This window comes from Triticum aestivum, chromosome 1B (assembly GCF_018294505.1).
Source record: "Triticum aestivum cultivar Chinese Spring chromosome 1B, IWGSC CS RefSeq v2.1, whole genome shotgun sequence".
NCBI lineage: Eukaryota > Viridiplantae > Streptophyta > Magnoliopsida > Poales > Poaceae > Triticum > Triticum aestivum.
The window spans coordinates 572,026,686-572,098,774 of record NC_057795.1 but is presented as its reverse complement, the minus strand read 5'-3'; the positions used below and the strand labels follow the sequence as shown (position 1 = coordinate 572,098,774).

The following is a 72,089-nucleotide window of genomic DNA, read 5'->3' as shown; positions in this document are numbered from 1 at the left end:
CCCTATGACCACCTTAGAAAGACTGAGCCGGCATATCATCTTGAGATTTACGAAGTCATCGTAGGCGCCTCGTCGTCGACGGGAACGTCTCCTCCCACTGAAAGCGCATCGTTGAAAGTCCTAAAATAAATTCAGGAATAATGCGAGCACCAGGACTATAACCTGTTGAGCTGGGATACCACTATTTGAACATGTGCAGGTGGTGACACTGTCTGGGCCACATCATCAAGTTGGTAGGTGTAGCGTTTATGGTTGGGAGGAATGTGGCTTTGGGTTGACCAACATACTTGTATTGTCGGATCTATTGAATAATTTAACAAAATTACTGTATGCATCGCTTTGATGCACAGGCTGTGTATCCTTATTTTCAAAAGAAAAAATTCAGGTTAAAAAATTGCAGTCCATGTAGCTAGGCAGAAATAGAACTAAAGGCATCTCCAACGCCGACATGTAAATTCGATCCCACATCCGTTTGTGAACATCACGGACATTGATGCGGGAGCCGGCCATCCAACACTATCCGCATATATTTCAAGTCGGGTTTAACAAATCGGACAAAATCTATTTGTATTAATTTAGAAAAATAGCATGACGAATTACTAGCTTCAGCCAACTCATACATGTCCTTCTGCCAACTAGTGTCCATTCAAAAATAAGCTCAGTGTACTAATCGTAGTAACATAGTGTTTTATCGGGACTACATACTAGTGTTTGTGCACTATTTGGGGAGAACGAGCGGTCGCGGCTCGACCGCTCGATGCGAAAGAATCGTGCGACCCGCGAGTTTATGTGATATCTGGTCGGAAGCACACAACCCCAGTGCTAGATGACAAGGAAGCACAGGCCAAAGTGCTAGAAAAATTGCCGCTCATCTCGATCCTCTTCTCATCTCCGCTGGCTCTGAGCACTTTTCCTCTCCATTCCTTCCTCCTCCTTCCCTAACGAGCCGGCTGCCGCCCCGTGCAGGTTCAAGCCGCAGTCATGGCGTCTGAGCACCCGCGACCCGTGCAGGTTCAAGCCGCAGCCATGGCGTCCGAGCACACGCAACCCGTCCTCCTGCCGACCGCCACCATCAGCCTCCAATGCACCGCCGCGCGTGAACCCGGACAGATCCAATGATCTCCGCCATGCCGGATCTGAGGAGCTCCGCCGGATCCGCCCGTCCATGGAGTCCCCGCGGTCTCCCCTTCCTCCCGTCCCTTTCCCTTTTCCTAGTGCAGTAGCAGCCAACGACAGGCGAAGGCGAGGTTGCAGCTGGCGACGACAGAGTCGAGAGGCAGCAGCCGGTGACGTCAAGCGCATCTCTGGGTACCGACGTGAAGCGCATCTTTGTTTTTTCATTTTTCATTTTTCAGTTGCACATGCTCACACGTCAGTCGGCTGCATCTGCAGGGTAGTTGCACGTTCTAGACCATATAATTGGCAGGAGACATTGTACAGTGAGGCAGTCACTGATCTAGCTGTGCCAACCCAAGACATTATCTTGCCAACTTCAAAGTACAAACTGCCAAGCAAACCTGATACAGTGCCAACTCAAGATCTCATCATAACATCTAGCAAAGTACCAACAGACAAAGGCTCAGTGCCAACTCTAGTAGCCACAATGCCAACTCTAGCATCCAGTGAGCCAGCTGCAGGTCCAAATGTGCCAACTCCAGCAACCACTGTGCCAACTCCAGCATCCAGTGAGACAACTGCAGGTCCAATTATGCCAACTCCGGCAGCCACTATGCCACCCCCAACAGCTATTGAGTCAACTGCAGGTTCAAATGTGCCAACTGGAGCAACTTCTGAGCCAACTGCAGGTCTACTTGTGCCAACTGCAAGACATTTTGTTGCCAACTACCAGTGGTATTGGGCAACCTGTCCAACCTCCTTTGCCAACAGCTCAAAAAGGCAGAAAGTTTGATCATTAAAACAAACTAACCTAGGAGGAAGTCTATATGAATCTATGTTTTTTTTGAAGATGACAAAGCCATGGGTAAACAAGGTCTGGACGGGAGGTGAAAGGGAAGTTAAAGAGGAAGAAATTCAATGGATACTCACTTTCTCCTCCCCCTGGTTGCTAAGACATGGTTTAATTCTCTTGATCCTGGTTGTGTGCGTAGTCCCCAGGGTATGATTTACTACTTCTCTACTAAATATTTCCCTGCTCATAAGAAACAAACTGCCTTGAGGGAAATATATAATTTTGTGCAAACCGAAGAAGGGAGTCTCCCACAAGCTTGGGGGAGGCTTCCCCGATTACATAATGCTTTGCCTCATCATCCTCTTAAGAAAATGAAATACTTGATATCTTCTATAATGGACTAACCGATGCTTCCAAGCACCATCTAGATAGCTGTGCTGGTTGTGTTTTCAGGGACAGGACAGTCGACCAAGCTGAATTGCTATTAAATAATATGTTGGCAAATGAAAATAATTGGGCACCTCCTGCAACTCCTAAGCCAACTCCAAAGAAAAGAGGTGTTCTATTTCTCAGTCCTGAAGATATGCAAGAGGCAAAGAAATCTATGAAAGAGGAAGGTATTAAAGCCGAAGATGTTAAAAATTTACCCCCTGTCGAAGAAATTCATGGCCTTGATATACCACCTAAAGAAATACAAGGTCTTGATAACCCGACACAGGTAGTGAAGGTAAACTCTCTTTATAGATATGATAAAGTTGAAATCCCATCTACTAGGTTTGCTAGCCAATGCTTAGATGAATTTTAAGACTTTATGGATAAACAAGCAAATTTCAATGATTATGTTAGTAGACAATTGAAAAATAATGCTTATATGATTGGACGCTTGAGTGATTATATGTCTAGAGTTAAGGGTGAACTTAAACTCACTAGTAAACATGTTTCTATTGTAACTACTCAAGCCGAACAAGTACTAAAGGCTTAGAATGAATTGCTTGATGAACTAAATAATAAACATGACTTTGTTGTTAGAGTGGCTACTAGAACTGGTAAAATGACTCAGGAACCTTTGTATCCCGAAGGCCACCCTAAGAGAATTGAACAAGATTCTCAGAAAAATAACTTAGATGATCCTGGTCCTTCTAAAAAGAAGAAAAAGAAAAATGATAGGACTTTGCATGCTTCTAGTGAATCTAATGTAGAAACACCTGAGAATCCTAATGATATTTCTATCTCTGATGCTGAGACACAATCTAGAGATGAACATGAACCTAATGATAATGCTAATAATGATGTTCATGTAGAGGCTCAACCTAGCAATAACAATGATATAGAAATTGAACCTACTGTTGATCTTGATAACCCACAATCAAGGAATCAATGTTATGATAAGAGAGACTTTGTTTCTAGGAAACATGGTAGGGAAAGAGAACCATGGGTTCGGAAACCCATGCCTTTTCCTCCTAAACCATCCAAGAAAAAGGATGATGAGGACTTTCACCGCTTTGCTGAAATGATTAGACCTATTTTCTTACGTATGCGCTTAACTGATATGCTTAAGATGAATCCTTATGCTAAATACATGAAAGATATCATTACAAATAAAATAAAAATACCTGAGGCTGAAATCTCCACCATGCTTGCTAACTATACTTTTAAGGGTGGAATACCTAAGAAACTTGGTGATCCCGGAGTACCCGCTATACCATGCTCCATCAAAAGAAATTATGTTAAAACTGCCTTATGTGATTTAGGAGCTGGTGTTAGTGTTATGCCTCTTTCCTTATACCGTAGACTTGAATTAAGTAAGTTGACACCTACTAAGATATCTTTGCAAATGGCCGATAAATCAACTATTATACATGTCGGTATTTGTGAGGACGTGCCTGTTGTTGTTGCGAATGTTACTATCTTAACAGACTTTGTCATTCTTGATATTCCTGAGGACGACAGTATGTCGATTATCCTCGGTAGACCCTTTTTAAATACTGCAGGTGCTGTTATTGATTGCAACAAAGACAATGTCACCTTTCATGTTAATGGTAATCAGCATAAGATACACTTTCCGAGGAAACAACCTCAAGTTCACAGCATAAATTCTATTGGGAAAATTTCATCAATTATATTTGGAGGTTTTCAATTTCCTCTCCCTACTGCAAAGAAAAAGTGTGATATTCTTATTATTGGGGATGTTCATATCCCCGTTGAGGTAACCTAGTGTCACTTCAAAATTTCTCCAGTTTCATATGATTCGGAATGAGTTTGTTAACAAGACTTGATCAACCTTTTTAGTGGATTCCTTTTGATGAGCATGAGATGGATGAAGTTAGAAGGCACAACCTTCTGTACCCTCTCTTTGCTTTCTGTTACTTAGAATAAATAAAGTAGAAATAGCATATTTTGTCTGTTTTCTGAATTATCTATGCAATAAAAAAATCCCGAAAATAAAAGTTCTCCAAATGCCATGCCAATTTAATATGATTTTTTCTGAAATATTTGAGAATATTTGGCACTAAGAACACAGCAGGGGTAGCAAGCACCTGGCCACGAGGGTCCAGGGCGCGCCCACCCCTACAGGGCGCGCCCCCTGCCTCGTGGGCCCATGGTGGCTCCCCTCCACTTATTCCTACACCCACACACTCCATCTTCCTCCCAAAAAAATCACTACCTAGCTCAAGCATGAGTTCTAACTCGTTTTGCTGCCATTTTCGATCTCCTTGCTCAAAGCCCCATTCACAAAACTGCTTTGGGGGATTGTTCCTTGGTATGTAACTCCTCCAATGATCCAATTAGTTTTTGTTCTAGTGCTTTATTCATTGCAATTTCTTGCTGCTTAGGTGACCCTGTTCTTGAGCTTGCATGTTAAATTTATGAGGTCCCAAGTAATTCTAATGCAGGATAGAGGCTCTAGGCACTTGTGGGAGTAGTTACTATCAATTTCATTAAGTTTGTTTCACTTTTATTTTGAGTCACTAAAAATTTCAGAAATTTTTCAGAGGAAGAAATATGCTCAGGTAAATGTATCAAGGTGGTTCTTCAAGGAAGAAAGGACCCCGTATCGCGATACGTGAGCAGGATGACAAACCACCAAGGAAAGCTGACGTGTGGCCTTGTGAGTGGCCGTCTGAGGATTTTATGATCAAAGCAGGCATCAAGGATGAATTTGATGCATATGTGCATAATGCCGACCTTGAGGAATTCATGCAAGATAAGTGCCCTCAATACCAATACTTAACTGATTCATTTGTGAGAAGGTTTAAATTTACATCCTCGCGCATTTCTGAAAGTGTCCTGTTTGATATTTATGATAAATCATATACCATTGACTTATAAGATTTTACTACTGCTTGCAAACTCCCGAAGTGGGGAAGTGTTAATGAACCTCGTAAATCTGAATATAAAGACTTCCTTGCTAGTATTACGGTGGGAGAATCTAGAGAAATAGCACAAGCTACCATAGGGAGCATTCATTTTCCTGCTATACATTATTTTGCTCTCTTCATTGGTAGATGCATTAACGGTAAAGATGAAGCATGTCACATGTGTGTTCCTGACCTTTGTGTTCTCAAGAGTGTTGTATTAGGTGATAAACAATACAACTTGGGAGCAATTGTTGCACGTAGGTTGCATCATAATGGTTTAGCTGGAGACTTGTTTGGAGGAATTTATGCAACTCCTTTGGCTAATTATCTTGATATACCTATACATGAAAATGATACGGAGTTGCTTCCTGCTTATTTAGATTATAATTCCATGGTTATTCATCATTTTCTTGAGAGGAATGAATAATTCCTCTAGTATCGACTAATCTTTGATAGACGTCGTCTTGTCCATATTACTCTCCCTGCTCCCACCCTTTTTGATTATCAGGCAAAAAGAAGATAGGTTATCACCAGGGAGGAGGCAAACGAATACGAGAGGAGGGCGGAGGTAGCTCGTCACCATGTTGCAGCATAGGAGGCAATGGCTGCTGCATCTCAATATGACCCCTGTTACAACTACGGATACCAGTCAGGCTACCCATGGCCATAGACCAACTTAGGCCAACAGCCTAAGCTTGGGGGAGTACGTATTCCTCACCGACTTTACATTCATGTTCGCACACTCATTCTAGTGTTGGTGCTCATACTCTTTCATTGTACTATCCATGCTAGTTTAATTTATTCTCCTGCTTTCTTCTTGTGTGTTAGCTAAACCTTAAGAAAAACCAAAAAAAAGTTAGTTTAATTTCTATGTTGTAGTAGTAATAACTAAAAGAAAAACTCAAAAAGATTTCTTGTTCTTCTTTTGCTTGTTGGGAGCTTTCCCATGTAAATAGTTTTATTTCTTTTCTTTCCTTTGGGGGTCGAGAGGAGAAGACTATAATGAAAATGTCTAAGTGGCTCTCATATGCATAATTGATTTACTTTAAACAAGAGCCCATATTAGTTTGTCTTCTCTCTTGAAATGAATGCTTGCATATTCCAGTTTAGTCCAATGCACGTGCACTATTATTATTATCCGCATCATTCGGCCGTGCAAGTGAAAGGCAATGATGATGATATATGATGAAATGATTGGGGTAAGAGGAGCTGGTATGAACTTGACCTCTCTTGTTTTTGTAAATATGATTAGCTAACCGTTCCTAATTCAGCCTATTATGAATAAAAATATTTGCAATGATAATTAGATATTATAGTTGCTTATGCCATGCTTAATTAGCTATGAGTTATAATGGTTTACCTTGCATGCCAACATGCTATTAAAATGGTTGCGATGTGGTATAATAGGGTGGTATCCTCCTTTGAATGAATTGAGTGACTTGACTTGGCACATGTTCACGCATGTAGTTGAAACAAAATCAACATAGCCTTCACGATATTTATGTTCATGGTGGATTATATCCAACTCATGCTTGCACTTAGTATCTATTAATTTTAATGCATGTTCATGATTGTTGTCGCTCTCTCAGTTGGTCGCTTCCTAGTCTTTTTCTAGCCTTCACTTGTACTAAGCGGGAATACTGCTTGTGTATTGATACGTCTCCAATGTATCTATAATTTTTGATTTTTCCATGCTATTATATTACCTGTTTTGGATGTTTATGTGCTTTACTTTACACTTTTATATCATTTTTGGGACTAACCTACTAACCGGAGGCCCAGCCCGTATTGCTATTTTTTTGCCTATTTCAGTATATCGAAGAAAAGGAATATCAAACGGAGTCCAAACATAATCAAACCTTCGAGAGCGTGATTTTTGGAACGAACTTGATCCAGAGGACTTGGAGTGCAAGTGAAGAAGCTCCCGAGGCGGCCATGAGGGTGGAGGGCGCCCCCGCCCCCTATAGGGCGCGCCCCCTGTCTCGTGGGCCCCTCGGGCATCCACCGACGTACTTCTTCCTCCTATATATACACATGTAACCCCAAACCATCAGGGGAGCCACCGAAGAAATATTTCTGCCACCGTAACTTTCTGTATCCGCGAGATCCCATCTTGGAGCCGTCGTCGGCGCTCCGCCAGAGGGGGGATCGACCACGGAGGGCTTCTACATCAACATCATAGCCCTTCCGATGAGTTGTGAGTAGTTTACCACAGACCTTCGGGCCCATAGTTATTAGCTAGATGGCTTCTTCTCTCTTTTTGGATCTCAAAACCATGTTCTCCTTCCTCTTCTTGGAGATCTATTCGATGTAACTCTTTTTGTGGTGTGTTTGTCGAGATCCGATGAATTGTGGGTTTATGATCAAGTTTATTGATGAGAGATATGTGAATCTATTCTGAATTCTTTTATGTATGATTGAGTTATCTTTGCAAGTCTCTTCGAATTATCGGTTTGGTTTGGCCTACTAGATTGATCTTTCTTGCCATGGGAGAAGTGCTTAGCTTTGGGTTCAATCTTGTGGTGTCCTTTCCCAGTGATAGCAGGGGCAGCAAGGCACGTATTGTATTGTTGTCATCAAGGATAAAAAGATGGGGTTTATATCATATTGCATGAGTTTATCCCTCTACATCATGTCATCTTTCTTAAAGTGTTACTCTGTTCTTATGAACTTAATACTCTAGATGCATGCTGGATAGCGGTCGATGTGTGGAGTAATAGTAGTAGATGCAGGCAGGAGTCGGTCTACTTGTCACGGACGTGATGCCTATATACATGATCATGCCTAGATAATCTCATAATTATTCGCTTTTCTATCAATTGCTCGACAGTAAATTGTTCACCCATCGTAATACTTATGCTATCTTGAGAGATGCCTCTAGTGAAACCTATGGCCCCCGGGTCTATCTTTTATCATATAAGCTTTCAATGTACTTTTATTTGCATCTTTACTTTTCCAATCTATATCATAAAATACCAAAAATATATTTATCTTATCATATTATCTCTATCAGATCTCACTTTCGCAAGTGGCCGTGAAGGGATTGACAACCCCTTTATCGCGTTGGTTGCGAGTTCTTTGTTTGTTTGTGTAGGTGCATGGGACTTGTGAGGAGCCTCCTACTGGATTGATACCTTGGTTCTCAAAAACTGAGGAAAATACTTACGCTACTATTGCTGCATTACCATTTCCTCTTCAAGGAAAACCAACGCAAGCTCAAGACGTAGCAAGAAGGATTTCTAGCGCCGTTGCCGGGGAGGTCTTCGCTCAAGTCAAGACATACCAAGTACCCATCACAAACTCATCTCCCTCGCATTTACATTATTTTCCATTTTCCTCTCGTTTTCCTCTCCCCCACTTCACACTTGCCATTTTCTTCGCCTCTCTTTCCCTATCTCCTATCTTTTCCGCTTGCCCTCTTCTTCTCTCTCTCTTTCGCTTGCCTTTTTCTGTTTGCTTGTGTGTTGGATTACTTGTCGCCATGGCGCAAGAAATACCAATAATAATGATTTCCTTGGTACTCTGATTACTCCTCTTAATGATGTTGAGTCTTGTGAAATCAATATTGCTTTGTTGAATCTTGTTATGAAAGATCAATTCTCCGACCTTCCTAGTGAAGATGTCGCTACCCATCTAAACAACTTTGTTGATTTGTGTGAGATGCAAAAGAAAAAAGATACGGATAATGATATTGTTAAATTGAAGTTATTTCCGTTTTCACTTAGAGATCGTGCTAAAGTTTGGTTTTCGTCTTTGCCCAAAAATAGTATTGATTCTTGGAACAAGTGCAAAGATGCTTTTATCTCTAAGTATTTTCCTCCCGCTAAGATCATCACTCTTAGGAATGATATTATGAATTTTAAACAACTTAATCATGAGCATGTTGCCCAATCTTGGGAAAGAATGAAATTGATGATTCGCAATTGCCCTACTCATGGTTTGAATTTATGGATGATCATACAAAAAATTTATGCCGGATTGAATTTTTCTTCTAGAAATCTTTTAGATTCGTCCGCAGGAGGCACATTTATGGAAATCACCTTAGGGGAAGCTACAAAACTCCTTGATAATATCATGGCTAATTATTCTCAATGGCACACCGAACGATCTACTAGTAAAAAAGTGCATGCTATAGAAGAAATTAATGTTTTGAGTGGAAAGATGGATGAGCTTATGAAATTGTTTGCTACTAACAGTGCTCCTATTGATCCCAATGATATGCCTTTGTCTACTTTTATTGAGAATAATAATGAATCTATGGATGTGAATTTTGTTGGTAGGAATAATTTTGGTAACAATGCTTACAGAGGAAACTTTAATTCTAGACCGTTCCCTAGTAATTCCTCTAATAATTATGGAAATTCCTACAATAATTATTATCGTAATTTTAATAAGATGCCCTCTGATTTTGAAAATAGTGTGAAAGAATTTATGATTTCTCAAAAGAATTTTAATGCCTTGCTTGAAGAAAAAATTACTTAAAGTAGATGATTTGGCTAGGAACGTTGATAGACTTTCCCTTGAAGTTGATTCTTTGAAACTTAGATCTACTCCTCCTAAGCATGATATCAATGAGCCTATCAAAGCTATGAGAAGTTCCATTGACGAGTGCAAAGAAAGAACCGCTAGATTGCGTGCTAAGAAAGATTGCTTTGTTAAAGCGTGTTCTTCTAGTTTTCATGAAAATAATGATGAAGATCTTAAAGTTATTGATGTGTCCCCTATTAAATCTTTGTTTTGCAATATGAATCTTAATAATGATGGGACTGGAGATGAGTCAACTTTAGTTAAAAGGCGTCCCAATAATTCGGAGTTTTTAGATCTTGATGCTAAATTTGGTAAAAGTGGGATTGGAGAGGTCAAGACTTTAAATAGCATTGAACCCACTATATTGAATTTCAAGGAATTTAATTATGATAACTGTTCTTTAGAAAGTTGTATTTCCTTGTTGCAATCTGTTGTGAATTCTCCGCATGCTTATAGTCAAAATAAAGCCTTTACCAAACATATTGTTGATGCCTTGATGCAATCTGTTGATGAAAAACTTAATTTGGAAGTTTATATACCTAGAAAACTTAATGATGAGTGGGAACCTACTATAAAGATTAAAATTAAAGATTATGAGTGTTTTGCTTTATGTGATTTGGGTGCTAGTGTTTCCACGATTCCGAAAACTTTATGTGATATTCTAGGCTTCCATGATCTTGATGATTGCTCTTTAAATTTGCACCTTGCGGATTCCACCATTAAAAAGCCAATGGGAAGGATAAATGATGTTTTCATTGTTGCAAATAGAAATTTGGTGCCCGTAGATTTTATCGTTCTTGATATAGATTGCAATCTTTCTTGTCCTATTATTCTTGGTAGACCTTTCCTTAGAACGATTGGTGCGATTATTGATATGAAGGAAGGGAATATTAGATTCCAATTTCCATTAAGGAAAGGCATGGAGAACTTTCCAAGAAATAAAATCAAATTACCTTATGAATCTATCATGCGAGCTACTTATGAATCAAGTGCCAAAGATGGCACTAGTTAGATCTATCCTTGCTTTTATGCCTAGCTTGGGGCGTTAAACAATAGCGCTAGTTGGGAGGCAACCCAATATTATTTGTGTTCTTTGTTTTTGTTCCTGTTTAGTAATAAATTTTGCATCTACTTTCTGTTTAGATGTGTTTCCTTGTTTTATTTAGTGTTTGTGCCAAGTAGAACCTATAGGATAACCTATGATATGAGTTAATTTGATTCTGCTGAAAAACAGAAACTTTGTGCTCACGAGAAAAATTCAATAAATCACAGAGACGTGATTTTGCTTTGATTCTTTTTGCTGTAGATCAATAGACAAATTTCCTAGGACGTCCTATTTTGTTAGGATTTTTTAAGTTCCATAAGTAACCGAAAGTTACATATTACTACAGACTGTTCTGTTTTTGACAGATTCTGCCTTTCATGTGTTGTTTGCTTATTTTGATGCATCTATGGCTAGTATGTAAGTGTATGAACCATAGAGAACTTGGAATACAGTAGGTTTAACACCAATATAAATAAATAATGTGTTCATTACAGTACCTTATGTGGTGGTTTTTCTTTCTTTCACTAACGGAGCTTATGAGATTTCCTGTTGAGTTTTGTGTTGTGAAGTTTTCAAGTTTTGGGTAAATATTTGATGGACTATGGAATAAGGAGTGGCAAAATCCTAAGCTTGGGGATGCCCATGGCACCCCAAGATATTCAAGAATAGCCGAAAGCCTAAGCTTGGGGATGCCCCCGGAAGGCATCCCCTCTTTCGTCTTCGTTCATTGGTAACTTTACTTGGAGCTATATTTTTATTCGCCACATGATATGTGTTTTGCTTGGAGCGTCTTGTATGATATTAGTCTTTGCTTGTTAGCTTACCACAATCATCCTTTCTGTAACACACCTTTTGGGAGAAGCCCACTTGATTGGAATTTATTAGAATACTCTACGTGCTTCACTTATATCTTTTGAGCTAGATAATTTTGCTTTATGTGCTTCACTTGTATTTTCTAGAGCACGGCGGTGGCTTTACTGTGAAGAAATTGTTGATCTCCCATGCTTCACTTATATTATTTTGAGAGTCTTTTAGAACAGCATGGCATTTGCTATGGTTATAAATTTGGTCCTAGAATGATGAGCATCCAAGTTAGGTATAATAAAAACTATCATAGAAAGTGCATTAAAAGCTATGATCAATTTGATGCTAGATAATTGTTTTGAGATATGAAGGTAGTAATATTAGAGTCATGCTAATTGGGTAATTATGAAATTGAGAAATACTTGTGTTGAAGTTGGCAAGTCCTGTAGCATGCACGTATGGTAAAAGTTATGTGATGAATTTGTTGCATGGGATGCTCTTTTAATTGCTTTCCTTATGAGTGGAGGTCGGGATCGCATGATGGTTAACTCCTACCAACCCTTCCCCTAGGAGCATGCATAGTAGTACTTTGCTTCGAGGGCAAGTAGACTTTTGCAATAAGTATATGGGTTCTTTATGACTAATGTGAGTCCGTGGACATACACACACTTACCCTTCCACTTTGCTAGCCTCTATTATGCCGCGCAACTTTCGCCGGTATTATAAACGCATTATTTACCTTCCTCAAAACAGCCACCATACTCACCTATTATGGTATTTCCATAGCCATTCCGAGATATATTGCCATGCAACTTTCCACCGTTCCGTTATTATGACACGCTCCATGATTGTCATATTGCTCTTTGCATGGTCATGTAGTTGACATAGTATTTGTGGCAAGGCCACCTTCATAATTTTTCATACATGACACTCTTGATTCATTGCATATCCCGGTACACCGCCGAAGGCATTCACATAGAGTCATATTTTGTTCTAAGTATTGAGTTGTAATTCTTGAGTTGTAAATCAATAAAAGTGTGATGATCTTCATTATTAGAGCATTGTCCCAAGTGAGGAAAGGATGATGAAGACTATGATTCCCCCACAAGTCGGGATGAGACTTCAGACTTTATAAAAATAAAAGAGGTCAAAGAAGCCCATAAAAAAGAGGCCAAAGAAGCCCACCAAAAAGAAAAAATTAAAGAAAAAAAATAAAAAATAAAAAAAGAGAAAATAAAAAATGATGAGAGAAAAAGAGAGAAGGGGCAATGTTACTATCCTTTTTCCACACTTGTGCTTCAAAGTAGCACCATGGTCTTCATGATAGAGAGTCTCTTATGTTGTCACTTTCATATACTAGTGGGAATTTTTCATTATAGAACTTGGCTTGTATATTCTGATGATGGGCTTCCTCAAAACGCCCTAGGTCTTCGTGAGCAAGCAAGTTGGATGCACACCCACTTAGTTTCTTTTGTTGAGCTTTCATATATTTATAGCTCTAGTGCATCCGTTGCATGGCAATCCCTACTCACTCACATTGATATCTATTAATGGGCATCTCCATAGCCCGTTGATACGCCTAGTTGATGTGAGACTATCTTCTCCCTTTTTGTCCTCACAACCACCACCATATGCCACATAAAGTGCAATGTCCATGGCTTGTGCTCATGTATTGTGTAAGAGTTGAAAAAGCTGAAGCGTGTTAAAAAGTATGAACCAATTGCTTGGCTGAAACCGGGGTTGTGCATGATGGGAGTATTTTGTGTAATAAAGATGAAGCATGGCCTAACTATATGATTTTGTAGGGATAAGCTTTCTTTGGCTATGCTATTTTGATAGGACATGATTATTTGTTAGTATGCTTCAAAATATTATTATTTTTATGTTTTATAAGCTTTTATCTTGAATCATTTGGATCTGAACAAATCATGCCACAATAAAGAGAAATACATTGAGAATTATGCTAGGTAGCATTCCACATCAAAAATTCTGTTTTTATCATTTACCTACTCGAGGACGAGCAGGAATTAAGCTTGGGGATGCTTGATACGTCTCCAACGTATCTATAATTTTTTATTGTTCCATGCTATTATATTACCTGTTTTGGATGTTTATGGGCTTTACTTTACACTTTTATATCATTTTTGGGACTAACCTACTAACTGGAGGCCCAGCCCGTATTGCTATTTTTTTTGCCTATTTCAGTATATCTAAAAAAAGGAATATCAAACGGAGTCTGAAAGGAATGAAACCTTCGAGAGCGTGATTTTTGGAACGAACGTGATCCAGAGGACTTGGAGTGCAAGTCAAGAAGCTCCCGAGGCGGCCACGAGGGTGGAGGGCGCCCCCCCCCCCTATAGGGCGTGCCCCTATCTCGTGGGCCCCTCGGGCATCCACCGATGTACTTCTTCCTCCTATATATACCCATGTACCCTGAAACCATCAGGGGAGCCACTGAAGAAATATTTTCGCCACCGCAACTTTCTGTATCCGCGAGATCCCATCTTGGAGCCGTCACCGGCGCTCCGCCGGAGGGGGGATCGACCACGGAGGGCTTCTACATCAACACCATAGCCCTTCCAATGAGTTGTGAGTAGTTTACCACAGACCTTTGGGTCCATAGTTATTAGCTAGATGGCTTCTTCTCTCTTTTTGGATCTCAATACCATGTTCTCCTTCCTCTTCTTGGAGATCTATTCGATGTAACTCTTTTTGCGGTGTGTTTGTCGAGATCCGATGAATTGTGGGTTTATGATCAAGTTTATCTATGAGAGATATTTGAATCTATTCTGAATTCTTTTACGTATGATTGAGTTATCTTTGCAAGTCTCTTCGAATTATCGGTTTGGTTTGGCCTACTAGATTGATCTTTCTTGCCATGGGAGAAGTGCTTAGCTTTGGGTTCAATCTTGCGGTGTCCTTTCCCAGTGACAGCAGGGGCAGCAAGGCACGTATTGTATTGTTGCCATCAAGGATAAAAAGATGGGGTTTATATCATATTGCATGAGTTTATCCCTCTACATCATGTCATCTTTCTTAAAGTGTTACTCTGTTCTTATGAACTTAATACTCTAGATGCATGCTGGATAGCGGTCGATGTGTGGAGTAATAGTAGTAGATGCAGGCAGGAGTCGGTCTACTTGTCACGGATGTGATGCCTATATACATGATCATTCCTAGATAATCTCATAATTATTCGCTTTTCTATCAATTGCTCAACAGTAATTTGTTCACCCACCGTAATACTTATGCTATCTTGAGAGAAGCCTCTAGTGAAACCTATGCCCCCCGGGTCTATCTTTTATCATATAAGCTTTCAATCTACTTTTATTTGCATCTTTACTTTTCCAATCCATATCATAAAATACCAAAAATATATTATCTTTTCATATTATCTCTATCAGATCTCACTTTTGCAAGTGGCCGTGAAGGGATTGACAACCCCTTTATCGCATTGGTTGCGAGTTCTTTGTTTGTTTGTGTAAGTGTGTGGGACTTGTGAGGAGCCTCCTACTGGATTGATACCTTGGTTCTCAAAAACTGAGGGAAATACTTACGCTACTATTGCTGCATCACCCTTTCCTCTTCAAGGAAAACCAATGCAAGCTCAAGACGTAGCATGCATCCACTTCCATAAACCCCAAAGTTATTCCATATGAGTCCACCATACCTTCCTATATGCGTTATCTACCTGCCGTTCCAAGTAAATTTGTATGTGCCAACCTCCAAACCTTCAAATGAAATTCTATTTTGTATGCTCGAATAGCTCATGTATCAACTAGGGTTGTCTGTATCTTCCATGCTAGGCGGGTTATTCTCAAGAGGAGTGGACTCCGCTCCTCATTCACGAGAAAATGGCTGGTCACTGGGATGCCCAATCCCATGCTCAAATCAAATCAAAATAATTAAACAAAACTCCCCTAGGATTGTTGTTAGTTGGAGGCACCCATTGTTTCGGGCAAGCCATGGATTGATGCTTGTTGGTGGAGGGGGAGTATAAAACTTTACCATTCTGTTTGGGAACCGCCTATAATGTGTGTAGCATGGAAGATATCGAGATCTCATAGTTGTTATGTTGACAATGAAAGTATACCGCTCAAAATGTTATTATCTCTGTTTTAAAAATTGAGCTCTGGCACCTCTACAAATCCCTGCTTCCCTCTGCGAAGGGCCTATATATTTACTTTTATGTTGAGTCATCACCCCCTTATTAAAAAGAACCCGCTGAAGAGCACCGCTGTCATTTGCATGCATTACTATTAGTTTATATTGGGTATGACTATGACTGGATCTCTTTTACCATGAATTACAATGTTTAGTCAGTCCTTGATCTTTAAAGGTGCTCTGCATTTATATTTTGCGGTCTCAGAAAGGGCTAGCGAGATACCATCTTGTTATATCATATTATGATTGTTTTGAGAAAGTGTTGTCATCCGAGTTTTATTATTACTGCTCGCTAGTTGATTATGCCATTGATATGAGTAAACATGAGACCTAAGTGTTATTGTGAATGTGGTTAGTTATAATCTTTGCTGAAAACTTGAATGCTAGCTTTACATATTTACAACAACAAGAGCAAACAGAGTTTGTAAAAGTTTTTCTTTATCACTTTCAGTTTATCAACTGAATTGCTTGAGGACAAGCAAAGGTTTAAGCTTGGGGGAGTTGATACGTCTCTATCGTATCTACTTTTCCAAACACTTTTCCCCTTGTTTTGGACTCTAACATGCATGATTTGAATGGAACTAATCCGGACTGACGTTGTTTTCAGCAGAACTGCCATGGTGTTATTTTTGTGTAGAAATAAAAGTTCTTGGAATGACCTGCAAATCCACGGAGCAACTTTTCAGAATTAATAAAAAATACTGGCGAAAGCATTACCGTCAGGGGGCCCACACCCTGGTCACGAGGGTGGGAAGCGCGCCCCCTCCCCTAGGGCGCGCCCCCTGCCTCATGGGCCCCCTGGACGTCCACCGACCTCAACTCCAACTCCATATATTTGCTTTCGCAGAGAAAAAAATCTGTGAAGAAGGGTTCATCGCGTTTTACAATACGGAGCTGCCGCCAAGCCCTAAAACCTCTCGGGAGGGCTGATCTGGAGTCCGTTCGGGGCTCCGGAGAGGGGAATCCGTCACCGTCGTCATCATCAACCATCCTCCATCACCAATTTCATGATACTCGCCGTCGTGCGTGAGTAATTCCATCGTAGGCTTGCTACACGGTGATGGGTTGGATGAGATTTACCATGTAATTAAGTTAGTTTTGTTAGGGTTTGATCCCTAGTATCCACTATGTTCTGAGATTGATGTTGCTATGACTTTGCTATGCTTAATGCTTGTCACTAGGGCTCGAGTGCCATGATTTTAGATCTGAACCTATTATTATTTCATGAATATATGTGAGTTCTTGATCCTATCTTGCAAGTCTATAGTCACCTATTATGTGTTATGATCCGTTAACCCCGAAGTGACAATAATCGGGATACTTACCGGTGGTGACCATAGTTTGAGGAGTTCATGTATTCACTAAGTGTTAATGCTTTGGTCTGGTTCTCTATTAAAAGGAGGCCTTAATATCCCTTAGTTTCCATTAGGACCCCGCTGTCACGGGAGGGTAGGATAAAAGAAGTCATGCAAGTTCTTTTCCATAAGCACGTATGACTATATTCGGAATACATGCCTACATTACATTGATGAACTGGAGCTAGTTTTGTGTCACCCTATGTTATAACTATTACATGAGGAATCGCATCCGACATAATTATCCATCACTGATCCAATGCCTACGAGCTTTTCACATATTGTTCTTTGCTTAGTTACTTTGTCGTTGCCACTGTTACAATTACTACAAAACTGCTACTATTACTTTTGCTACTATTACCATTACTTCCATACTACTTTGCTACTAAATACTTTGCTGCAGATACTAAGTTATCCGGGTGTGGTTGAATTGACAACTCAACTGCTAATACTTGAGAATATTCTTTGGCTCCCCTTGTGTCGAATCAATAAATTTGGGTTGAATACTCTACCCTCGAAAACTGTTGCGATCCCCTATACTTGCGGGTTATCATCGAGACCAGCGTCTCCATCTAGATCATCTTGCGTGTCGGGGAGCTCCTGTGAGCTGTTGCAGTCGTACCGGCCACAGCAACCGGTTGGTCGATGTGTCCGTTCTCCAACGAATGATGTGAACTGCCTCGCAACCGTGTCGCTGTCAGAGCCATTAAGTGTCGTCCAACCCTCAACCAACTTCCCGAGCAAGCTGGTCATGCCGGAGGTAAACTGCCCAACTAGATTCTCAACAGGTGCCCTCGCCTGAGCACAAAAACAAAAAAGTAGCAAAAACCAAAGATACTGGAGTCACGTGCGTAAGAACAAAAAAACCAAACAACCATAAGATATATATAAAAAATGCAAAGAGAAAAACAATTTCAAAAAATGAAATAAACATCCTTGATTACCTCAGTAGGACAAGATGGAGCTGAATGCACATCCATCCACCTGCCAAAGTTTTGTGGACCACCAAACACACTATAGTCTATAGCATGCTTGGCCATCAGCTGGAAAACAACAAAAAACAACTAAGATGTGAGAGAGAAATAAGGTGCAGTGACTAACAATTCATGTATTGCAAAGAAAAAGGAAATAGAAAAGGAGTTTCGACACAGATGGAAGAGTTGCCATATGGGGTCAGACATGGTTGCCATGTGCAGACAACCATGGCTGCCAAGGTATTTATCTCTTGTTAGCCAGAAATGATTGCCATACGAGGAGTTTTTCACATGTTATGCAACATCCGAAATTGAAGAATGCCGTGCAAGAAAAAGGCAGAACTAACCTGCAGTTTCCCATATTTCGTATCGGTTATCCTGTTTGCGGCAAGCACAGCCTTGACAGCAGCGTCCGTCCATGCAAAGACAGCAAACTTATGTGCAGACGGCGGGCCTCCTATCCCAGTAAAGTCAGTGGTGGACAGATCAAGAGAATCAACGTACATGAGATGGTATACACAATAAAAGAAGGAAGCTATGTCAGTTTCAATCATGCTATGGTGAAAAAAAGCTTATGTAGTTTTCTTCAGTCATCAAGTTGAAGAGAATGAAGAGAAAGGATTTGCCATCTATCTATGTTAGTTGTCATCATGCTGTGTTGGCAGTTTCCATCTTGTTATGCTGGTAGCTGCCACCAGCTCAACATCATAGTTGCCATGCAGATTGAATAAGAGAGAACGAATGTATGAAATGAACACTTTTTTGTGGTGTTGAAAAATGCTGGTATACACAATAAAAAAGGAAGCTATGTCAGTTGCAATCATGCTATGGTGAAAAAGAAGCTTATGTAGTTTCCTTGAGTCATCAAGTTGAAGAGAATGAAGAAAACGATTTTCCATCTATCTATGTTAGTTGCCATCATGCTTTGTTGACAGTTGCCATCTTGTTATGCTGGTAGCTGCCACCAGATCAGCATCATAGTTGCCATGCAGATTGCATAAACAAAAATTGAATGTATGAAATGAACAATTTTTTGTGTTGTTGAAAAATGCTATTGCCTTGTAGGCAGCAACTACAGTTGCCATGGATCAGACAAAATTCACTTAACATGTAAAAGGATTTCACATTAAAAAATGAAACAAAAAGGGTTGCAATGCACGATCTTGTACGGTTGCCCTGCACGATCGTGTACGGTTCACACTTATCAACAACTGTGATGTTGATTTAGGAACGGAAAATCATTGAACCCTGATAAGAGTATTTGCAAAAGAGTGGGGGGAAAATACCATTAGGTGCAAAAGACAACCCTTCTGGTACATCTTGTTTCAGAATGCATCATGGAGGAAGTCAGCGATGAATTTACACCAATTCATTTTCTTCACATCATTCAGCTTCGCCTGCACAACACAAATTTCAGGATAAAAAGTTGTCGTATCAGCATTCAAATGAAAGCATCATAAAACTTGCAGTGACTAGCTTCCAGATGACATCAAAATCAAAAAAAAATTGAAAGGAAAAAAGTAGAGAGAGAGCATTCATCGGTATGGGGAAGCACTTATTGCTTGGGCGAAGAGATGTGGTAGGCACAAAGACAACTGAGATCTAGTACATGAGCAGCTCCATCTTAAATACCTTGCCATGGGTTTTCATGCCCTCCGACGAAGTTGCCAGCACAGTCGTATTCATCATGGTTGACATCCCAGGAAACAAACGGGCGAACAAGGCTTCCTCAATCTTATTATTCACCTCATACGGGACTTTGATTTCTCCACGGGGCACACTCAAAGTGCAGAACACAGATTCCTCGTCCAAAGACAGTCTTCCCCGTCCCGGAATCACGAATTCTCTGGAGGCAGGATCATAAATCTCACCCAGCCAGTCGCATACAGGGTTCACTAGGTTCTTGCAGCAAACATCCATCAGAGCCTGCATCCCCATCTCACCGGCAGCTCCCTTCTGCTCATTAGTAAATCCATCGTTCAAAATGGTCAGGCGTTCTTGCAAAGCCCTATTGTGATGACGTTTCTTCTTCTACATAATAGAAAAAGGATCATTTGTTGCCATGTTCAATGTCATGAAAAAAATTAGTTCTAACTGAAGATTGAAAACTCAATGTGACAATTAAACATATGGGGGTGGAAAGTGACCTCTTCGCCATCTTTTGCCCGACCAGTCGCGCGATTTTGTTGCGGTGCATCCATGAAGTCATCATCATCATCTTGATGGTCACCACGAACCATTGTGCTACGATGAGAACAAAACACACGTTAGGGTGAAACGAAATCACATCCGACGGATACAGAAAGAAATGCATAAAGTAACTTCACTCAATATCTTCAATGAACAAAAAAATGAAAACTCAAATGGTTGGCCCAAGGTTTAAACATTTTGAAGAGGGCAGTAATTGCCATGTGATGAACATGCACAAAAATGCAGAAAAATAATCAAAATGGAAAAAAGCAATTACAGAAACATGGCAACTGGACGTGTATGTGCTTCTAAAGGAAGCAGTTGCCAGCTAGTAGAATCTTCTTGCCATATTAGCTCATTTGAGGGTGGCAAATGAGGCAGAACATAGGAACACACACACCCCTAGGACTGTACAACATGAAATGTGGCAACTAAACACATTGGCTTCATAAAAATTGTGTAGATAGTAAGGCACTTTAAAAATGTTCAAGTTGCCATGTTAAACACAAGTAACTCCAAAAAATGGCGGACAACTTCCACTGCACAACATGTAATGTGGCAACTCACACCCTAGCCTCACATAAAAATGAGTTTCCATGTATTCACAAGGAGCAACTGTATTAGGTTCAAAGTTGCCGTGTCAAACACAAGGCACTTGAAAAAAAAGGCAGACAACTTCCACTACACAACATGTAATGTGGTAACTCACACCCTGGCCTCACATAAAAAATAAGTTGCCATGTAATGCAGTAAAAAAATGTTCAGGCATCACAAGCCAGCATGGCAAAATGCAAACTGAGTCTATTGTACAATGAATGTGCCATTGTCCTGGATATGGCATGGCAACAGACATAGTGTATTCACAAAATTAGTTGCCACATGGAAAGCATATTTGTGTCAAAACTGACACGATTGTTCAGGAAATTAGTCACCATCGGTGATGATAGTGGCATGGCAACAGACATAGTCTGTTCACAAAATTAGTTGCCACATGGAAAGCATATTCGTGACAATTGACACGGTTCAGCAGGAAATTAGTTGCCATCAGTGATGATAGTGGCATGGCAACAACATAGTATGTTCACAAAAATTAGTTACCACATGGAAAGCATATTGATGGCAATTGACACGGTTGATCAGGAAATTAGTTGCTATCAGTGATGATAGTTTTTGAAAATGCCATAGCTGCCATTATCCTACACTTTGAAATGCACCTACCTAGATCTAGGGTTCATTCGTAACTATCATACCTTGAAATTTAACAAACAAAAAACTCCCTACACTGATGGCCATAGCATTTCGAGGCAAATCAAAACTAACATCTAGAAAAATAGTTCGCTCAATCGCAAGGCAAAAAACATATTTGGTTGCGGACGGGGATGGGGAAGGATTTGGCCCACACCGGCAATGATTGCCACCGCGGCGGCGGCGATGAAACTGCGCAATGCCACCCTAAATGGCAAGCACGCAACTCCACCGCCGAGGGGGACGTCAGAGTACCGCGAATCGGCCGGAATCTCGAGAAACTCAAACAGAAATTGACCATAAAGGGAGGGGGCGCAAAATCGCAGGCAGGAAATGTGAGCGTGGGAGGGAGCCTTACCTTCAACCTGCGGCTCTCTGGCGGCGACGCTCCGGTCCGGCGAGCCCCACCAACGGCAGCAAATGCGGTCGACTCTTCCGCCGCCGTCGTCGCCTTCTCCTCTTGGTTTCTCCTAATGCAACTCGTGTGAATGGGTGGGTCACTACTAGGAAAAGGCCTACTAATGGCGCACCAATTTTGGCTACTAATGGCGCAGTACAGGTGCGCCATTAGTACCACACCACTAGTATATTTTAGTAATGGTGCACCACAGGAGCGCCATTAGTATCCCACAGGTGCGCCATTAGTATCTAGTATACTAATGGCGCACCACATGAAAGTGCGCCATTAGTAACAATTTTTTTAATTTTTTTTTGTTTTTTCTTAATCTCAGGTCACTATTTCACATATGAGATATCCAACACATATATATACAACAAGCATCCATATAACAATCATATCCAACACACAAGTTTCATCATATATACATACATAGCCAACACATAGTTCCATCGTTACATATTACAAAAGTTTCACATTGTTCATCCAACACCGTTATCCATCAATTCACAAAAGTTTCACATTGATACAAAATAAAAACACAAATGAAAAAGAAGCACTCCATCCATGCAAGCTTCCGTGAATTAAATCAAATCTGCAAAATGATAAACAAGAAGTTAGAAGAAGAAGAAGAAGAAGAAGAAGAAGAAGAAGAAGAAGAAGAAGAAGAAGAAGAAGAAGAAGAAGAAGAAGAAGAAGAAGAAGAAGAAGAAGAAGAAGAAGAAGAAGAAGAAGAAGAAGAAGAAGAAGAAGAAGAAGAAGAAGAAGAAGAAGAAGAAGAAGAAGAAGAAGAAGAAGAAGAGAAGAAGAAGAAGAAGACTAGAAGAATACTAGAAGAAGAAGAACACTAGAAGAATACTAGAAGAAGAGTAAGAAGAAGAATAAGAAGAATAAGAAGAAGACTATAAGCTTATTATGTAAACTTGATCATTTTGTGCTAACATAAGTTATTTTGGAGCTAACCTATAGGAAACTAAGCATATAAGCTCTCTAAGTTAGCATATTAGAGCCAACTTAGGTAAAATGAAGCTAACCTATGTCATTTTGGAAAAGAAGAAGAATAAGAAGAATAAGAAGAAGACTATAAGCTTATTATGTAAACTTGATCATTTTGTGCTAACATAAGTAATTTTGGAGCTAACCTATAGGAAACTAAGCATATTAGAGATAACATAGGTAACTAAGTATATATATATATATATATATATATATATATTATTTTGGAGATTTGACATACCTGACATAGTTCAGTTCTCATTGTTCTTCTCCTTCTCCTTCCTCAGCCTGATGCGCCAAGAGCGGCGAGGCGGTGGAGGCAGCTGTGGGATGTAGTCTTCTACCACAATTGGCGTGGTCATGTCGCCCAGCTGTGGGATCGCCGGCGCCACCACCGGTGCGTGGTCATTGTCAGGCACCACCACCATCGCGAGGCCACCTTCAGGCAGGACGGGCACGACCATCGCTAGATCATCCTCAGCCACCACCATCTCTTGCCCATGGTCACCCACCACCATCTCTTGCCCATGGTCAGCCACCACCATCTCTTGCCCTTGGTCAGCCACCACCAGCGCTAGGTCATCCTCAGCCTGATGCCCATCATCATCCTGCAGCTCCTCATCCCCACTCTGCTCCTCTTCTCCCTCACTCCAGTCCGGATCATCCTTCTTGTTGTCTTTGATGCTACCAGAATCGCTGCTGCTTTCGCTAAAGCCAGAATCGCTGTTGCTTTTGCTACAGCCATAATCGCTGCTGCTTTGGCTATAGCCAGTGTCGCTGCTGCTGCTCCCATTGCCTGTCCAAATGTAATAATGACCGTTAATAATCGATGTGAGACAAAGCCAAATGTAGAGGAATAAAAAGAGGCAGAACGCACTGGCATCTTCGCCGTTAGCGTAGCGCATGCGACACATAGTCGTGTTGAAAACCTTCGATGAGCATTGTGGCGTCATCGTCATACCTAAAGAGAAGAAAGTACCCGGTCCGCAGGTCGTAGGCACTATAGAACTTCTCCCAGCCACGGCACAGGTACATGTGGCCCTCCTCGATCACCAACTGTACGTCCCACAGCCTGCGAACCCCACTGCCGGCTTGTCGGAGCTTCACATTATCTGGCGGATCTTCACCCAGCATGTTCATAAAAGTGTCAGGCAGCCTCTGCAATTTGGGACAAGGAGTGATGTAGCAAACAACAGAGTTATCATAATGAGATGGGTGAAGGGGATATCTCTCGTTTTATATACCTGCCTCGTGGCTGATACTGAAGTCCCAAGTATGATACTGAAGAACTCGAAAGCATCCAACTCGTACTCCGGTGAGGCAGAGCGGCGGTGGCTGCTTCCCCCCATCTCTGATAAGCAGCAGAAGAGACCAATTAGTACCCTTACAACATTATCATACAACATTATAGCAGCATAAATTTTGAGCAGAAGATAATCAACTACACCAATGCACTTCCGAAGTTCCCGCTTCCCACCCATGATGTTGTTAAGCGAGGACTAGTGCCAAATGCATTTTCGGTACGAAAATACATCACAGGCCACTATGTTATTTAATATCATTCTTCTCGAAGACTAATGATTGTTACATCCTACTAAAATGATGTTCTGTCCTCAGAGATGTCTCGTTGCTTATGAGGAAGCAGCAAATAAACACTTGAAAAAAGCTCTCGTCCTCGAAGATGCAATATCTGATTTACCCAAGGTTGGCCCTGACAATTTCCTCCCCATGTTCAATTAATTCTGGAGTGCTGCTTGAGCCTTTTTTTATGTCTGTATGAATTATATTGCTTTCTACAGGTTCAGAACCATCAGCCTAATGATGTCATGGAGTATGACAGTGACCCCAAAACAGAGTTCCAACGCTATATCCGGCTCAGCAGTAAAGGTGTGACCTATTGAATGTGCAAGCTTAATGTCAGCAACTAGTTTCTTTATAATGATTTTTTTCTCTGTTATGCCTTCTGTCTTTGCATATGCAGAGTTATGTTTTTTTTTCAATCATGTGGGTGGGTTTAATGATGTCAAAACCTTGCGATAGTTTCCACTGTTTTAATGTTTTGTATGATTTCTTGGTTATATTACCATTTTGAGTTATGTTGATCTGTTATTTTATTTGAAGACATGAAGGGTTACTTATTTGAAGATGCTACTCCTAAGAAAGGTCAACTTTTTGATCATCAGCCTCTACAATTAAACAATGATGCATTCTTCCTTTTCCTGTCCATCTTCTTCTTCTCCACCTCTCTTCTTTTCTTGTTCTCCTTTTTCTTTCTTCTCCTTCCTCCTCCTCCTCTTCTCCTTCTTCCTTTCTTGTTCTGTTTTTCAACTTTCTTCTTATTCTTCTTCCTTTTTTTCCTTTTTCCTCTTCTTCTACTACTTCTTCTTTTTTTCAACTTTCTTCTTCTAATTATCTAAACCTAAATCTAGCACTAACCTAAACCAACCACTAACCTAAACCTATCAATAACCTAATTAAACCTAAACAACAACAAAAAAGTAGAAAAAAACAAAAAAATGCTCACCTTGGCTCCGGGGGCAGGGGGTGGTGGTGGACGGCCGCGGTTAGGGCAGCGGCGACGGGCCTGGCTCCGGGGGGGCGCGAGGCGGACGCAGGGGGCCCGCGGCGAGCCTGGCTCCGGGGGCGGCGTGGGCGCAGGGCGGCGGCGAGCCTGGCTCCGGGGGCGGCGCGGGCGCAGGGGCCGACGGGCAGGTGGGGGGCGGCGGGGCACCAGGGGGGCGCCATTCGGGCGACGGGGCGCCGGGGCGGGGCGCCGTTCGGGCAACGGGGCGCCGGGACGGTGGCGGGTGGTGGGGGCGAGGGGCGGTGGGGCCAGGGGGCGGTGGCGGGTGGCGGCGGCGGCGGGTGGTTGGGACGGTGGGGCGACGGGGCGAGGGGAGGTGGGACAAGGGGCGGCGAGGGGAGGGGGCGACGGGGCGAGGGGAGGTGGGGCTCGGCATTACTAACAAAAAAAATTTTATTATTTTTTTCAAAACTACTAATGGCGCACGATGGGTGTGGTGCGCCATTACTATGTCAACTAGTAATGGCGCACTATACCACGGTGCGCCATTAGTAACATTTTTTTTTCAAAACTACTAATGGCGCACCACACACCAGGTGCGCCATTAGTAATATATTACTAATGGCGCACCGACACATGATGCGCCATTAGTATATAGTAATGGCGCACCACATGTCTGGTGCGTCATTAGTGGCCATATCATCTATAGCCCTTTTCCTAGTAGTGGGTTGGAGGAGTAATAAATGGGGAGGGGGTAACCGCGAGGGGAGAGTGAAGTGGCGAGACTTGGGAGACGGCAACCGAAGACGGGCGTGGCCTGCGGGCGCGACGGCAGTTCCACCGCACGCCCCGACTCGCAACCGCTGACCTCGGATGGAAAACGGCGTGTGGGCGAACTCCCTTACACGCCACACATGTGACTTGTCCTACGTGGCACCCAAAATCAACCTCTTCGTGTCAAGATTCATGCAAAAGGCACTGGACGACGATCACCGCGTGTGAGCGAGTTGGCTAACGCCTACACGTGTGAGCGTTAGTGTTCCGTAAGAATAAGCCACGGTGGGCATAGTCTAGCTAGTGACCGACTTGTGTATGGTCTGGCCATAGTCCGACTGTTGTATGGGTAGTGTACGTCCTTGTCGAGCGCGTGGTGGGTGCGTGTGTGCGTGCACCTAGCGGGCATGCGTAGGATTAGGCTCAAGCGGTTGAGGGATTGCGAGGTGGGCGTGCTCGCTGGGCCAAAGTCACTGTTCTGACCTCGTCAGAAATCTTTAACACAAAATGACCTCTTTTAGAAATTATTTCACGATCTGATCCTTTCTGAAACGCCAAATCTCGTGGCGTTACTGACCAAAGTAGAAACGTCGTACTATTCAGCGTTGCTAGCTGCCTACGTGGCAAGTCCAAACGCCAACATGAGCCGCGTTGGTAGAAACGCCAGACCCTCTCGCGTTGCTGTTTCACATCACAACGCCAAAGGCTGTGGCGTTGGCATCAAGGAGAATATGGCTGTAGGAGGGCTGCTGCCTTGCCTTGCCGATAATGTTTGGCCATGAAAGAGGTTAGCATTGCTATTATTTTGCAGTCCATGTGCTAAATATATTAAATTAATCTCTTTCGGATTGTAGAATTTAATTAGGTACTAAAATAATGGTTCGTTTATTTCTCGATGTTCCTGCGGGTGATGCGGTAGACAGAGCAACTCCAACGCGGCGACCCATTTCGTCCGTCACCGTCGGTTTGGGTCACCGCGGACAAAAGTGATGGCCCAACGCGCCGACTCATTTACGAAACGCGTCTGCTTCGCGTCCGCGTGAACCCATTTTCAGCCTAAATTTATGCATAAATTGCGTCAGCGCGGATACAAAGCGGACGCGTCAGCGTGTCCTCTCGGTGTCCACCGCGTCCCCACATGGCAGCCTGACAACTAACCCACGCTTCTTTATTAATGACGATCGCAAACCGTGGGCCCATCGTCACTGACGGCAGGCAGCCTTTTTTAATCCGAGTGTGCGAGAAGGGGAGGGGGCGCCCTCATCCTCTTCCAGCCTCCCGTCCCCATCTAGCCACCCTTCTGTTCCTCTGGGCTGGGCCCGGCGCCGACGCTCATCGACCTCACCGGCCCCCACCACGACGACGAGGACACCTCGAGCAGCGCGTCTCCTCCTTGTTTTTAGTTTAATTAAATGTTTTTAATTAATGTGACGTGGATTTGTGGACTCTCGCCGGCCTTTGTGGCCGGCATTTATGTTTATTTAACATTTTAACTTCAAAATATTTGCGTAATTTATTTTTTCGCGCGCGGACTCGAAAAATGGGTCCGACCAGCAATGGGCGCAAGCGCTGACCCAAACGCGAAAGCAGAAATGGATGTTGCTCTCACGTACAAAAACCGCGAGAGGTTGACCGACCCAAACGAACAAAAAACGCGCAAAATCGCTGTCCCTTTGGGTCGGCTGGTTGGAGTTGCTCTCACGTATAGAAACGGCAAGAGGTCGGCACAGTATCTGCGAAACTCACGCTTTTCATACCTGAAGGTCAAAGTCTACAATGGGTACTACATGTTGGGCCTTGGTGGCTGACACATGACATGAGAGATTGGTGTTGGGCAACGCTACAGACTTTGGCGTTGTGAGGTGCAACAGCAACGCCAAGTGGTCTGGCGTTTCTACCAACGCGGTAAAGTTTGACGTTTTGACTTGCCACGTGGCCGGCTAGCAACGCTGAATAGTACGACGTTTTTATTTTGGTTAGTAACGCCACGAGGTTTGGCGTTTCAGAAAGGGTCAGATTGTGAAATAGTTTCTGAGAGAGATCATTTTGTATTAAAGATTTCTGACAAGGTCAGAACAGTGATTTTGGCCTGATCGCTGCGGGCTCGTCGCGAGCCGTGCGCGTGGTGGCCGCGAGCGGAGCGGACCGAAAGGGGCGACGGCTGGGTAGGGAGCGTGCGGCTCGTGCCCAGCGCAGGCCCAGCTATATAATGCCTCGAGCTGATCATTGTAACTCTCCTGGTGGGTCGAGTTCGTGCTCGAGAGAAAAGAGGATAGCCGTTGTTGCGGCGGGCCTACGTGCGCCAGAAAGTTCACCGTGTCCAGCCCTTTCTTCTTATGTGTGCGCCTGAGAGAGAAGTACAGAGAGAGAGCTCCGGCGAGCTAGAGCAAGGCCTCGGCTCCAACAGATGCGCCTGCGGTTGACATTTCTCTTGTTTTTATTTCCCGCTCGATAAATCCCACCTTCTGGTGCAATTTACTTGGAGATCAGTGAGGAGCAAAGGCAACAAGGCCGGGTAGGAGCGTGATTGAGCCGGCTCACGGTGCCGTAAGTGGAGGAGCAAATACAAAACGAACACAATTTATAGACAAACCGTCTACATTTGCATAGTAATCCTTGTTGACACACGGTAAGGTATGTCTCCAAGAGCATTATTATAAGTTGGCTAAATTAAACAAACTGGGGAACTGAATTCAACACACGAATACTGAAACGAAGGGTGCATATCTGGTGATACCGCCCAGCATATGCTCCCCTGCTCCAGAACAGTCTGGTGCGTTGGATCTGGACTCTAGGGACAAGATGGAGCACACTGACTTCCTTCTGAAAAATATACAAAAAAGAACCTTGGTTATGCTGCAATTCAGGGACAGGTGCACATCTGTTCGTTCTGTAGGTCTCCTTCAATTCCATTTACTGGAGCCACATCAACTTGTCTAGTTCTTGGTAGTAGGAAATATTGGAATTATTATATTTATGGGAACATAGTAGCTTGTATTTAGGGGAATATAGAAATTTTTGTAGCGCCACAACATTTGCAGCCAGGCTTTTCAAGATCATTTGTAGCCCAAGTTTTGACATGAGGAACAAGCATCTTACGAGGTGCGTTCACAAGCAAGAATGACAGTCTCACAAAAATTTATAGGTCTACACTAATAAAAAACAGGGCTTTGGTCCAGGCCGGGTTAGCCCATTAGTCCCGGTTCAGTCCAGAACCGGGACCAATGGGGGCATTGGTCTCGGTTCGTGAGCCCAGGGAGCCGGCCGGGCCACGTGGGTCATTGATCCCGGTTCATCTGGACTTTTTGGTTCCGGTTGGTGGGATGAACCAGGACCAATGGGCCTCGCTCCTGGCCCACAACCATTGGTCCCGGTTCGCACCTCAAACCGGGACTAAAGATTAGACCTTTAGTCCCGGTTTGAGGCACGAACCGCGACTAATGGGGTTGAGACCTTTAGTCCCGGTTCGTGCCATGAACCGGTACTAAAGATCCCATTTACAAACTCTACCCCCTCCCCCCCCCCCCCCGGTGGATCGCCTTTTCAGTTTAAAAAAAAAGAAAATGATGGAAATGTCAAAAAAATAAAAGAAAATAAGTTTCCCATGTGATATGTGGTCTAGTTGTTGGGAAAATTTGCAAATATGAATTTTGACTTTATTTGGAACCTCGTTAAACATTTTCAAAATCCTCAAAAACCTATAGAAAAAAAGTTACGCGGCTTTTAAGATCTAGAGTGAAAAAATGGAAAAAAATTCAAACAGTGGGCAAACTGTGGTCAAACAATGGTCAAACTAATTATTCTAGAATATTAGTGTTACTAAATAATTATTTCAGTTATTTCAATTTTGGTCAAATCTGATCAAACTATGGTCAAACAATGGTCAAACTAATTATTCAAGAAATATTAGTGTTACTAAATAATTATTGTTTTTTAAAACAATAGTTTCAAAATAAAACTATGAAATATGTCACTTCATGCTCAAGCAAAATTCCTGAAGGTTAATAGGATTGACATCTTAGTATTGTCAGGAAAACAATAAGTGCAGACTTGGAGCGAGGGAGAATAGAACCCGGAAGTTAAGCGTGCTCAGGCTGGGGGAGTGGGAGGATGGGTGACCGTTCGGGAAGTTCGATGATTTAGAATGATGAGGGGTGATTAGAGGATAAATTGAGAAGTGATGAAGGGTGGTGATTACAAACTAGAGGTTAAAATAATTCAGAAATTTAAAAATCAAAAAAAAATTCAAAAAAAAATCATAAAATTTCCTTTAGTCCCGGTTGGTGTTACCAACCGGGACTAAAGGTGGAGCTCCACGTGGCCGCGCCCTTTAGTCCCGGTTCTGGATTGAACCGGGACTAAAGGGAGAGGCATTAGTACCGACCCTTTAGTCTCGGTTCCAGAACCGGGACTAAAGGCCCTTTTTCTACTAGTGCTAATTGTTGATTTTGTCATGCAGGTGTGCTTTTGTGCCCGGCACTTGATGGTGTACGAGGAGAGTAACGACTCATAGAGTGGACTGTAGTTAAATTGTTTAGTTTAGCTATGTGAATCTGTGAATTAAAATGGTACTCTTGTAAATTTATATATTGTATGATCACCGTGTGGTACTCTTGTGAATTACTAGTAGTCTAGTACTAGACAAAGATGTCAGCATGTGCTGCACCTTCATTTGTTGATGTGCTTTTGTTTTCAGCGATCTTTTGGTGCTATGAATGAATTCTCCGTACTTGCCGTGTGATCAGATAGTCTCATTACCATTGTTTGGCTAAAGTCCTGCTTTCAGGATAGTGAGCGCTGCAAAATGGATGCCAATACATTTTCTTCTGCTTATACTTTCCGAGCAGCAAATTCTGGAAAACGATTAGCACGTCCGATCTCTTCTTTGCATTACAGTGAATAAATCTGTTGCAGAAACAAATTCTGTACATGTAGTTGCAATGTCCTTCTAATAATCTGGTGCAAGTTTGCTTAATCTGCCCCTTTTGATATACACTGGATGTTGGCAGCGACCTAGCAAGATGCTCAGTTCAGTACAGAACATATGTCTGGTTGAGTACATAATCTGCTGTCGAGGACAGAGTATGGAGATCTATTGTGGGCAAGATGCGAATGTACCAAGGGGGTGTATGTAAAAAAGATAAGTGAATTGATCTTACCCCTTCCATGCAGATCCAACGCACCAGGAGATCTTGTAGCAGCGTATCATGGGATGAACCGTAGCACTGGATATTTTCCCCAGAAACCCGAAGCAAATTTGCTTTAAGCAGCAAAGTAGGCAATTATAGTAGGTGCGTTCTCACGATTGTGCCCTGCAGAGAACATGCAACAAAATCCAAGTTAGATCATGCCAGCACTTGAGAGATGTGGGACACGTGACTTTACTACTAGGACTACCTTAACCTTAGGTTATTTCCAAAGCAAATGTTTGTTGTTTTTGGCTGGCCGCCATAAGCCTAAGTTGTGTTTATTGCTGAGAAATTTGAATTAAGTTTCCGTAGCTGTTGGTTTATGAGTCTCAATAGTGCTTCTGTTGTGCATAGGATTATTTGAAAGGCGTTATAAATCTCATCGACAAATTAGCATATGTTTTACATGAGATGGAAGAGAGTACGTATTTGGGAGTTGGGAGAGATGTTTGCTGATCCAACTACAAGCCCGAACCACCTGCCTGCAGTAGTGGCGAAATGCTGAGAAGAGAATAAATGGATTCCTCATGCTCAAAAGCTTTGACGCCAAAACGAAAGAACCAATAGTTCTCAAGCTTCAATGCCGTCTCTGCTACTTCTTTCAGTGCATTTTCCATTTCATGCTTCAGGAAAATGTTAATGTACTCTTGGTCCTCATTCATCATCCAGTTCATTTGTTGAATCACCGCCCTTCTTATGCCTGGAGCATCGGAAGTTGGAGACTTGTACACTTCCAGTATCTTTGCAAGCATCTGGACGAACATATCGTCTGTAATCTCAGCACTCCTCAGCGCATCGGTGAACTGCTTTGCATTCCCGCTGATGCAAATTTGCATGCACAGGCCAATAAAGCTCTCCAGCAGCTTACCTTGTTCAGTTATCAGCGCCTCCATTTCCTACATATACAGCGCATATGATTCTAAGGACAACATTATTCCAACAAAATATATGTAGTAAAGGAAAACTAGTAGAATCGGAATGACAGGCCCTGTGAATTTACTATTAAACAGGGAAGATGGAGAACTCTGTTTTCTTACATGACCAGAAGGTTCATCAGCACAACCTGTCCCTTCTATTTTATCCGATGCAATTTTGATTGCTTCCAATACCTGTGGCAGTATTCATATACTTGTCATCCCCAAAAGTCAAATGTATACTAGTGAGTTTAAAATAAAATACGGATTTATCATGCAAGGGTGATATATATGTATATGCACTCCATTTCAAGCATAATATGTCAGATGAAGATAAATAAAAACTATATGCTTCAGCAGAACGAAGTGTAAGATAACCAAAGCCAACCTTTTTATTTTTCGAATATGGGTGCAAAATAGATAGAAGCTAATTTTCCGTTCCAAATTTTGAATCAGGATTGGTGCTGGTTTAGAAGTTACCTTTGGTAGAGCTTTGTTGATTATCTCCAGCTGATCACCATATTCTGCTCGCTGGTAACTCCGCAGATTCTGCAGGAATTTCGTCACCATAATTCTGTGCTCTGCAGACTCATCAGAGAGCAGCGAGACAATTCGCTGCATGTCTTCAAGCTTAGTTTCTGACAATACTGGCTTGATGCTCCTTTCACTCACTGTACTGAGCACACCAATTTCTCTGGTAGGAGCAGTGAGCAATACCAACGCTTCGGCTGCCGACACTCTCACGGAGCTTTCTTGGACTTGGACGTCATCAATTTCTTCAGCTAGGAGACTGATGAGTTTCCGGATGATCAGGTGTGACCTTTCTATCTCCTTTCTCGCAGTGTCATTTGAAGCTAGGCATGCAAGGATGTCTGCTGCTTGAGCAAGCATCTTTGGTTGGCTTTCAGGATGATCTATGAAGAACTTGCCAATATTCCTTATGGTGTACATATTACTGGACACTTGGCACCTGAGCTCCTCGCCGGTCTCACCAACTGTGCTCACAAGCTTGCTCAAGACTTCTAGTGAGTTTTCGACTATCTTTTTATCAATATCGGAGTCTAGCTTTTCATCCTGGCAGCTTGTAATGTGTATGATCTTGGAGAGCAGGTTCTTGGCATTCTTCACCTCTGCACAGTTTTCTGGATTAGTCAGGAGTTTGTCGAGAATATCCACACCAAGCAATTTGAGCTCTTTGCTCGCACAGGTTGAATTGCTGGAGCTTCCGCTGGTCTTTGTCTTGCGTGCGCTAAGCAGTGAAGAAATAGCCTGAAAAATACCAGGAAAGCTCTCGACTTGAAGGCCAGGTGCGAGCTCCAGCAGTATGCGCGCAGCGTGCCCTCTGGTATCTTGTTCCACCTCTCTGTCCAAGCCCATCATGTATACTGCTTTCTCGACGGTATCAAGAGAAGATCGAATCTTTGTGAGCACCTTTTCCTTGTAGCGTTCATCTTGGTCTTCCCTGCTTCTGAGGAGGTGGTCAAGAATACGAATTCCCAACAGCTGGTCGTCCAGTGGGTCAGAGTTCAACAACTGCTTTGCAAAGGAAACCAAGTCCATGTTGACTGCTTCACGAAGATCTCCATTAATGCATTTCAAAACGCATGCCTGTAGATAGCGAGAAAGAGCTAGAAACCCCCAAATTCCTAGCTTATACTTCATACAGACTACACATATCCGTTTCAACGGGTTTGCCAGTATCCCAGTCAGGAAATAGAGAATGCATTGGCTGAGCACTAATGCATAGAAGATGTTCAGAGACCACCTAATGTTCTTATGATCATCGTTCCCTTGATTCTGTTGATCCACATAATCTTGCCTTTTCAGACGCAATGAAGACAAAACAATGCAAGCAATGATTGCGGCCAGCTGCACTTGTCCAAGGATACTTGAGAAGAGGACAGCGAAGCAAGATCTACCAGAGATGAAGACACCTATTAACTCGTACGATGCCTGAATCAAGTCATTTAAGGACTCTGAAGGGCTTGCATGCCTCCGCCAACTTCCGCGCCCCAGGATGGCAATTTTTTCCATTTTTATCATTGTTTCTGGTAGGCGAAGGAAGAACTGGTCCTCGGGTTTCGCATTGTTAAAAAGCCTGCCAATTGAAATACAAGTATGCAAAATAAGCGGGGATCAACATATAATAATTGATTTGGTGATCCTTATAACTGACAAGCACAACTAGTGGCTCTTTATTGGAACACAGTTAGTGGATTCTGTCTTGCTACAAATCTGATTTTAATACAGGACCTAACCGAACATTTACCATTTATCAGGTGAAACTTTGGATCAGCAGATCACAGCCTTTCAATTGGATCTACTCAATCGAACCGGCCTATTAGGTCAAAGTGGCGCCACTGCCCACTGTGTCGTCTCTGAGGATGCACAGTCGCTCGTCGGGCCTGACCGCCATGCTACCTTCTATGCGGTACCCACAAGGGCCAACGCCGGCCACTGGTAGGCGATAAATAGTCGGTTCCTTATCTATATCTATACTTCTATTCTTCTTCTCTAATACTCCCTCCATTCCTTAATGTAAATGTATATCTGTTTTCTGATAAAATTTCAAAATGTAATTAAGATGTATATTTTTCTAGGGTGAATTTCATATATGCCACTCAAAATTTGGCTGTACCCCCATATGCCATTGGAAATTTCCCTCTCCCAGATATGCCGCTAAAAACTATACAGATATGCCACTACGGCCATTTGATCGTTAGTTGATTGTTAAGTGGCACTTGAAAAGACGATTTTGCTCCTAGCCATTCCTTGTCACCATTTAGCCAAATGATCTTTTGATTTCTATTTATATATTCTATTTCAAAATTTCCCGCATGAATATGAGATAATTTTATAATTAGTTTCAGCATGGAAGTACTCCCTCCATTCCAAAATGCAAGTCTTTTTAGAGATTCTAACAAATGACTACATACAGAGTATAAAATGAGTGAATCTACACTCTAAAATATGTTTACATACATCTGTACGTTGTAGTCCATTTAAAATGTCTAAAAAGAATTATATTTAGGAACGGAGGGAGTACAAAACAAGTAAAATAATGTTAGCTGAGCTGCTCCCGTCGCAATTGGAGATGCCTCCGGTGCTTGCTGAGCTGCTCCCGTCGCCGCCATCCTGCGAGCGCTGCCGGCACCCGGGCGGGGAGGGAGCCGCGGCCAGGGCCGCGTGCGGATGTACCAGCGACTCCACCGCCGCCGAGTAGGTGGCCTCCAATGGACCGTCGGCGCGGGGAAATGTGGCTGCTCGGGGGCGTCGGCGATGTGCAGATGCGGGGCGGGGTCGTGGCCTCGTGTTCGTGGGGATGAGATGCGGCGCTAGGTCGTGGGTGGTCACTGGTGAATGCGGTGCGGTGCTGTTTTTTTTTTCATTTTGCTGAACATGACTACAAGCTATAATGGGAGAATGGTCTTTATTGGAAAAAACTGACATTATATGAGAGCTTCTACATGGTTAACTAACAGTCAACTGACGGTACTGACGCGAACCAATCTGTGGTTGGATGGTTAGAGGGGTTGTAGTAGAGACATTCCCGCCCACGATGAGGTGCTCATAGGGGTAGGATGTGCGTGTGTGCAATTCATAGAGGTGAGTGTATGCACGTGTACATGAGCGCTTGCGTTTGTACTGTGTTCAAAAAACCCGAAGAGGACAGCGAGACAGCATTCCCCCGCTCCCCCGATAGGCTCCCGCTAGGGTTCCGCCCTGCCGCCGGCGGGCCCTAGGCCCTCCCCGCCGCCGCCGCCCGCCCGGCGCGGCGTCCCTCTCCCCCGCCCCCGCTTTCCCGCTCCCGCTCCGCCGTTTCCACCGCCACCCAGCGCGAGCGCGGGCTCCCCGCCCCGCCCCTCCCCCCTTTTCCCCTCCTTCTCGCCCTGCCGCCTCCGCCGTCTCCCCGGGAGGCTGCCGGGGCGGCGCGCGACTCCCTCCCTCCTTGTCCCCCTTCGTTCCACCCCCCGCCGCCGCCGGCGGGCGCCCCCGGATCTGGCCGGGTGGGGTCGGCGGCGGCGGGTCGTTCCTTCCTCGTGCGCGCTCCTCCTTCCAAGGGTGGGGGGAGGCGGCGGTGCTGCTCGGCCGGTTGTGGTCCGGTGTCCTGGTGCGGAGGCCGGCGGCGCTCGGGGGGGGTGCCGCCGCTTGGCGGCCGGGCGGTCCGGTGGTGCTGGTCGGCCGGCGGCTTGTCCCCAGCATAGATCTGGGCCCGTAGGGTTCCTTCTGGGTCCTTGCGGGCCGGCTTCGGCGCGACCGCGACGCCCTTTGTATGGGGAGCTAGGGGAGCGGCTTGGACTGGGACAGTGGTGCCGACAACGTGCCAGCTGCTGCGCGGAGGCGGGAGCTGTCCACGCCTTGAGGGCCCGGTCGGGCCTGTGGGGCCACGGGCCCGGTAGGCTCCTGCTATGGCGTCCAGTCGGCTACCGTCGTGGACGGTGGAGGTGGGGCCCTCCCGTATGCCGACGGTGCTGCTGCACTAGTCCCGACTCCTCTTTTTCGTTGTGCAGACCATCTTCACGGTGCTGTCGTGAGACAGCGTGGGAAGCTTCGTGTCCGCGTTCGCGCTGGGTGGTGGTTGGTTTGGTGGCGAGCTTCGAAGTGCATGAGGTAGAGGCTGGGATCGGGCGAAATCCCTATTGGCTTGGCCGACACCGACGTGGTGGCGCTTGAGGGTGCCGCCAGACCTTCCTGGAGGGCGTCGGGGCTACCCTTTCCTCTCTCCTCGCCGCGTATCGGGGGAAACTCTTGGCAGCAGCGTCGTCGTCGTCGCATTCCTTCTTGGAGGTGTTGATTGGTACCGGCGCTTCGGAGTCTCGGAGCTTGATGGGCGATCTCCGGTGGACGCAACAGTCACGAGGCTCCATCTTTTTGTCGATCCGCCGTTATCGGCATTTGTTTCTTTTCCTTTTTTTCTTTTTCCTTTTCTTTTGGGCGTGCTTGTGCTGCTTCCGCCCCAGCACCTATCGTTGGTTGTATCGGATGGTTGCTTTGTAATACAAAGCGGGGGAAAACCCTTTTTCTTAAAAAAAACTGGCGATACTGGCATATTTGTACACGATGCAAATTTTGAGTGGCATATTTGGAAGAGGGAAATTTTCAATGGCGTATGAGGATAGGGGAAATAATTTAGTGGCATATAAAGAATTCATCATTTTTTTCTATTTCCTTTTGAGCTCTCCAAAATAAAGAAAAATATCTCTCTTCTTATTGAATGTATCTCTCCATTTTACAAAAAATGAAAGTATCTCTCGATTAAATTGATCTCTCCTTTAAAAAAAGGAAAGTATCTCTCGATTGTCGTACCTCTTTCTTTAACTGATTTAATTGCTGCAAATCAACAAATTAGCCAACGGAAATTTCGTTCAAAATTCTCTATAATTGTGTACCATGGTCACCGTGCCAAAAAATGCTCTGGTATTTAGCACTTAACATGTTTAACATCCTATTCTAATTAATATCATACCTAATATTAACGTCGGTTTAACCAAAGAATTATATCCTAGTAGTAGTACTTAATATCAATATGCAATTAATATCTTGCTTAATATTAACCTCTAGTATAATTAATATTCTATATTTCTTAATATTAACATACTTCTACATTGCACATACACAAATACTAGTTTAACGGGTAACCAACTTTATTCATCCAAGTAATTTGCATGTTCCTCGCACATCATTTCATCACAATTTAGTGATTGTACATTAGATGAATAAAGTCATATACCTCTAAAAAAGGGTCATTTATACATGTAAAGTTGAAATAAAGCCATTTATGGTTCGGCATGCCTCGCAGGTTGGATTGCGGGAACGGGCTTCAACCCGTTAGAAAATGATAAAAGAAAAAGGAAATTGTACTTCCCCCTTCAAAACCCCTTTGATAGATCAAATTCCCTCTTGACTCCCAAACTGGTTGAATCACTCCCTCAACTCTGTCAAACCGTATCAATCTGCCCCTGAGTTGTTTTGCTCAGTATCGTAGGCGGTTTTGGGTTAAAGCATGTTGACTTGTCAAAAAAGGGTGGTGGCGATGCTCACGGTGGTGAAGGGTGTCCTGCCGGGTCGGGAGACTATGAATCAACGGAGACCGATGATGGGAGTCCGGTGGTGGGTAGAACATCCTCAAGGGGCCGCGGTTTCGGCAGTGGCGGTCAGGTCGTTCGACGGCCATAAAAAAGGGCCATCTACATGTAAAGTTGAAATGAAGGCCGGTTGGGGTTTGCAAATGCTAGTGGCGCAGTCCGTTGCCACGGGAGCTCCTAGTCGGCGCCATTAGCGCCGATTAGAGAAGTCAGCGCTCGCAGGGGCGCGTAGCAGGCCGGCCCATTTGTTGTTTCTTTTTCTGATAGAAAGAGCAAAAAGGTTGCGCGGGGAGGAGCGGGATTCTATCTAGGGACCTCACCTTCACACAGCAGTGCGCCAACCACTACGACCTCCAACAACGGGTGCTAACTAACTTCGTTTGCCTACATTCTTTCTCCACCTCGCAAAGCCCCCGTTTTTTTGTAACGTTTTTTTATTCTTTTTCTCTTTTTTTGTAACGGTTTTGTTTGCCTTTTTTCTTTCCTTTTTTGCTAAATAAAATGTGTGCACTTTTGTAAAAAAACAAAGAATTTTTTTAAAATGCATGAACTTTTCTCAAATTTGAAAAATGTTTACTGGTTTTTTGAAAGTTCATCAAATTGAAGGAAGTTCATCGAATATGAAAAGAAGTTCATCAAATCTAAGAAAAAGTTAATCGTAATTGGAAAAAGTTCATCAAATCTAAGTAAAGTTCTTCACAAAAGTTCATCGATTTTGAAAAAAGTTGAGCAGATTTGAAAAAAAGTTCATCATTTTGAAAAATAGTTCATCAAAAAATGAAAAAAAGTTCATGAATTTTTAAAAAATTACACAAAAAGTTGAAAAAAGTTCATCAATTTGAAAAATAGTTCATTGAATTTGAAAATAGTTCATTGAATTTCAAAATAAGTTCATCTATTTGAAGAAAAAGTTGACATATTTGCAAGGCAATTCATTAACCCAGAAACTACAAAATAAAAGGAAAAAAGAAAAAAAATGAAAAAAGGAGAAAACGGAGAAGAAAGAATAAAAGGAAAGAAAGTTTCAAATTAACCAGATCTGGCTGGTTAGCAGGATGGTTACGCTAGTCCATATCAAACAGAGAGGTCCTTGGTTTGAATCGCCACGAGCACACTAATTTTTTGATAGTTTGTGTGAGTATAAAAACTATACGGGCTGGCCAGGGAGGCTGCAGGCACCCGTTTGTAAAATACACATAAATGGGCGCCTGCAGCGCCAAACAGGATTTGCCCGTTGTCACCGCATGCCTTGTGGGGTGGATTGTGGGAATGGGTTTCGGCTTGTTAGGAAATTGGGAGAAGGACAAATGGGCCCGGGGAGCACGTGATGCAGGGGACGTTGGGGGCGAGGGTGTATCCAGTGCACCGGCCCAATTCATGCACCCAATGCACCGATGCTAGATGAGCCATTGGATAGAAAATAAAGGGAGATGAGCTGGCTCGAGAGATGGATGGTTGGTACATTTGCAAAATAATCCTTCTATTGTTTAAAAATTAACCCGCACTCCATATCTCACATTCTTAATTAGTCTTCCATAATAAAACGGTTTGCTTATTCATTTTCTGTCCAAACAAAAATGGGTCAAACCGATCCAAAATCAGACATTTGGTTTAAAACATATCACCCTTTTTCTGTTTGAGCAAAAAAAATCTGAACGTACATATTTATAGAAGTCAGAGATGTGGAGTGCGGGTTAGATTTTTATAAAGTGAAGGGTGGCCTCTGCAAAAATGGTAAAGTATAATTGATGACCAAATCTGGGCCATTCCTTTTTCATCTATTGGCCCAAAACCCACTGGTGCATTGGGTGCACAGATTTGCTTGGTGCATAGGATATGTTCTCCGTTGGGGCTGATGATTCCTAGGTCGGGCTGAGCAGATCTGACCACCGGCTCGACGAATTGGGTGTGTGCGCTGGTCGCCGTCGGTCTGCAAGGGGGTGGAGAGGAAGTAGGGAAGAGAGAGCAGCAACTACTTCAAACTTTAGTTTAAAATTCGATCGACTACAATGGCAGACTCTGTGCTTTCACTCGGACAAATTATGCCTCATATTTGATATTTGGGAATATATTTAACATTTTCTTATGCAAAACATTATTTTTAAATATAGCACGCTATAGCATGTATAACATCTAGAGAAGGGTCACGCTAAATCTTGTATAGAAGGGCCACATGTATAGCATCTTAGGAAAATTGCATATACCCCATATAGTCTGTGGATTTTACAAAAATATATTTTCCAGGGATAATTGGACTAAATATTTTCATATTTCCACCACGTTTCTTTGTATAATGGCGCATAGAATTCGTACTCTATCTATGTGCTTTTAACTTTATCTCTGTTTTTCATTCTAAAAAAACTTCATCTCTATTTTCTAGCATTGTTTATTGAATGTATAGAAAGTTACTTTATTTCTTTATCTGCAAACCCTATAAATCACTAAAAAGTTTGGTAAATGCATACTGAAAAATCTACCACTGTTTAATATAGTATTTTTCATTCATATGTTACCATCATTTTATGAAATTATTGGATATGCCAAAAAATGACTAAATTAGTTCTAAATGGCCGCAACTATCGTGATTGGTTCTGTGCTGTGATAGCCTTGCTTTAAATCTATGGCTTCAGAAACATGCAGAGCTCCCCCTAGGGCATGGTAGGGCGAAAACAAGATTTATACATGTATGCTACTCGCCTACTCATACATCATTGGCCTCTCAGTCTATGTACATGGGGACGTGATGTCACTTGTGCTGGTCCTATGGGGTCTTAGCACGACGACTTCCTGACTGTTTACTACTAGAAATTGTGCCCGACTCCGACGATGGAGGGGCGATGACGGCGACGCGCCTTCGACTCGCTTCAATGCTTGTAGTCGTCGCTAGGTGGTCTACGAATCTGGATGTGATTTTTATTTTTGGTGTTCGTTGTACTGCCATGATTGAAGATGAATAGATTGGAAGCTTTCCTGAAAAAAAGAAAAAGGGAGAAAAAGGAAAATAAGCGGAATGGAGTGCGGACCTATATATCGCCTCTTGTAAGTTTTTTTGTTGAGGGGTATCGCCGCCTCCCCTCCGGAAGGCAGATGGGCTGGCCCAATACGGCCCTGGTAGGGAAGTTATTGACTGGTTTTCCAGCGTGGTTTTTCCTGTTTGTTTCTATGGTGGTTTTAACCGTTTTCACGTGTTTTTTTAATTTGTTTTTTTATATTTTAACCAATTTCATTTGTTTCTTTCACTGGTTTTTTTCTGATTTTTTGTGTTTCTTTGTGTTTTCTTTGGACTTTTTTTAACACCTGACTACCTTTTCAATACACATAGTACATTTTGAATACACATGGATCATGTTTTTTGATATACACTGAACATTTCTCAAATATATGATGTATATTTTTTGATACATTTTAATCATTTTTCAAATACATGTTGATTTTCTTTGGATGATACAAAACATTCTTTTAAAACTATAAGCATTACGTGTTTTTAGGCAACTAAGCGATATCTAGCCATGCCTGAAATGGAGGGGCTGTCGCTGCATGGTTTGGGCAATATTACTTGGGCCTGGTTCTATTGTTGGGCTATGCATCGAGCACGCCCATACGGATCAAAGAAGGGAGCTTTTGCTGAAGGGCAGCGCAAATAGGCCGTCCTACTTTGCCCATGATTGATTTTCTAAAAAAATTCCTTTGCTTTTTCCAGTCAGAGTTTTCACCCCCCAAAAAACCAATTTTAGAAGGAAATTTTTTCAAAAACGTATTAAAAATAGAAACTAATTTTAGAAAATTATGAGTTTTTTTGAAGTCTGAACAAGTTTATTGAATTGTGATTTTTTTTAAAACGTGATAAGTATTGAAAAGCATGATCAAAATTGTAAAAAAATGTTATTTTTTCAAGAAATTGCAATAAAAGTTCATAACAATTTTTTTTAATTGTGAAAAAAATTTCAAAACTGAATTTTTTTTGGAAGTCTTGAACAATTTCTGAAAATTTGAACAAAATTTTCAGAAATGCGAACATTATTTGAAATTGCAAACAATTATGAATTTTTAATATTGTTTTTGTATAGTAAAATATTTGAAGGAAATGAAGAAAATAAGAAAAACATGAACAAAGTTTTAAAAATGGTAATATTTTTTGGAATTTTTTTTGAATTCCAAACACTTTTTTGAATTGTGATTTTTTTGTAAAGTGATCACAATTTGAAAAACATGATCAATTTTTGAAAAGATGAACAATTTATTTTAAATGTGAAAAACGTTTGTAATTTCCAAATCATTTTGGAAAATGTTATTTTTTTTAAATCATGAATAAAATTTGGAATTTTGAACATTTTTTAAAAAGAGAGGAAAAAAGATAAAAGTAAATAAGAAGAAACAAAAAAAGAAAAAAGAGAAGGAAAAAAGAGAAATGATCAAACGCTAACCGTGGGCCGAACCAAACTACGGCGTCGATGTGGGCCTTTAGCCAAGCCGTCTCTATTTTCTGCCCGAGGCGACAAATAGGATTTGCTCGAGCACGCAACCAGAAAAAGACTCAACACCAGACTAGCGACGACTTTTGTCGGCCGCCGCCGCTAGGAAGCGGGGGCTAGACACCTTGGGCGTAGGATCACATCAGAGTTGCATTTGTGTAGGTGACCAATAGTGGCATGTCAGCACCGTTGTTTTTTGTACCCGCTGGTGAAGAGCAAAATTAGAAGTCTAGGACATGAAGGGAAGAGGAAGTGACATTGTGGCGAAGGAGAGAGAGGTATAAATTTAAAAGTTCATGTTGTGATTTTGTGACATAGATTTTAGATGATAACTTGGTAATTAACAATGTAGTGATCTTAGATTTTTAGTGGCTTTTTCATGTTGTGAACTGCACATTTGGAAAAATATTTTGAGATGCATGGTAGTACCACGACCATTGGTTATTCTGAGGTTTGATCTTGGTAAAATGAAGAAAGATTTTGAAATAGGGTAGGGCATAGCCATTGCCTCAGTCTTCTAAACATCACTAGAGGTTTCATTGCAATATGTTTGTAGTTTGTTGTTGTGCTTAAATATGTTTGTATTTATATTGTATAACATTTTGGTACACTGTTTAGGATCACATAAAAGTATTAGGGTACAACCTTCAAATTGGACGCAGTCTATCGTGAGCTAGGCTGCATGAAGACCAGCCTCGTCTCCGTGTCTTCGGTTATCTCTAAACCTAACTCCTTACTTGTGGTTTACTTTGGTCTCTTTACCTTGCATTCACTATATTTTGTTGTCCTCATTATATTGAGTTGGATATCCAATCATAGAGATTATTTAGGCCTACACATTATAGCCCGCTATTGATACTTGCTACTATTGTTATATCTTGCACTTAGTGTGAATTGCTAACTTGTATCATGCATTTCCATATCTTGTGATACTGCTCGAGTAAGCTTGTGTAATTTGCTTGTGCTTGTTAGTATCCTTGTTGTGCTCATGTTGTTTAGATTAAGTTGTTGGTGCACTTAGAGCCTATGTATTTAAGATTTGTATTTGAAAGAATCCTATTAGTTTATTCCCGCATTAGGATAAAGCCAAATTCTTAGAGAATTTTCAAACGCCTATTCTTCCCCTGTAGGCGATATCATGGTCCTTTTGCTTACTAATCACTATGAAGTTACACAACTTTTCAAGATGTAGGATTCCCCGACACTCCCTGTTTCGCACCTTCCACGGCACAGGGGTAAACCATAGCCGCCACAAAAACAGCCCCATCCTGACAAGATCTTGCCAACTATGTTGCATGCCTTCATCATGGTGGTAGTGGGCTCTGATTGCTAAAGTCGTATGGGGGTCATGCTTTGTCTCTGGTGTGCTGAGGTCAACAGATGCGACTGGGGGGGGGGGGTGGATGTTGGTTTGCAGCGATGGTGCGCCAGAGCAGCAGCTCTGGGCCTGGTGGTGTCGGCCTTCCACGACTGCGGGGGAGGTCAGCCTATGTGTTGGAGCGACTGCAGTGGCTGGGTGCAGTGGATACTGTGATCCCACGTCCAGGTCTGAGGTGGCTTGATGGGCAGGCTCTCCGGTGACCCGCGTGTGCTCCGTGTCATGATGGTTTGGGCTCCTTGGTGGTAGTAGGTATCGAGTGCAGGACTGTGGCGGGTAGTAGGAGGCACAGTTGTGGCAAGTATTGTTGTCCGTGTGTGTTGACTAGGGGCTGCGATCGAGGGGGGGGGGAGGGGCATCGGTTGGTGGGCTATACTAACGTTGGTCATAGTGGGAACTTAACCTTGTAACATCCATATGTTACTATCTTCATAGTGGGTAGTAACTTACGTGTGGTATCATGCAAGTCTTCGTTTATTCAGATGTAGTCTCATTTTTCCTTGAGGTGTGTTATGTTACGGTAACATACTCTGTTACCACGAACACCTCTCTCATCGTTAACTAATTTTTACATAAGCACACTTGTCTTAGGGTGCATTATGTTACCAGCTAAGGTACTCCCACTATGGTCAGCCTAAGGGCTTGTGCAGGTTGTTGGGGCAAAGCATTGTCGGGAAGGTGACGGGAGCGGGATAGATCCATCTGGATCTAGCCATGGAGGCTTCGATGGGTTGCTGATGCATAGTTTGTGGCTTGTGAGGTTGACCCAAGCAGAAGTTTTGTCTTTGATGATGATAGGAGTCGCCGCCTCTTCCAAGCGTTAATTCCTTCTTATTGGCATCGTTGTGGTGATACTCCCAGCACCCACCTTTGCATCTTCATAGATCCGTGTGATTGGGCGATGGTGGTGCTTGTGAGTCATATCCCTCCTTGGGGTGTATCATCTTTAGAGCTGGGCATCGACAAGCGGGATTGGTGGAGACGATGATCTTGGCATCGGGGTATTCTACGGCAACAATGATTGAGGTGAGTGATGGTGGACCCACATCAGTGTGTTTGCAGGAGTCAGCTCTTCTCCGCCATGATCCTGTATTTTCCTCGGTTTGTTTGTTGTTGTGAAGTCGAAACTATGGCGATAGTGTCTCGATACGATGAAGGGCAGTGGGTGGTATGTTTATTGATTTTATGCGGCACCAATCCTGCACAGTTCTCATTCATAGCTCTTCATGAAAATCAAAGTTCTGCTATCCTCGTCACAGGTGCTTGAGTTTCGGCACAAATCTTCATGTGGCTCCGCACGACCTCTATGGTGTGGGTTGGCTCGACGGTCATAGCAGCGAAGTCAAAGTCACTTGTTCGGGGAGAAGAAATCGCGATGACACCTGCTTGGCGAGCAGTGTGCCAAAAAACCCTCCAAAAACATCCTTATAGCTATATGAATCCCCCAAAAATTGCTACAAGTGATGCATATTTGCATCATCACTAGTAGCTACGCAAAAGCCAAAAGGGCTGCGATGAGAACCCCAACCGACCAATCTGAATAATGCCGCCTAATTGCTCCTCACGGCCCGGCGCTGTCGGCCACCAACACGCTATAGAAGGCATATCCAACGCGGTGGGTGCTCCATACAATGCCCGGAATATGGGGGCCGGCCCCTCTTCTTCAATGGTGGCGGACTCCTTGGTCGTGTGGGCGTCTGAGAGTCTGGATCTCGTGGTGGTGACCGTCTTTCAGAGGCTGGTGGCGGTATGGGACGTCCCCTCCATCAACAGATCGGGTTCGATGCGGCTCGATAGGTGACACGTAGGTGAAGCCTCCGACGGATGCTACGCATGACATCTCATGCGGGGATGTGAAGTCATGCAGGCTACCAGCGCGTGCCGCACAGTGGCTCTAGCGTAGTTCTCATGTCTAGCTTGTTGTTGCTGGATCAGAGGTGGTGTGACCGCGACGGAAGGCAGACAATATGGGAAGGACGTCTATTATTTGGTGTCTTCTCTGGAGGTATCCCGGTATCGACGCGCCGGTAACCAGATAAGGGATGATGGTACATACGGCTTCAACGAAGACTTTATGCACTCCGGTGGAAACACAAGATCTCTGATCAAGCTATGTCGGCACGCGCCACATCATTTCCTAGCTGAAGGTGGTGGACTGAAACTTTGCTTTGGGGATGAGAATATGGAGTTCAACCTTGTATTGGACTCACCATTGATTCGCCATCATCAACACACGTGCGGTGATTCCTTCTTGGAGGGGTAGCCTAGGGGTTGTGTATTTTTTGTTTTGATGTCTTCTTGTGACATAGGGTTAGTGCTTATCTGGTGGAGTTACTGTCGCGAGGCATGTGGCCTCGGGTTTGCTTTTCATTTTATTTTCGGGTTGATGTTGTTTAGCTGCTGGATTTTGCTTTCTTGATAATATATGGCTGCATGCATCGTCCTGATGCAGAGGCCGGGGGTTGTCCTCCTTTTCAAAGAAAAAATCCAACACGACCGCCTAGGCCGCCGGCCTCACAACTACTCATGCCGCACCTGCAGCCGCCCCTCCCATGGTTCCCGCCGGTAGTTGCAACAAGTAAAAGGCCATACGTCACTAAGGACTTGCGCCGCCATGAAACACCATCGCAAACTACATGGATGCGCCTAAGAACCCCGTCGTTGCTGCCGAGACTTCCTCCTATCTGAAGAAGGTCACCTGGAAGAGGCCGCCATGGGATCCATCGTCCACAGCTTCTTCCCGTGCGAAGGAGATAGCAACCACGACGATGACCCCACTGCCATTGATCCGTTCCACGGCATCAGTGGCTCCTCTAGCCCCGCCTAGGGACTCTCCCCTCCCCTCCCACTGTCGCATGAGGATGAGCCAACGTCAGCCGTTGCCACAACCACTGACGTCCCCAACATGTTCATTAAAATGACATGGACGTAAAATTTGTTTCCTGTTTTTTCTATGATTTTCATGATATTTTCATTTTGCATGCATTTGTGGTGTGATCTGCGTGTATTTTTTTCAACCGTGATATATGTAGTGCGGATGATGGAACTTTTTTGCAATACACTTGTGTTGCATCTCAAGGATGTCCATCACAAGAAATTCCCTCTCATGAGTATGCATAACGACTACCTTCTTAACTTGGAAGATGAGGGATTTGTTGATGCAACTCCAAGGAGAGGTGCAAACTACACTACCAAAGAAGACAAGTTTTTGTGAGACGCATGGAAGAAGATCGATCTTGATCCAGTCATTGGTGTTGATCAACCAATGGCAACTTATTGGGAGCGTATCTATGAGTTCTTCAAGGCACACATTACTAGTGGCATTGATCATTTTTTTGCTCTGACACTGATGACAAACTATATTGTTGGAACGTCAAAAGTGGTCAGCAAGCTTGGCACAAGTTGACGGTATGAACCTGATGGTAAAAATGTTGAGCATGTGGTGATTGTTCGTTTGCATTCATCAAATTATTTCTTCATCTCTTGTATGGATTGGTGGCTAACTTGTTTTCTCACATGTGGTATGTAGATCAATATTGGTGAAGAATTGTTTAAGGGCCAAGGAAAAAGCAAGGGAAAAGGATCAAAGAAAGGCAAGGGATTCAATTTTCACCATGTTGGACGGAGATTGGAAATGAGGATAAGTCAAGAACTATGGACACAATGAAATTCCTAATAAAAAGAAGTCCAAGAGCTCGGTTAGAGATGCAACACAAGTTGCCTCCAATGATGATGCCTCCAGTGCCGAGGATGGAAAAGAAGCGCCACTCCTAACTCCATTGCTAATAAGAAGGGCCCCGATGAAAGAAAGAGCGATAGAAGTTGAAGAAGAGATGAGAAAATGATGTGAAGGATCCATTCGACAACATCATGGCAACAAGGAAGGAGATGTACGAGGAAAGGAAGTACTTGAAGGACAAAGAATTGGAGGCAAGGAGGGACTCCGAGGAGAGTAGAATGACGACCGAGTTGAGCAAGGTGGCCTATAAAGAAAGAATCCAGAGCATGGAAAATGCGCAAAATCTTATGTTCACGGACCCAAGTACTCTCGATGAGAAAGCGAGAACTTAGAGCTTTGTTGCAGGCAAGTGTTCGTGGTGAGGTCTATGTGAGGCTCCATGGGAGGGTTTGGAGGCTTTGGAGGGTGGCATGTGAGGATTCGTGGGTGACAATGAAAACAATGGTGCCAATGGAGAGAACACAAGCACTAGTAATGTCAATGGAGATAATGACATTTGAGAGCTCTATGCATTCATGTTCTATGTACTTTTGTTGTGTTTGTGTTGCAGAATGCTTGCGATTCTAGGCTTAATTTCGATCTTGAATTTGAAATATTGTGGATTTGAACTTGAACTTGAAATGTTGTTGATTATGTGTGTTGCGATATTGCAAGTTTAATTCCTATGTCATAGTATGTTTGAATATGTATGTAACTGCGGTGTAGAGAAGACGAAGGCCAAATTTTAGGGCACCCATTTTTGGTCTGCTGAAAAAGCAGAAACTTTTCTGGTGATAATTTTTTTCTCTCCCCACACTTCAAATCAGTTTGAAGCCACTAAATTATTGGGCTGCTATTGAAGCTACTCCAAGTTGCAGCGTGAGTGTGTGACCTCACTCTATAAAGTAGAAAGCCTGATCCTAGTTAGATCCTTTACATAGCTCTCTTAATACTAAACAAGTGCTTATTCACAGGTTTAGACGCATCCGTTGCCTCCTCTGTAAGAAAAAAAGCTTAGGGTTCCTCCTTCTCCCGCCGGTGCCACCGCCGGTCTAGCACATCTCCGGTGGCTTAGAGCCATGGAGGCGCGCTGATTTCGGCCCTTGCTGATGGGAGGGATCTTGCTCCATTTTAGGTGTTTTTTAGTTTATTTAGGGTTTGTGTCCTTCTTAGGAAGATGAGGTCGCGATGCCTCCCCGAAGATGAAATAAGATTCTTCCCACCTAGCTTCTATTCCGATAATGCGTCTAGCATCGTTGGAGGACGTGTGGAGGTGTGTCTTTGGCAGATGTCGCAAGATTCGGTCGGTGCTGGTCTTCGATGGATCTTCTTGGATCCAATCTTTATTCGTCTTCGTTCGTGTGTCTACATGTTGAATTATTTTAATAAATATACTTCTCTTCGTCGACGACGACTACTGTTCTGGTGCACTGGTCCTATGGGGCTTTAATATGATAACTTCCCGACTGTTTACTACAACAAATTTGTCTCGACTGTGGCGAGGGAAGGGCGATGATAGAGGCACGCTTTCTGATCGCTCTGGTGTTTGTAGTTGTCGCTAGGTGGTATATGGACATGAATGTAACTTTTTTATTCCAACAAAAGAAGTTTCTCAAACAAAAAAGAAAAAAACATAGCATGAGATGATAATAACCACCTCGAGCAGTTTGTGGGAACATCAATAACTGTCACTAGATAGAACTAATAAGTACGTAAGGGCATGTACAATGGTTGATAAGATAGTCTTATCTTAAGTCTTGCATGTAATTTAGAGATGACAAAAAGATATGTATACAATGGGTCACTCTTAGCCTTTATCTTCAATAACTAGTTATTCCTAAAAATATGATGAGACATATTATGCTAAGAGATCATCTCTTATCTTCTCTTATTTAAAAGAAGACAAAATTTTTCTTACGATTTCTCTCTCCTCTACCTCATTATTTATCCTACGTGTCATTCTAAGATAGAACCATTGTACATGCCCTAAGGCTAGTCATAATGGAGAGTAATATGTTACTACTAGTCTATATTACTACTACCTCCATTCTTGATTAGTTCCCTTTGCATTTTGTGTCAATTTTTTTATCAGAGATTTAACTAACAAAATGTTAATGCATGTCACTAAAAATTATATGGTTGGATTCGTATTTGAACATAGTTTTTAATGATATTAATTTTTTATAACATGCATTAACATTTTATTAGTTAAATTTATGATCAAAATTTAACAAAAAATACGATGGGGACCAATAAACCAGGACGGATATAGTACCTTCATAGTGAGTAGTGTCATATGTGATAACATCGATGTCTTCATTTATTACTTTGTAAACTCATTTTGCATTGGGAAGCACTATATAATGGTAACATATTATGTTACTTTATTTACCTCTTTGCTTATTAACTACTTGTCACCTCATCATTTTTTTTTATGTGGTATCTATATTACTACCTATGTTACTTTTATTATGACCCGCCTAAGACTGCCTCCCCTCATATAGCGTGTGGACAAAGTGGTAATAGAACGACTGGCTTGGTTGCCCGGCTCCGGGCACAGTGAAATCAGTTTCCTATGGCTCAGCCCAAGGAGAGAGCATTTTTTAATCAGCCCAAGCATCAGTTTCCTATGGTTCTGGCCCCTCTGATCCGGACACCATCCTTTTGCTTCTATCCTCCATTTTTCATTCCTTGGTTTTACCACACAATCCTGTGCCTTCAATGAGTCCCGTAGTTTTCTCTCCCTCCAACCCGAACGGGGCCCAATATTTTCCGGTTCCAGCCGCGTATACAGGGCTAGTTTGGTTGCCGCCCTGGGCTCCATGCCTGGAAATTTTTGCTGCCTGGTGTTCGCACACGCACACGTCACCGTGTACCTCCGACGCCGAGGGTGATGCACCGCAGCTCACGTCGAAGGAGACCCCGTCTGGACGCGCGGCGGCTATGGGCTGCCCTAGGTCGGTTCGCCCGCCCCTAGAGCCTCGAGGATCGCTGCCCTTCAACGAAGAACGAACGAAGAACGAGAGAGAAAGAACAAGGAAGAGATGTAAAACTAGGGTAAAAAATAGATTGATTGCTCGATTGTGTGTTGTTGTTCAATCGGCCGTCACCCCTTAGGTATATAAGAGGCGACTGGACTTCCCGTACAAGGAAAAGGCTTGGATTCACGTCCAAAAGCCTAGTCAAATTCGGATTGGTCTTATCCGAACTTTCCAAAACTGTTCGGTTTAAACTGGCTGCACCTTGCGGGTCTTTTTTGTGGTGGTAAACGATCTCGGATGAGAATGAGTCCAAAAGCAATCTTGACAGTTTCGACGATACGAACAACTTTCATGTTGAACGTTTTTCGATCAGAGGTCATCTTGAGGGTCAAATAGCTCACGCAAAAGATCTCTTTACTCGCGCTACCAATCAGACATGGCGTCTGGTGGCGCGCGCCATATTTCGCCTCGTGACAGGGCTGCACTCCGATTGTTTTAACTTTTGCATATGAACTCGGATTTGGACGATTTTTATATCAAAATCGACGTTTCGACGAGACGAAGACAATCCATGTAGATCATTTTTCCATTTGAGGTCGTCTTGGGGGCTTAATCGGCCAAACTGTACTCTAAATATAAGTTCTTAGTACTTTGAGCATAGTTTTGGCCTTCGAGATGAAATCGGACGGCGATGACCCAAACTTCAAAGATGTTCATATCAACAATACGGAACTCTTTTATGAAGATCACTTCTCCATTTGAGGCCATCTTAAATAAGTTATTGACCGTGCCAAAATCTGGTGTCAACACATGCCCCCCTATTTTTCGGCAAAACTTGCATGCCGAAAAATAATTTGCAATGTATTTGTTCTAAGGACGATGTCAACACTCCATCGGTCATTTATTTTTGTCAGGACGATAATTATGTATCGGCCATGTTTATGCTAAGGGCGATTGAGGGAGTCCTGGATTAGGGGGTGTCCGGATAGCCGGACTACCATCATCAGCCGAACTATCATCGGCCGGACTATCATCATCGACCGGACTCCAAGACTATGAAGATACAAGATTGAAGACTTCGTCCCGTGTCCGGATGGGACTTTCCTTGGCGTGGAAGGCAAGCTTGGCGATACGGATACGTAGATCTCCTACCATTGTAACCGACTCTATGTAACCCTAGCTCTCTCCGGTGTCTATATAAACCGGATGGCTCTAGTCCGTAGGACAACAACAACAACCATTACAATCATATCATAGGCTAGCTTCTAGGGTTTAGCCTCCTTGATCTCGTGGTAGATCCACTCTTGTAAACATCCACAATATCAATATCAATCGAGCAGGACGTAGGGTTTTACCTCCATCAAGAGGGCCCGAACCTGGGTAAAACATCGTGTCCCTTGTCTCCTGTTACCATCCGCCTAGACGCACAGTTCGGGACCCCCTACCCGAGATCCGCCGGTTTTGACACCGACATTGGTGCTTTCATTGAGAGTTCCTCTGTGTCGTCACCGATAGGCTTGATGGCCTCTTCAATCGACAACGACGCAGTCCTGGGTGAGACTTTTCTCCCGGACAGATCTTCGTATTCGGCGGCTTCGCACTGCGGGCCAACTCACTTGGCCATCTGGAGCAGATCGAAAGCTACGCCCCTGGCCGTCAGGTCAGGTTTGGAAGCCTAAACTTCACGGCCGATATCCGCGGGGACTTGATCTTCGATGGATCTGAGCCACAGCCGAGCGTGCCGCGCTGTCACGATGGGCATGACCTAACTCTGCCGCCGGACAGCACCTTGGAGGCCGCACACGAATCCGCTCCGACCCATAGTCCGGAGCCGATCGCTCAGATCGAGGACGGATGGCTGGACACCGCCTCGGGAGCTGCAACTTCTACGGCGATGGAGCCGAACACTTACCTTGTCCCGCATAAAGCTCATGACTCCGAGGTGCGGACTCTCTGCCGGACTCCGAACCTCCTGCGCCCCTGCCAGTCGAATCCGATTGGGCGCCGATCATGGAATTCACCGCTACGGACATCTTTCAGCACTCACCCTTCGGCGATATCTTAAATTCGCTGAAGCATCTCTCGCTATCCGGAGAGCCCTGGCCGAACTACGGCCAGGATGGTTGGGACGCGGACGACGAAGAAATTCAGAGCCCACCCACCACCCACTTCGTAGCCACCGTCGACGATCTAACCGACGTACTCGACTACGACTCCGAAGACATCGACGGTATGGACGACGATGCCGGAGACTATCAAGAACCAGTGCCTACAGGACACTAGAAGACCACCTCGTCCTACGACATATACATGGTGGACACCCCAAAGAATGGGGACGACGAAGAAGCAACGGAGGCCGATTCCTTAAAGAAACAGCCCAAGCGCCGACGTCAGCGGCGCCGCTCTAAATCCCGCCACAGCAAGAATGGAGATTCCGGCACAGGAGATAATAACACCCCAGAAAGTGCCGAAGACAACCCCCTCCAGCACGATCCAGCGCAGGAGGAGGCAGAAGCAAGCCCTCACGAGAGGACGGCAGACGAAGAGGTCGAGGATGATAATTACTTACCTCCCTCCGGAGACGAGGCAAGCCTCGACGACGACGAATTCGTCGTGCCTGAGGATCCCGTCGAACAAGAGCGTTTCAGACGCAGGCTAATGGCCACGGCAAACAGCCTAAAGAAAAAGCAGCAACAGCTTCAAGCTGATCAAGACCTACTGGCCGACAGATGGACCGAGGTCCTCGCGGCCGAAGAGTATGAACTCGAACGCCCCTCCAAAAGTTACCCAAAACGCAAGTTGCTCCCCCGACTAGAGGAGGAAGCGTACAAACCTGCATCACCAGCGCACAATACGGCAGACCGACCACCTCGTGGCCGCGACAGAGAGGCATGCAAGCCCTCCACCAAAACCGTACCCCGGCATCGCTCAAAAAGCATGAAGCCACGGGGGAACGGGCCGGACTTGCGGGATATATTGGAGGACAAGGCAAGACAATCCAGATCTATCTATGGATCACGTGGGCGCCCCAAGACCCACGACGAATACCGTCGCGCCGGATACAACTACTCCGGCCGGGCCGAACACAGCAGACAACGCTCTCTCGAGCTACGTCGCGATATTGCTCAATACAGAGGCGCCGCACACCCACTATGCTTCACTGACGAAGTAATGGATCATCAAATCCCTGAAGGGTTTAAACCCGTTAATATCGAATCCTACGATGGCACAACAGACCCCGCGGTTTGGATTGAGGATTATCTCCTCCATATACATATGGCCCGCGGCGACGATCTTCACGCCATCAAATATCTCCCGCTCAAGCTTAAAGGACCAGCTCGGCATTGGCTTAACAGCCTGCCCGCAGAGTCAATTGGATGCTGGGAAGACCTGGAAGCCGCATTCCTCGACAACTTCCAGGGCACGTATGTGCGACCACCGGACGCAGATGACCTAAGCCACATAATCCAGCAGCCAGACGAATCGGCCAGGCAATTCTGGACACGGTTCTTAACAAAGAAAAATCAAATCGTCGACTGTCCGGATGCAGAGGCCCTCGCTGCCTTCAAACATAACATCCGCGATGAGTGGCTGGCCCGGCACCTAGGACAGGAAAAGCCGAAATCCATGGCAGCCCTCACATCACTCATGACCCGCTTCTGTGCGGGAGAGGATAGCTGGCTAGCTCGCAGCAACAACCTCAGCAAAAACGCTGGCAGTCCGGATACCAAGGACCGCAATGGCAGGTCGCGTCGAAACAAAAACAAACGCCGCATTAACGGCGACAGCAATGAGGATACGGCAGTCAACGCCGGATTCCGAGGCTCCAAGCCCGGTCAACGGAAGAAGCCATTCAAAAGAACCACTCCGGGCCCGTCCAATTTGGACCGAATACTCGACCGCTCCTGTCAAATACATGGAACCCCCGAAAAGCCAGCTAACCACACCAACAGAGATTGTTGGGTATTCAAGCAGGCAGGCAAATTAATCGCCGAAAACAATGACAAGGGGCTACACAGCGATGACGAGGAAGAGACCCGGCCGCCGAACAACAGAGGACAAAAGGGATTCCCCCCTCAAGTTCGGACGGTAAACATGATATACGCAACGCATATACCCAAGAGGGAGCGGAAGCGTGCACTAAGGGACGTATACGCGATGGAGCCAGTCGCCCCAAAATTCAACCCATGGTCCTCTTGCCCGATCACTTTCGATCGAAGAGACCATCCGACCAGTATCCGCCATGGCGGATTCGCCGCATTGGTCTTAGACCCAATCGTCGATGGATTTCACCTCACGAGAGTCCTGATGGACGGCGGCAGTAGCCTGAACCTGCTTTATCAGGATACAGTGTGCAAGATGGGCATAGACCCTTCAAGGATTAAACCTACAAAGACAACCTTCAAAGGCGTCATACCAGGTGTCGAGGCCAGTTGTACAGGCTCAGTTACACTGGAAGTGGTCTTCGGATCCCCGGATAATTTCCGAAGCGAGGAGTTAATCTTCGACATAGTCCCATTCCGCAGTGGCTATCACGCTCTGCTCGGACGAACCGCGTTCGCAAAATTCAACGCGGTGCCGCATTATGCATACCTTAAGCTCAAGATGACAGGCCCTCATGGAGTCATCACGGTCAATGGAAACACGGAACACTCCCTCCGAACAGAGGAACATACAGCGGCTCTCGCGGCAGAAGTACAGAGCAGCCTTTTAAGGCAATTTTCGAGTCGGCCGTTAAACGACCGGACACGGCCAAACGCGCCCGGAGCAACATCAACCAAGACCACCTGGCACGTTCCGAGCACGCGTAGCAATGCGGCCTCAACCCCAGCCCTCGCACAATTGTAAGACAAACTCTCCGCGTACATAATTACGCCCTGGAGATACCATGGGCATAGGGGGAGAGGCACAACCACAACAGACCCAGAGTGCGGTTCGACCACACCAGGGGCTCCCAAGTGTGTCGCTCTTTTTATCTTTTATTTCTCTCTTTTTTATACAGAACTCTGTCCGGCGGCGAACCTGCCGAACTCATGATGCAACAGCCAGGGAGGGACAAAGGCTGCGACGAACACTCAGGTGGTCTCCATTACGAGCATTAAATTTGTTAAATACACCATTCCGCGGCCTACCCCTGGAGGGAGACGCCTTTAATTCGTCCAATCCCTTGCTTTCCGCACTATTTGTATCATTCCGCACTCATAGCATATCTTCTCGAATAAAATGCAGCACTTTTTGCCCATAATTGCATTACCTTATATATATATGTTCATTTACGACATGTTGCATCCGTACATTTTGGTACGGCCAAATACACCAGGGGCTTATGTTCCCCGCATTATGGTGTGATAAAGTCCGAACACTTTCACAAGTGCGGCACCCCGAACTTATAGCATTATATGAATCGGCTCCGAATCATGTCTTGGGTCAATAGTTGGGTTTGCCCGGCTCCCAAGTTTGGCACCTTACGTTCCGTTCTATCGGCTAAGGTAGCACTGGGAGAACCACTGCGATTGCGCCCCGGTTGAGCCGGGTTAACGCCTTAGTGGAGAAAGCTAAAACTGACTGTCATGATAAGGCGAGAGACTGGTCGCTGTTCGAGAGGTCTTTTCGGGTCCTTAAAGACCTACGCCGCTTCGAGCGAAGTACCGGATAATGTCTGACGAAGGTGTGGATAGCGCCCCGAATTCGGTCTTCCGAATACTAGGGGCTTCGCCGAAATTTAAAATTATAGAATTCTATGGCTAAGTGAGAGTGTTCAAGCACTATAAGTCCGGTTGCCTTGTTCGTTGTGTTCAGCGCCTCCCTAGATGGACCCAAAAATGGGAACAAGAGTGCTCAAGTTTATCCCGAACACCCCAGCACTCGTGGCATGGGGCTGAAGCCGACGACTTGCCATCTCTCAGATTTAATAAACGGCCGCACAGAAGGTAATATTTTAAATTAACAAGCGTTGCTTAGCGCATATGAACAAAGTTTTCAGCGCACAGGATAACACATTGCGAATTTACTCAATAATTACATCCCTGGGGCACTCATCCGCAATCTTGCGGGCACCCTTCAGGACAGTCTTATAGTACATCTTGGGCGTACGATATTCCTTGCCCGCTGGTGGCGCGTCAGTGATTAGCTTCTCCGCATCCAGCTTGCCCCAATGCACCTTTGCGCGGGCAAGGGCCCGACGAGCACCTTCAATACAGGCGGAGCGCTTGATAACCTCCACCCAGGGGCACGCATCCACCAACCGTCGCACGAGGCCGAAGTAGCTCCCAGGCATGGCCTCTCCAGGCCACAGCCGGACTATGAGGCCCTTCATGGCCTGCTCGGCCACCTTGTGGAGCTCGACCAGCTGCTTCAGCTGGTCGCTAGGGGGCACCGGATGGCCGGCCTCAGCATACTGAGACCAGAAGACCTTCTCCATTGAGCTCCCCTCCTCGGCTCGGTAGAATGCGGCGGCATCAGACACGCTGCGAGGCAGATCTGCAAACGCCCCTGGAGAGCTCCGAATTCGGGTAAGTAACACGTAATTTACATTCACATGCTTGCTTTGCATGAAAAATGCCTTACCCGCCGCTATCTTCCTCACCAACTCAATCTCCTGAAGGGACTTATGGGCATCGGCCTTGGCAGTTTTGGCACTTTCGAGAGCCGAGGCAAGCTCGGACTCTCGAGTCTTTGAGTCACGCTCCAAACTCTCATGCTTTTCCATGAGAGCCTGGAGCTCTTGCCGAACCACCGCCACCCGCGCCTCCTGCTTTTCTCGCTCTGCCCGTTCCGCGGCCGCATTGCGTTCGGCCGCGGACACGGCCTCCTTCAGGGTTGCCACCTCGTTCGTGGCCCCTGCAGTACCCATGTTATCCTTGTTATTTTTTGTTGCAACCTAAATCCTTTTCTGTAAGGTATAAGTTCAAAGTGGTGTTACTCACCTTCTTTGTCCTGGAGCTGCTTCTTGGCGCGGCCGAGCTCTTGCTCGGACGCTCGAGCTCCTGCTTCAAAGCACTGACCTCCGCAGTCAGTGCGACAAAGGTCAGCAGCGCAGCCTGCAACCCATATTGACATAATTTTTTAGCAACCCTGCGTATATCTTTTTTTTTCAGATCCTCAGTCCGGCTTTTCTTTCCAAACACCGAACCGAGCATCAGGGGCTACTGTCTATGCGGTATTACATTGCATATTTTTAACTTCTTACCTCAAAGCCTGATAGAAGGCTACTGCAGGCTTCAGTCAGCCCGCTCTTGGCAAGCTGTACCTTCTGAATCACCGCACTCATAATAGTGCGGTGTTCTTCCTCGATGGAAGCGCTCTGCAGCGCCTCCAACAAATTGTCCGGCGCCTCCGGTTGGACGGAAGCTGCCGGTGTCACAGTCTTGCCCTTCGTGCGAAGGGGCCGCCGGCCGGACTCCGGAACCACTGCGGGTTCTGATGTGGAGTCCGGCGCAAAGTCCGGGATGCTGCCTTGTGGCGCCTCCGGAGCCTCCCCCTGATGGGTCCCTTCTTGTGATCCCACCTCGGCGTCCTCGGTGTCGCGAGGGGTGGAGGCGGTCGGGATGGAGTCTACATCCGACGGAGCCAACGACCCACTCGATGAAGCGGGGAGATCATCATTGGTCGGACTACAGGCAGCATGCGGCATCAGAACGACACTATGTGACACAGAAAAAGAAATTATAAATCCGGATACTTACGATCTCGCCGGAGGCCTGGCCCTTGAAGGCCATTCTTCCTCGCCAACGTTGATGTTGGCGGAGCTGTCCGGGGGAATAGTCCTTCCCCTCTTGGACCCTTCGGCCTCCCCTGTTGGGGAAGCCTTCCTCTTCCTCTCTCCCTCCTCTGGGAGAGAGTCCTCTTTCTCCTCCTCGTTTTCAGGGGAGGAGTCCGCCCCGGAGTCGTCGGACACCTGAAAACGGGAACTCTTTCGAGCACCCATGGCCTCCTTCTTGGCCTTCTTCTCCGGCACCACGTGCGGTGCCGGAACCAGCAGCCTCGCTAGATGGGCGTCTACTAGGTTTTCTGGCATAGGAGCCGGGCAGATAATCTGCTCCGCCTTCCTCATCCAGTCCTGTCAAAGGAAAAGGGGAAATTAAAACCCGCATAGAGTCAAACTATGAAAAGCAAGTGTCCTGTAAAGGGGGTAGAATCACTTACCTTGTCGGCTTGGCGCTGCGAGCGAAATCTGCGATCTTCAGTCACGGATGCGGGGGCTTCGGTGCCCTTGAACAGCACCCTCCAGGCGCCTTCGTACGTCGTGTCGAAGAGCCCGCTCAGCGCCTGGTGCTGTTCCGGATTGAACTCGCACAGATTGAATGCTCGCTCTTGGCATGGGAGAATCCGGCGGACGAGCATGACTTGGACCACGTTAACCAGCCTGAGCTTCTTCACCAGCTTCTGGATACAGGCTTGGAGTCCCGTCAGCTCGTCCGAACTACCCCACAGCAAGCCCTTCTCTTTCCAGGAGGTGAGCTGCGTGGGGATACCAGATCTGAACTCGGGGGCCGCCGCCCACGTAGGGTCGTGCGGCTCGGTGATATAGAACCACCCCGATTGCCACCCCTTGACGGATTCCACGAAGGCCCCTTCGAACCAAAGGACGTTGGGCATCTTGCCCAACATGGCGCCTCCGCACTCCGCTTGAGTGCCCTTCACTACCTTCGGCTTGACATTGAAGGTCTTGAGCCACAAGCCGAAGTGGGGCTGGATGCAGAGGAAGGCCTCGCACACGACGATAAACGCCGAGATGTTGAGGATGAAGTTCAGCGCCAGATCATGGAAATCCAGGCCGTAGTAGAACATGAGCCCCCGGACAAAGGGGTGAAGTGGAAAGCCCAGTCCGCGGAGGAAGTGGGGAAGAAAAATGACCCTCTCATGGGGCCTGGGGGTGGGGATGAGCTGCCCCTCGTCGGGCAGCCGGTGCGCAATGTCGCCGGACAGGTAGCCGGCGCTGCGCAGTCTTTCGATGTGCTCCTCCGTAACGGAGGAGGTCATCCACTTGCCTCCCGCTCCAGACATGACTGGGGAAGGTTGAGACGAGATGTGCGGGCTTGGGCGCTGGAGCTCGAGTGCGCGGAGATGGATAATCAAAGGAGGAAGAAGGCGTAGGTGAAAAGGTGAATCCTTATCCCTTATATGGGCGGGCGAAGTCTACGCGTCCCCCACCGGCCTGGTAAAACTCGCTTATCCCCCAAGCGTCACCATCAATGACGCGGTTGGGTTACCCATGTCCGTATTGATGAGAATCCCGGATTAAGGGGGAACACGATCTCTGCTTCGACAAGATGTGCCAAGGAAACCGCTTCGCTAAATGCGCTGAGGTGGTAGAGTAAAAAACGATTCAAGTAATGGCTTGGTAGTGGCGTGACGTCATGCCGCAAAAAACGTCAGCAGATTGAACTTGTGTATATATTATTCTCTCTACGGTGGAATGTGGAATTTATTTTGCAGAGCCGGACACTATATTGGTGTTCACAATCTTCTATCATTCAGAGGAGGAACCCGCCTTGCAATGCCAAGCAATATACGCGCCGGACTTATCGTCATTGAAGCCTGGTTCAGGGGCTACTGAGGGAGTCCTGGATTAGGGGGTGTTCGGATAGCCGGACTACCATCATCAGCCGAACTATCATCGGCCGGACTATCATCATCGACCGGACTCCAAGACTATGAAGATACAAGATTGAAGACTTCGTCCCGTGTCCGGATGGGACTTTCCTTGGCGTGGAAGGCAAGCTTGGCGATACGGATACGTAGATCTCCTACCATTGTAACCGACTCTATGTAACCCTAGCCCTCTCCGGTTTCTATATAAACCGGATGGCTCTAGTCCGTAGGACAACAACAACAACCATTACAATCATACCATAGGCTAGCTTCTAGGGTTTAGCCTCCTTGATCTCGTGGTAGATCCACTCTTGTAAACATCCACAAGATCAATATCAATCAAGCAGGACGTAGGGTTTTACCTCCATCAAGAGGGCCCGAACCTGGGTAAAACATCGTGTCCCTTGTCTCCTGTTACCATCCGCCTAGACGCACAGTTCGGGACCCCCTACCTGAGATCCGTCGGTTTTGACACCGACAGCGATAGTTATATATCGGCCGTTGATTTTAACTTCTTGTTCACATCATACCTTGTAACCGATTATCACCAATCGGCTTTAAAGAGATGGGAATGAACCCGTTCCTTGTAGCACTAAGGAAATCAAACTCCGAGAGGTCACGCCCTGTTAAGCAAGTTACATCGGGATGATTCCAATCCACCGATGCATCGGCCAAAGCAACACAAGCCGAATTATCCGCGTGAATGATTTCTACCTCATCATCGATCCATTGTATTAAAAATTGATGCATGGTAGACGACACACATTGGTTAGCATGAACCCAATCGTGACCTAATATAACATTATAGTTACCTTGCACCTCGGTGATGAAGAATGTGGTGGCCAAAGTTTTGCTTCCCACGGTGAGTTCCATGCACATCACACCTTTGGCCTCTGTCTTTTCTTTACCCTCGAATCCATTAAGTACCATATTGGTCTTCATCAATGCATCATCATCTAACCCCAACTTTTTGAAGACCGAGTAGGGCATAAGATTTACCACAGCACCACCATCAACGAGCATCCTAGCAACCGGCAATCCGTTAATATGACCTTTGAGGTACAATGGCTTCAAGTGTTTCACCGGTTCTCTTGGCTTCTCGAAAATAGCATTCTTAGGACCAAAATTCAGCCGGGCTACCTCCCCTTCTTCACCTATAGCACGAAACTCGGCAGGTAAGTAATATACCATATTAATATCCATACCTTCCCGAACCGGCGTAGATTCATAATCCACCATCTCGTCTTCATCTCCCAATGTGTATATTGGGCTTAAAGATTCCTCAATTGAAGGGGATGTTTCAGGTAGTGTGGACGATGTAATAGGGGTCGCATCATCCTCTTTTGGTGGTGAAGATGTTGCTGCAGCTAATGTAGAAGCATCTGTGTTTTGTTTTTGTTTAGGCCTCCACACTTGTTTTGTGAGTGCCATGGGCCGAATTTCACTAAACAATTCGTCCCTTTGCCTCTCCTCTTTGTGTTCTACCTTCTCGTGGTTCCTCATGCGTTGTAACCTCCTTTTCATGGTCTTAGTTAAACCGAGAGGACACCACTTAGGTTGAGTATATTTGGGATCCCTTGGTTTGGCCTTGCTTGTGCTCACCTCATGATCATCAACCATGGAACCCTGCTGAACAATAACAATATCACCATTAGAAGTAGCTAGATTACCAACAACCGGCTTTTTGATCTTGTTTTGCTTGTTGCATTCTGAAAATTCCGCATTAGGTGACTTAACATGCCACACTTTTTTATTGTCCTTACTTGGAGAATTTTCTGTTGGCCGATTAGCACCATAACTCAAACGGCCTTGGGTGGGATAATAAAGCCTCTCACGAGCAGGCCTTCTAGGTGTTGTCCACCCCATATGGAAAGCATAAGGAGCCATTGGGGGCTGCCCCCATCCTCCATTGAAGTCTCTCATGTAATATGGTGCATAGGAGGGTTGTGACATCCATGGTGTCGGTGCCCATGACCCATATGGCCTTGCATAGCGTCGAAACTCTTGCTCCGGAAGCGATCTTGAACGCTTCGAATGTGATGGCCGATTAGAGCTAGCACCGGCCGCTTGACTTGCATATTTGGATAGCAGCATATCAAAAGTTGGCTTGATTCGCTTGTGCTTAGCTTCACTCTTTCCCCACTTGCCAACTTCTGAATTCTTGGGCTTGATAAATTTAACATGAGTATCTTCTTGTACTTGTGGTTGCCCCCCGGGTACGGGATTTTTTATGGTGATCTTCAATACTTCCTTGCCATCGGGTTGCTTATCAAGCACAACCTCTCTTCCCAAGACTTTGTCGCCCTCCTTGCCTTTCCTGGGTTCACCAATAACAACATTATCTTTATTAGCAGATTCGGCTATGCTAGGCTGAATTAACATTTTCTTTCCCTCCAAGTCCATGGTGTTCATCGGAAAGGGCTGTTTATCAACTTGCATCTCAACAAAATTCAATCGTCCGTCATTAATGGCCGATTGTATCTGTCGTCGAAAAACATTGCAATCATTAGTAGCATGAGAAAATGAATTATGGTACTTGCAATAAGCACGTCGTTTTAGCTCCTCAAACAGCGGTATGGTGTGTGATATTCTAATCATCTTGTCTTGCAAGAGAGCATCAAATATTTTATCACACTTTGATATATCAAAAGTGAACCTCATATCCTCATCACGATTCTTGCGAATCGGCTTAAGAGCATTGCACATATAGGGTTTGGTCTTTGAGGACCAAACGAATTCAGTAGTATGGACATCAACCTCATCGTCCGAATTATCATCATTGTGTTCAATCATATGCATTCTAGGACGATCGGTTGTAGACCTATGAACCTCTTTACTTCGACTCTCTTGAGTCAACGCCTTTTGCAAGACTTGGTTAATATTCAAAAACTCATAACTTTCCAACCTCTCTTTAATGTGAGTTTTTAAACCATTAAGAACAAGATCCGCCAAGTCTCTCTCAGTTATCACTAAGCTATAACATCGGTTCTTTATATCTCTAAATCTCTTGACGTAATTGGTGACCGATTCATCATGTTTCTGCCTAACCGATGTAAGATGTGACAACTTTAGCTCATTATCGCCGCTATAAAAGTGATCATGAAACTTTTGCTCTAATTGCGACCATAGGAGAATTGAGCCATGTGGTAAAGCAGCAAACCATGAAAATGCGGTACCAGTTAAAGACAAGGGAAATAAACGCACTTTCAACTCTTCTATGGAACCTGCTTCACCCAACTGTGCTAGATACTGACTCACATGCTCCCAAGTTGTTTTCGTATCCTCACCACTAAATTTAACAAAATCAGGAACCTTATAACCTTGAGGGTAAGAAATTGCATCGAAGTGTTCAGGATAAGGCTTTTGATACACACGACTCTTTACTTTCGGCTCGTTTCCGAAAGTTTCTAAAAACATCTTATGCAAATCCTCCCTTAATTTAGCTAAAATTGGATCCGAGGTAGATGAAGATGTTTGTGGCAATGACATAGGAGCAACCTGAGTACTAGCTATTGGTGCAACTTGTGGGATGGGCGCCGAACCATAATTCGGCGGAAAACCAAACATATTTGCGCCTATGGGTGGTGTGACAAAATGATTCGGCGTTGACGCCGAATTGGGCACACTCATAATAGGATTAGGGTATGTAGGTGTAGTCACAAGCTGGTTGGTTTGACTAGGGTAAACATTCAACGACATACTATATTGTTGTTGTATAGGAGGTGCCGATGAAATAGGTAAAGTTGGACTAGCATTTTCAGATACACCAACAGTACCACTAGACGGAGGCATATTTTCTGAGCATTAGCACTAGCCACAAACGAATTGTATGCCATCACATTACCCTTGCTAACAAGACTTTCAATCACAGCCACTTGCTCCGGAGAAAAAACTTTACTCACAGTGATTATATCTTGTTCGTCGATGAGGGGAGGAAAATTGACGTTTCCAACCGGAGTGATGTTGCCTTGACGGTCCTTCTTGAAACTTAAAAGAAACGCTTCCAAATCCTCCTCCTGGCGCTTCTTCTTGAGCGCCTCAAAAGCTTCTTCATGCTGCTTCTTGCGCGCTTCGTAGGCTTTGCGATGCTCATCCGATAGTTCATCAAGACCGCTTAATGATGTTATCGGCGTCAACTTCTGAGGGCTGGGGGAGATTAGACATGGTTGATGATGATTCTTGATCTTTCGTCCCCAGCGGAGTCGCCAAAAAGTGTGTTCGCACACGAACACGTCACCGTGTACCTCCGACGCCGAGGGTGATGCACCGCAGCTCACGTCGAAGGAGACCCGTCCGGAAGCGCGGTACGCAAGCAATCCGGCGGGCGCTTTTGAGCACCCAAAACCCCACGCGCCCAGGAGGGACCCCGTCTGGACGCGCGGCGGCTATGCGCTGCCCTAGGTCGGTTCGCCCGCCCCTAGAGCCTCGAGGATCGCTGCCCTTCAACGAAGAACGAACGAAGAACGAGAGAGAAAGAACAAGGGAGAGATGTAAAACTAGGGTAAAAAGTAGATTGATTGTTCGATTGTGTGTTGTTGTTCAATCGGCCGTCACCCCTTAGGTATATAAGAGGCGGCTGGACTTCCCGTGCAAGGAAAAGGCTTGGATTCACGTCCAAAACCCTAGTCAAATTCGGATTGGTCTTGTCCGAACTTTCCAAAACTGTTCGGTTTAAACTGGCTGCACCTTGCGGGTCTTTTTTGTGGTGGTAAACAATCTCGGATGAGAACGAGTCCAAAAGCAATCTTGACCGTTTCGACGATACGAACAACTTTCATGTTGAACGTTTTTTGATCAGAGGTCATCTTAAGGGTCAAATAGCTCGCGCAAAAAATCTCTTTACTCGCGCTACCAATCAGACATGGCGTCTGGTGGGGCGCGCCATATTTCGCCTCGTGACAGGGCTGCACTCCGATTGCTCTAACTTTTGCATACGAACTCGGATTTGGACGATTGTTATATCAAAATCGATCGTTTCGACGAGACGAAGACAATCCGTGTAGATCATTTTTCCATTTGAGGTCGTCTTGGGGCTTAACCGGCCAAACTGTACTCTGAATATAAGTTCTTAGTACTTTGAGCGTAGTTTCGGCCTTCGAGATGAAATCGGACGGCGATGACCCAAACTTCAAAGATATTCATATCAACAATACGGAACTCTTTCATGAAGATCACTTCTTCGTTTGAGGTCATCTTAAATAAGTTATTGACCGTGCCAAAATCTGGTGTCAACACCTGGCCTGCGCCTGGAATGTTCACAAGTTCTTTGCCTGTCTAGGTGAGCCTCGTAAGTGGGTGTTTGTTTCCTACCCTGGCCTGCTACTCTGCCTTTTAGTGATTAGCATATTTTTCTCAGAAGCGGACCATACCTCTCTTGGATTTAATCAGTGCCAGGCTAGCCTGGACAAAGACTCTTATTTAATTCATCTTCACCAGGCTAATCTCACGGGTGAGGTAGCTAGACCAGGCAGGTACTTTTTGTCTCCGGCACAAACCAACAACAACCAGGCTTTGACCCGCACGGCACTTGTGATGATCAAACGCGGGAGCCAGAGCTCCGGCCGGAAAATGCAGATGACCAGGAAGGAGGACTAAAGGCATGAAGGATGTTGCATAGTGGAGAGAAATCGAGCTAAGGATGTAAACCGGGTCCCGTTTAAGTCCATTTTATATGATGTAATAGAATAACAAAGTTTTTTTCTTGGGTAAAAGTAAATATTGAGCTTGCTAAAACAAACTAAATAGATCTTGCAAGCGCCGTTTATTTGTGTGCCTCAGACCCGGCATTCGCCTCAGATTTTTGACACCCCTTCATCAAGTGGATATGAGTAGCGGCAGGGCAGATGTTGCCGAAATGGCGGCTTCAGACTTACCGATGTATTACTTTGTAAGGTCATTATGAATAATTAATAAAGTGACCGCATACATCGTCTAGATGCAGAGGACAGGAGTCATCCTTCTTAAAAAAAAATAAAGGTCGAGCAAGGAGGTTTATTGATTACCATGGGTGTAGATTGGTTGTGGTTCACCGGAGGCGGCCAAGGAGTTCTTTAGGGTCAATGTTTAGGAAGTGGCAGCTAGCCTGTCGAAGTCCGCTTCCGTGTACAAACGAATGGAATATAAATCCAGCGAAATGTCCTCTTATTGGTGTAACTATGGTTATTCTATCCAATCTGGACGTTTATGGATCTCTTGAGCATGGATCAGAACAGCAGTGCAGTTTCTTATGCTTTTTTAGCTTTTTCTGAATCTTGGAACGTTGTATGTTTTTGGTTTTCATGCAATGGAACAGTGGAGATACTCCCTGATCTTCTAAAAATAATAAACACTGGGTTTTTGGAGCCTATCGTCGCTAGCTACGTCTCTCATGGTCAAATCTGATCATCACTTCTCATGATTCACTCCCATGGTGGTGGGATATGCATGTACACTTCGCTCTAGCATATTTACAGCAAGAAGGTTTATTGCAAGATAATACAATAAAAAATAAATAAAAAAAGAGTGATATGTACATACCAGGTAGCTTCCATGAAGACGATGATGGTTACAAACCAGAAGTCCTTCTGCTTGATCAGAGTGGAGAATCCACCGAGCAGCACCACGGTGGCCCAGGCGAAAGCCAGCGCACCACAGCCACTCATCAGTTTGTAAAAGAACGCCATCCGGACGGCCATGGTATTGAGCTTCTCTTCCGGCAGCTTAAGATCATGTTTCCGAGGTTGGTGCTGGCTGTTTTCGTGATTGAGTTCTGCTTTACTCGGCTGCTCCATTGCTCTGGCCTCTCTCTCTCTCTCTCTCTCTCTCTCTCTCTCTCTCTCTCTCTCTCTCTCTCTCTCTCTCTCTCTCTCTCTCTCTCTCTCTCTCTCTCTCTCTCTCTCTCTCTCTCTCGACCAGGGGCACCGTCATTTTATAGTGTCCATGCGTGGGTTCTTTCATCTTGCAAACGCGGGATTCCTCCACTTGATTTCCACCGTAGGATGCAATTCTCCGCGATGTGTGCGGATTGGTCAACGAAACATTTTTTTTACCGATACCAAGTTAGGCTGAGCTGGAGGTTCGTTTTCTAAGCGGCAGCGCCTTGGCAGCTATAGCTAGTTTAGTGGCATAAAGAACCGTTACGAATTCCTTTTCTTTGCCATAGGCTTATTGTGAGAAAGCAATGAGCTGTCCTTCTCGAGCGGGGCTGTGTTTGAGTGTTGGGTTGGATGATAATGGTGGGCTCCAAATTTACATCTTTGTATAAGAATGGTGGCCCGTAACCCATCGCTATAGGAAAGCCTCAACCACCCTTGGTTACGTCAGAAGGGCACACGCAGGTGCATGCGCAAGCTCAGAGCCTCATATGTAGTACGTATATACTACTCCGTACTAAAGACACGTTTGAAATGAATGGAGCTTCGTTCGTACTTGGTCAAGTCAAGAAAAATATTACGAGTCTACCTTGGAGCACCCACTACCGCCAGTTTGCATGGGATCCGTCTGAATAAACACAAATGACTTGACCATTAGCCGTACTGTCAATTGGTATAGTGTATCTCCCTTCGATAGCTAATTGCTCTTTTACAGTTAATGACCTTTCTCATCACTAAATTCTATTGAATTCATGCACCAATCAACTCTTCTAAAAGTTTGAACTAATGGACAGAAGTCCGAACTGATGGAGAGGGGCGGACAATATATTTCAACATATTCATGAATTTTGCGGTGTATATTCATCAGAACAGTGTACAGCAAATCAACAACACACCGGGAGACTAATATTCAATGAAAACTTCATGAAAACCATATTTTAAAGTTTCGAAAAAATCTAAAAATTACGGGATGTTAAGAGGGTGATGTTTTATTGTCATGTAAAATTTCAAGTTGAAACACATTACGAGATGTGAGCTATAGAAAAGACAAATTCTGCCCTAAATAGTGACACTCTTGTTTGACACTATTCAATGCTGATTTTGTCTTTTTCATAACTCACATCTCGTAATGTGTTTCAACTTGAAAGTTTCTGTGGCAATAAAACATCATCCTCTTAACATCCCGTATTTTTTCAGATTTTTTTGGAACTTCAAAACTTCTTCTCGTGGTTTTCACCGGTTTCTGTATGATATTCTCCCTACATTGGGGGGGGGGGGCTATAGTCTAGAAAAATGGCATGGAGTTGGCTTGAACAGAAATGGCGAGAGAATTGCAGAAAATCAACACATTGAAGCGTATATTTGCAGAAAACACTCTTTTATGAATTTGGGACAAAAAACACCAATTCTTGGTCTAATCTTTTGCAGAAAACACTGATTGGTTGATTTAGGCATTTTAACCACGATTATGACCCGTGGAGCCCGCATTTGATGAGGTGGCGTAACGGTTTGCAACAGATAACGCAGGCTGGTATTTTTCGCAAAGAACCCCTCTCTCTGAAAAAAATTCCTCCCCACCCCTGTCCAATCGGGATCGGAGGCCACCGCCCCCAAACTGCACTGCCAGGCCATGGTGCTCGTCGCATCCTTTCTGCTGAGTGTAGCACCGGAGCGGCCACAAGCAGCGATGGCGGTGCGCCGCACTAGAGCAAGCAGCGGAGGGCGGCGCAGACCACTGGTCAAGCAGCGGCGCCGGCGCGACCGCGAGTAGCGGCGGTGACGCGCGGCAGAGGTGCGGCCGCGAGTAGTGCGAGCAGCAGCGATGGCGCACAGCAGCGGCGGGATGCACAACAGCGGTGCGGCCGTAGGTAGTGCAAGCAGCAACAGCGACGTACAATAGCGGCGGGCAGCTGTGCGGCCGCGAGCAGCAGTGGCGCGCATCACTGGTCAAGCGCGTCGACGCGTAGCAGCGGCGAGTTAAGCGGGCTCACAGCCTCCCAAGAGCTCCGACGAGGTGAGCTTGTAGCAGCCACACGCCTGTGCCGGTGCCCTCTACTCCCGCCGGCAACCCAAAATCCATAGATGGAGAAGATTGCTTTTTGTTTTTTGCTTGAAGGTTGTCCTTGTAAAATTACGGGACTGTTTTGTAAATCTAGAAAATCCCTCATCTACGTCGTCTATTGTGAACCGTTACGCCAAGTCACCAAAAATGAGGGCCCTGTTGGGGTTATGATCCTGACAGTGAGTACTAGGGGTACAAATAAGGTGCAGAGACTAGCTACGGCGTAGGTGTAACACTCCGTGTTTAACGAGTTCAGGCCCCTCACTCGGTGGAGGCAAAAGCCCTACGTCTCGTGCCCTGAGGCTTGCTTTGATTTGATGGGTATAGTTACAGCGAATGGACGTGCTCGGCTATGGGTAGGTGTCGGTGTCAAAATCGGCGGATCTCGGGTAGGGGGTCCCGAACTGTGCGTCTAAGGCTAATGGTAACAGAAGGCGGGGGACACGATGTTTACCCAGGTTCGGGCCCTCTCTATGGAGGTAAGAGCATCTCCAGCCGTTCGGCCCCTAGGGCGCCGAAAAAGAGCGTCCTGGGGGTGCGCCGGCAATAAACTCGATGCCGGGGGCGGTTCGGCACCCAGCTGTCGCCCCCAGGCGCCAAATTCAGCCCAGCTTTCGGCCCAAATATGTCCAAAAACAGCCCGATAACTGCGTGAATCGGCCCATATTCGGCACGGTTCGGCGGGTTTCGGCGTGAATTTTCGCAAACAAATAGGAATCAATTAGCTCCTCACATAGTTCAGCGTGTTTCGGCGTGTTTCATCACATAAATCAAATAGTTCGCCACAAATTATATCGTTTAACAAATAAAAACTCAAGTTTCATCACATGTCATTCCCGGCCTCGCCCTTGAGCCTCCATAGTGCTCCACCAGATCGTGTTGCAGTTCTTGATGCACCTGTAGGTCTCGGATCTCCTGACGCATATTGATGTAGTCAGTCCAGTTTGCCGGTAGCTGATGATCAACTTGGGCAAGAGGACCCTGCCTGTGGTATGGTTTAATGTCAAACACTGGCTCTTCCTGCTCGCTCTCAATGATCATGTTGTGCAAGATGACATATCAAGTCATGATCTCCCACATTTGATCTTTCGAACAGGTCTGAGCAGGGAACCGGACAACAGGAAATCGAGATTGGAACACACCAAATGCCCGCTCGACATCCTTCCTGCAAGCCTCCTGAATCTTCGCAAACCAGGTGTTCTTGCCTCCTGGCACAGGGTTTGAGATGGTCTTCACAAATGTCGACCATCTCGGATAGATGCCATCAGCTAGATAGTACCCCTTGTTGTACTGCCGTCCATTGACCTCGAAGTTCACCGGAGGAGAATGACCTTCAACAAGCTTGGCAAAGACTGGGGAGCACTGCAAGACGTTGATATCATTGTGAGTTTCCTAGCATCCCAAAGAAAGAGTGCCAAATCCAGAGGTCCTGTGTGGCCACTGCCTCAAGCACCACACTTCAACCGCCTTTGGCACCTTTGTACAACCTCTGCCAAGCAAATGGACAATTCTTCCATTTCCAATGCATGCAGTTGATGCTTCCAAGCATCCCAGGAAATCCTCTTGCTTCATTCTGTGCTAGGATCCGAGCAGTGTCTTCCGCATTGGGTGTTTGCAAGTACTGCGGTCCAAACACTGCCACCACTGCCATGTAGAACTTGTAGAAACACTCAATGGGGGTGGCCTCGGCCATGCGCCCATAGTCGTCTAGTGAATCAACGGGAGCTCCATATGCAAGCATCCTCATAGCTGTCGTGCACTTCTGGATCGAGGTGAATCCAAGTGTGCCGGTGCAATCCTTCTTGCACTTGAAGTAGCTGTCGAACTCCCGGATGGAATTCACAATCCGGAGGAAAAGCTTTCGGCTCATCCGATAACGGCCCGAAATGTTTTCTCACCGTGCAATGGAGCGTAGGCGAAGTAGTCCGAGTAGAGCATGTAGTAGCCTTCCAGACGATGCCGGTTCTTTGCTTTCATCTGCCCAAGTGCCGAGCCACCTCGCCGCGGCTTCTCACTGCTCGCGAGCAGGCCGGCGAGCACCATGAGATGCTCCTGCTTCTGGACGTCGACTTCGGCTTCCTCATCCAGCAACGCCATGAGCGCCTCCTCATCTTCGGAGTCCATCGCCAGGCTAAACAATTCACCGAACACCTTGTGGGCGAGGTGGGTGCAAGCCCGCGGGCACACATGCCATGCGCGGCTGGAGCGCCGGAAAAGGTGCCCGGGGCGGCGGCGAAGAGGCTGCCTCGACGACGCTCCTTTTTCCCGGCTGGAGACAGTCTAACTAGCTGCGGCGGGCGGTGGTCGGTGTCGGTGTCAAAACCGGCGGATCTCGGGTAGGGGGTCCCGATTTGTGTGCCTTAGGCTGATGGTAACAGGAAGCAAGGGACACAATCTTTACCCAGGTTCGGGCCCAACCCTACTTCCTGCTTGATTAATGTTGAAGATATGAGTAGTACAAGAGTAGATCTACCACGAGATCGTACAGGCTAAACCCTAGAAGCTAGCCTATGATGATTATGATTGTAATTGTGATCGATCTTCTAAGGACCAACCTCTCTAGTTTATATAGACACTGGAG

The 72,089-nt window shown here is 44.9% G+C and overlaps 1 protein-coding gene across 1 annotated transcript; it reads right to left on the bottom strand.

The window, feature by feature from the left end:
• Window positions 1-31,114: 31,114 nt before the first annotated feature.
• Window positions 31,115-67,365, bottom strand: LOC123079926 (uncharacterized). The gene is made up of 7 exons (XM_044502762.1): window positions 67,112-67,365; window positions 35,413-35,769; window positions 32,847-34,464; window positions 32,490-32,561; window positions 31,935-32,348; window positions 31,423-31,575; window positions 31,115-31,276 (listed from the first exon to the last, which is right to left on the bottom strand). The coding sequence occupies exons 1-6, from the start codon at window positions 67,363-67,365 to the stop codon at window positions 31,546-31,548; spliced, it is 2,745 nt and encodes a 914-aa protein (XP_044358697.1). The 3' UTR covers window positions 31,115-31,276; window positions 31,423-31,545.
• Window positions 67,366-72,089: the final 4,724 nt, after the last annotated feature.

What these genes read in the sequence shown, in the direction of transcription:
- LOC123079926 (XM_044502762.1), bottom strand. Translation starts at nt 67,365, where the DNA reads ATGGAGCAGCCGAGTAAAGCAGAACTCAATCACGAAAACAGCCAGCAC. An exon ending in TCAACAAAGCTCTACCAAAG is followed by an intron (nt 32,562 to 32,846) that starts GTAACTTCTAAA and finishes ATACTGCCACAG; the next exon opens with GTATTGGAAGCAATCAAAAT. An exon ending in CTGATGAACCTTCTGGTCAT is followed by an intron (nt 32,349 to 32,489) that starts GTAAGAAAACAG and finishes CTGTATATGTAG; the next exon opens with GAAATGGAGGCGCTGATAAC.